This window comes from Nicotiana tabacum, chromosome 2 (genome assembly GCF_000715075.1).
Source record: "Nicotiana tabacum cultivar K326 chromosome 2, ASM71507v2, whole genome shotgun sequence".
In the NCBI taxonomy this organism is placed as follows: Eukaryota; Viridiplantae; Streptophyta; class Magnoliopsida; order Solanales; family Solanaceae; genus Nicotiana; species Nicotiana tabacum.
This window is the reverse complement of record NC_134081.1, coordinates 125,246,023-125,306,970: the sequence shown is the minus strand read 5'-3', so window position 1 is coordinate 125,306,970 and position 60,948 is coordinate 125,246,023. Positions and strand designations below refer to the sequence as shown.

Below are 60,948 nucleotides of genomic sequence, written 5' to 3'. Positions count from 1 at the left end.
CCGAGCGAGGATTGTGGTAGAAATCTCGACATGTATCAAGTCAAGATCGGTTGATTAGCCAATCAGGAGATTTCCTTATGTATTTAGAATTGTACCATATGTAGAACTCCTTTACTATATAAAGGGGGTTCCAATCATTTTGTAAGGAGGAGATTCATGCATAACAAAGCAATATATTACGTTTTCTCTTTTAAGCTCTCTTATTCAGTAGTTCAGTTCTTACTCTTCAATAATACACTTAGTTGGTGCGAGGGCAACCTAGTTCAAGGGCCAAAGCTGTGTGATATATCGATTTGCTTTATTTTACAGTTAATTTCTAACTTCAATTTTTGTATTTCTCAATTTGTGCCAAGTGAAATCACATATCCTTAAAACCACTTACAAATTTAATTGTTATCCGATTTTAAGGGTAAACAAATATGTTCGTCAAACTTCAAATAAGTATTACACCATATCCTATAGTTTAGTTCCAGAATATTTTACTGCGAACTACTTTGGCTGAAAAAATCTTGAGAAATATACGTGGCTGAGCACTTTTTAAATAATATTTAAGAAAATATTAGTACTGTTTACTTATTACATAAATGGAAGATTTTTTTACACTAATAGCATTTAACCGCAGGTTTTAAAAATAAATGAAGACCCACTAAACGAGGGATCTATTTTGATCCTTATTAACGTATACTTTGTTGCCCTCCTCCCCCCCCCCAAACCCACACACACACCCCACATCTGTTCTTCCTCATTATTTTTTTGGCTAATTGAGCATCCATCTTCTTTCTCTTACTACTTTATTTCTTGTTTCTCCCGCCCCTCGATTGTTTCCCTTTGTGCTTGAAAAAAGGAAGAAAATAAATTAAGTATACTTTGTGAGCTACAGTCAGTTTTGTTAGTTAAGAAGACGAGTTAGTTAGTCGGTTATAGTTGTGGGACCCAGTAGTTAAGTAATTAGAGTTATGTTAGTACAGAGTTGAGTTAGTGTGTAATTGTATATAAAGTTGTACTCCTCTATTACATAAATAAAATTCATTTACTGCAATTCCTATCTTCTCTCTTAAGCTCAATCTCTCTACTCTCAAACCTAATTCCAAATTGCTTGGATGATTCTGGAAATTGAGCTCAGATTCATCAAGCTCACATGGTATCAGAGCAGTGAAGAGCTGTAATTCCCCAAATTTAGTTCTATTTGGCTGAAATTTCATCGTCGTCTTTCTCGCGAAGCTGTGACAAACGATCGTCAATGGAGGCCGAAAAATCGATCACACGCATCCTTTATTCATTCATCCCTTAGATACTCCTAGTTCGATTTTGATTCATGTAAAGCTCACAGGATCAGAAAATTACGGACTGTGGCATCGTTCAATGCGAATTGCTTTGCAAGATAAGAGGAAGCTAGGGTTTGTGCTTGGGACATGCAAAAAGGGTTCGTTCAGATATGAATTGCATGAGGACTGGGAAACATGTCATGCAATCGTGCTTTCCTTGATCATGAGCACTGCGTCTTCGGATTTACTTAGCGGCATTTTCTATGCATCTAATGCACATTTTGTATGGGGGGATTTGAGAGAAAGGTTCGACAACGTGAATTGTGTGAGAATATTTCAGTTGCATAGGGAAATTGCTACTATTTCGCAGCGAATAAATTTAGTTTTTGCATATTTCACTAGATTAAAGGAATTGTGGGCTGAGTATGATGCAATGGTGCCTATTCCTAATTCGAAGGAGTATGTTGAACACCTGCAGCAACAAAGGCTAATGCAATTTTTAAGTGGTCTCAATGAGACATATGATCAAGCAAGACGTCAGATCCTAATGAAGACTGTGGAGCCAACATTGAACCAAGAGCATTGTACTAGGTAATTTGTAACTCTCCGGTAGTCATTGTGACTTTGTGTATTGTAGGCGGATTAGAGTTGATGAAGTTGAGGGGGCTATGGTAAGATGATCAGGGGTAAAGTGACCGGGCAAGATGAAATTCTTGTGGAGTTTTGGAAGAGTGCGGGCAAGGCAGGCTTGGAGTGTCTCACTAGGTTATTTAATGTCATTTTTAGAATAAAGAAGATGCCCGAAGAATGGAGGTGAAGCATGATGATTCCTGTATACAAAAACAAGGGTGATATCAAAAATTGCAATAACTATCGGGGTATCAATTTGCTTAGCCATACTATGAAAGTATGGGAGAGAGTGGTAGAGCTAAGGGTGAAGAGGAGTGTATTTATTTTCAAAAACCAGTTTGGGTTTATGTCAGGGTGTTCGACTACAGAAGCCATTCACCTTGTTAGGAGATTGATGGAGCAATGTAGGGAGAGAAAGAAGGACTTGCATAAGGTATTCATTGACTTAAAAAAAGGCGTATGATAAAGTTCCGAGGGAGGTTTTGTGGAGATGTTTGGAGGCTAGAGGTGTACATGTTGCCTACGTTATGTTGATTAAGGATATGTATATATGATGGAGCAAAGACCCAAGTGAGGACAGTGGGTGGGGACTCGGACCATTTTCTGATTAAGGTGGGGTTGCATCAGGGGTCGACACTCAGCCCTTTTTTGTTTGCTCTGGCGATGGACGTAATGACGCGCCACATCCAAGGGGAGGTGCCGTGATGCATGCTATTTGCAGATGATATTGTATTGATTTACGAGATGCGAGACACTTTGAACCCCCAATTAGAGGTATGGAGGTAGACCCTGAAATCTAAAGGTTTCAAGTTGAGCAGGAGCAAGACAGAATACTTGGAGTGTAAATTCAGTGGCGAGGGAGGGATGAAATGGAGACTCGCTTCCGGTATTTTATGTGACAAGAAAGTGCCACCGAAACTTAAGTGTAAGTTCTACAGAGTGGTGGTCAGATCAATGATGTTTTATGGGGATGAGTGTTGGCCAGTCAAGATCGCTCATGTCCAGCAGATGAAGGTAGAAGAGACGAGGATGTTGAGATGGATGTGCGGGCACACCAGGTTAGAGAGGATCAGAAATGAGGTTATTCGCAACAAGGTGGGTGTGGCCATATTGAGGACAAGATGCGGGAAGCGCGACTTAGGTGGTTTGGTCATGTGAGGAGGAGGAGCACAAACGCGGCTTAGGTGGTTTGGTCATCCTCACGGCGCTGCCGCCATGGCTCCGCCAACGACCACCATCGGACCACTTCCTTTCCGCCCCAAATTTTCCCCATCTTCTCCTCTCTTCCTCCTCTTTTCATATCTCCAACTCAAATCCTTCAAAACCTTCCCTATCTCCACGAATCTAGCGAAAATCCGAAACCCTAGTCCACTTCCTCCCTAAATTCATGAACTTTTGGAACTCCTTTTCACATAAAACTTGCATATACGTGTAGGACTCGCTTGGTTCTATCTTTTGGTGTTAGTTTCAAGCCGAAACTCCGAGACCGAATTTCGGCCAGTCACCGGCCATGCGCCGTCTAAGCTATTAGGCTTGATGCTTGGCAGAAACCTCTCAGCGATTAGCTCGTTGATATGTGTCCGAGAGGTCTTTATTGAGCTTCAAAGCCTAGTGGCTGATTTCACCACCCGCGGCAACATATTCGCTGTCGTGAACTGAGGTCGAGCCCGATCTTATGGTATAACTTCCTTTCCCTATTTCCTAGTGATCAATTTTAGTATTTATTTTTTATTTCTCATTTTTTGTGACTGTCCTTTCTTGTTGTTAAGGTTCATGTTAGTGTAGATAACTTTTAAGAGTTGAAGTTTTATTATACATGGAACTCTTGCAACATAAGGGTTCCTTTCTCCACTTGACTATGTGTAAACTTTTTAGCACGATGTTGTTTTCTTTCTGATTGAACGTTAAATTGATATATTAGTGTGTTATTTTGTCAAGTTCACTGTCATGATATTGACTGGCTACAAATTTTAATAGAATAAATGTCAAACCAATTCAAGTGATAGGTCAAATAATGCCTTAATAAATAAGTTTGCCTATGTTTTCATTACTAATAATAAATAAATAGTTAAATATTTCTCCAAAAAGCGGTAGGCAAATTTTAGACACGAACATAAATATATTCTTAAAATGCTTCACTTATATTAACTGTGTCCTTTAATTTAATGACAATAATAAGAAGAATAAGGTTATAAGTAGGCTTAATATTAACTTACTGTCTATATGTGGTCTCGCTAGCATCAAGTTACAAAGAGGCCTGCTTTCCATAATCTAATCCCGCAATAATAGATTTAACAAAGATAGATAATTGCTCTAACCGATGTCGGGAAGACTCGCTACACAATAAAGACATAAATAAAATGGCAAGGTCATGAAGAGACGTCTTATTCTAATTATCTCAAATAAATAATGCCTTTATTTAAATTTATTAAACTAGTCTCAAGGTACGCACTTTACGTGTGACCCCATATCAATGTAGTTAATACTTAAAAATTACTCCCTCGTCTCATATTAACAGTCATGGTTGCTAAAAATAGTTGTCTCAAATTATTGGTATTTTAGAAGTTCAAGACAATTTTTTTTTTCGTTTTTACCCTTAGTAATAATTATCCTTGAAGACTATAAACACCTTAATTATAGATAATTTTAATCAAAAATCAAGAAGTCAACCTTGTTATCTTAAACACTTTAATCATGTCTACACTAATGCAATCAATACTTTAAATGCCAAATATTTTTTATAAAGTCTATTCAAACCAAAATTATGCTAGAGTACATGATAATGAAAGAATATATAAAGACAATGGAGAAGTAAAGCATTCTTTTTTATAGGAAAGTTTAGGGGGGATGTTAAATTTTCAAATGGGACTAAAATAACTTTCAAGTTGAATTTTTTTGCTCCAGAATAATTTTTGTTGGAGAATTTTCAAATCACTCGTTTGAAATTATTTTGAAGGAAAGATGAATTTCATTTCATGCAATATCTGTTGGAAGAGTTAATTTTACTGACTTGTTAATTTTATCCTAGGTGTCTCTTTATATATTCTAAAAAGCAAATCAATTGCATTCGCATTTAGTAAAAAATATAGATAATGTCATTGACGGAGATGACACATAAATTGAGAAAATATTCAATGAAAAAAGATTAAATATTAAGAGATGAATGCACTGATTATAGAGGATGAGAGTCAAAATTCTAGTTCATATCCAGTCTTTCCAAATAGAGGAGATCATGTTGCTATGAAAACAGGTAGAGGGCAAATGACTGTGCAAAATAATAGAGGATATTACAAAAGAAAGAAGCCGTTTGTGAAATGTGATTATTGCTACAAACCTGGGCACTCTAAGGAAAATTGCTACAAGCTAGTTGGCTATCCAACTGATTTTAAAAATAAGAAACCATATGCAGCTAACATGACAACTGGTGGCTTAGAGAATGACAAATCAACACATCAGGATGAGGGAAGAAGTAGCTGTGATGGATTAAAGGAAGGACCATACTTCACTGAGGATCAATATAGACAGATTTTGAGCATGCTGAACAAGGAGACTCCAGAACATCAGGTTAACATGGCAGGTATTGCAACCTCCTTAATGGCAAGTTTTACTTGTAAAGAATGGATAATTGATTCTGAGCTACAATGGCAAGATGAGGGGGATTGATAGAGAAAGAGGTGGTTCGTACATATTGAAGAAGAACTTCAAAGGATATTTGGAAAAGTTCATCAAAGGGATAAGGAAGTTTGCATCAACTACAACTACACATAGTAATAAAGAAGATGGAGCCTTGTGGCACAAAAGGCTAGGCCATGCTTCAATTAGTACTATGAAGAACATGAATCTGTTTCATAACAAATCTGTAGATGTAACAGTGAATAATGATTGCCTTGTATGCCCACTAGCTAAGCAAAGTAGGCTAGTATTTCCTACAAGTATAAGTAGAAGTGAAAATCCTTTATCTCCTTTATATATGGATGTTTGTGGACCATATAGGTTTTCCACTTATGATAGAAAACATTTCTTCCTAACTGTTGTGGATGATAATACAAGGTACACTTGGGTGCATTTGCTTCAATTGAAAAGTGATGTTGTTGTAGTGTTGAGGAAATTTCTTTCCATGTTGCACACCCAATTTCAGTCCAAAGTTAAAGTAGTTAGAACAGATGATGGCACAGAGTTCTTTAACAAACACATGAATGATTTGTTTGATGCTTATGGGATAGTTCACCAAAGCAGTTGTGTATATACTCTACAACAGAATGGAGTAGTGGAGAGAAAACATAGACACATTCTGGATACAGATAGGGCATTGAAGTTTCAAGCAAGTGTTCCTACAAAGTTCTAGGGTGAATGCATCACAACAGTTGTACATGTGATAAACAGACTGCCTACTGAGTTGTTGAATGGGAAAAATCCATATGAGCTCCTTCATAACAAGCCACCTTCATTGTTTCACCTTAGGGTGTTTGGGTGTCTTTGTTATGCCACTAATTTAGTTAAGGAAGACAAATTTTCACCAAGAGCAAAAGCAGTTAAATTCCCTGTCTATGCAGAAACATAAAAAGGCTACATGCTAATGGACTTGGCCACTAACTGTTTCTTTGTTTGCAGAGATGTTATCTTTAAGGAGCATATCTTTCCATCTGCCAAACATTGTTCCACATCTCATAATAGAGAAGGACATGCATCATCTGTACATCCCATCTCAGGCCTGGAATAATTTGAACCTCTACAGAACTCCCATGGCAACATGCATCCGCAGTCAGAAGGAATTGCAAGCAGTAATTTAGAGGAGTCTGTTGAGGGGAGTGGCCTTGACAACAGTGCATGGACTAACATTAGAGAACATGAAGTAACTGGAGAAGCAAATGCTCATGATATGCATGACTCACCAGCATCAAATACAGATGATGATGCAAATGCAGATTACAACAATGCAGTAATAGAAAATGATAATGCTGATGCACCAACAAGTAGCAATGCAATTCCAAACCAACACTTAATGCAGGAAAGTGGAGTGATTCTCCAGCAGCTCTTGAACCAGAGTTAACTGAGGTCAGAAAATCAAAAAGAACTGCAAAGGAACCTTTGTGGTTGCAGGACTATGTGACCACTACAAAAAAGAGTTCTTCCTATCCCCTATCCAACTATCTATCCTATAGCAGGTTGATTAGTAAATGTAGAAGTTTCTTGGATGGAATCTTAGCACTAACAGAACCAAAAACCTTCAATGAAGCATCTAAGGACAAAAGGTGGATTGAAGCCATGGAAACTGAGATCAAGGCTTTAGAGGACTACAAAACTTAGGATGTTGTTGACCTTCCAAAAGGCATGAAGTCTATTGGTTCAAAATAGGTGTACAAGATAAAACACAAAGCAAGTGGTGAGGTAGAAAGGTTCAAGGCCAGGTTGGTAGAAAAGGGCTATAGCCAAAGAGAAGGCCTAGACTATAATGAAACCTTTTCACCAGTTGACAAGATGGTAACTGTGAGATCTGTGATTGCTCTTGCTGCTTCTAAAGGCTGGAACATATCACAAATAGACGTGTACAATGCATTCTTGCAAGGGGATTTGTATGAGGAAGTGTATATGGAACTTCCTCAAGGTTTTAGGAGACAGGGGGAGACATAGGTCTGTAGACTATTGAAATCATTATATGGGTTGAAACAAGCCTCACGATAGTGGAACATTAAGCTTAGTGAGGCCTTAACAGCTGCAGGATATGTTCAGAGTCTATATGACTATTCATTGTTCACTAAAAGGAAAGGAGATGACTTTTTAGCAGTGTTGATATATGTGGATGATTTACTAATCACTGGAAATAGTGACGAGTTTATCAATGGGACCAAAGCTGTCATTTATCAGAAGTTCAAGGTGAAGGATCTTGGTGATCTCAAATACTTTTTGGGAATTGAAGTTAAGAGATCCATGAAGGGATTCTATTGAATCATAGAAAATATTGTCTTCAACTCATCTCTGATTTGGGATTGACTGGAGTTAAGCCAGTCTCAACTCCCATAGATCTCAATCAGAAGTTCACCTCTGCCTAGTTTGACAGACACACTGGGACTACAGGTGATGAAATCCTGACAGATGTGAGTGAATACCAAAGGTTGATTGGTAGGTTGATCTATTTGACTATCACACAATCAGACATTATGTTTGCAGTCCAAACTCTCAGTCTGTTCATGCAAGAGCCCAAAAACTCTCATTGGGATGCAGCTATGAGAGTAGTCAAATACCTAAAACATGAACCATGCATGTGGATATTTCTAAGCAGTGCAGGTGCAGATAGTTTGACATATTTTTGTGATGCAGATTGGGCAAGTTGTCCAAACACACGAAGGTCAGTGACCAGGTACTTAGTTAAGTTTGGCAACTCACTCATCTCTTGGAAGTCCAAGAAGCAGCATACAGTGTCAAAAAGCTCTGTAGAAGCAGAGTATAGAAGCCTAGCAACTATGATAGCAGAAGTAGTCTGATTATTAGGATTGTTTGCTGAACTTGGAGTGCCCATCAAGCGACCTGTGGAAGTTTATTGTGATAGCAAGGCTGCTCTACAGATTGCGACCAATCCTATCTTCCACGAGCGTACTAAACATATTGAGATCGATTGTCATTTTGTGCACGACAAAATCAAACAAGGTGTACTCAGCATACAATTTGTGGGAACTAAAGATCAGCTAGCTGATCTTCTCACTAAAGGTATTGGACAGTCTTAGCATGCATTTTTACTAGGCAAGCTTGGAGTGCTCAACATCTTGCACCCGCCAGCTTGAGGGGAAGTGTGAGCTATAGTCAGTTTTGTTAGTTGAGAAGACGAGTTAGTTAGTCGGTTATAGTTGTGGGACCCAGTAGTTAAGTAATTAGAGTTAAATTAGTACGGAGTTGAGTTAGTGTGTAATTGTATATAAAGTTGTACTCATCTATTACAGAAATAGAATTCATTTACTGCAACTCCTCTCTTCTCTCTTAAGCTCAATCTCTCTACTCTCAAACCTAATTCCAAATTGCTTGGATGATTTTGAAAATTGAGCTCAGATTCATCAAGCTCACATATTCGCGCCATTTATATAATTAAATAGAGCTAATGCGTAAATACCAGAATTATTATATAAATATACTAGAATTATTATCTAAATATACCAGAATTATTTTATAAATAAATTCATAAACATGGACGCAATATACATGATACAATTATTACTTGTATAATTAAAATGCTAGAATTATCCCATAAATATTTAATAAAATTATCAATTATTAGTATATCTTTTATATAATTAAATATTAATTATATATGCAATATACTAAGAATCAATTCTGGTGGAAGTCATATTCTTGCGATAAATTCAGAATAATTGAAATATAAATGCATTGAAGAACAATTCCACATTTTATAATAATACCATTATTATACCAATTATATAATTAAATAGTGATAAGTAAATATGTAATATAACATAATTATTCCATAAATATATGTATATTGTATATTCGAATTAATACATTATATCATTGTTATTATACCTGCTAAATTTCAAATTCATTGGAGTTATATTGATCTTATTTCCAACGGATTGGATACACTTCAAATATAAATGAATATTTTAAAGTATTTTCTCGTAATATTTTTGATCTTATTGTTCGTACTTTTCAATTCTTAGTGGTAGTATATATCAATATACCTATTATATTCAATATATATTATTTTAATATTTAATTATTTTCTCAAATGTTGATTGCTTTATACATGTTTTATCCCAAGTTTATTTATAAATAACTTTTATGAATGAAAAGGAATCATTGAGATCCTAGTTTGTTCTCAAGCGTGATATATGGGACGTAGTTAATTAGAAATTGAACCGTTTACGATAATTTATTAACTGAAAACGTGATTCTTGGTTCAATATTATAGGTTTCTACTAGGAATGTAGTTAATTAGTTGTCATATTTGTTAATTACTTATTGATGCTGGAAGTCCATAAAATTTTCTTAAATATTGACTAATTATTTTTTTTCCCCAAAAATATTCGCTAAGAAGTAGTCAAACATCCATTAAAAGGTAATTTTATGTGGGTCACCTTGAGCCCATCCGTGTGATAATTAATAAGATGATTTCACACTTGAAGAAGAGACTTCAACCAACAAAGACCTAACTTCCACTAAAAATTTTGAAACAAAGAAAATCGACTTTTTATCCATTTGGTTTCATTCATACAATTAGCAAAACATACATCGTGATTTTTAAAGAAAATCAATCCAAATCGAATCATGTACTCTCTTAGTATCAAGATGGAGTCGATAGCCAATTTCGGAGAACAGAATAAAAAATTTGAACTAGAACCCCCACACTATTAACAACTATTTGATCATTTTTTCTTCTAAGAAAATCCGACATGTTAGAAAACTTCTACTGTTAGTTATTAAGAAAAAATTTATTCCATTTATGTAATGGTAATGATAGATTTAACTCCAACTATCAACAGATGACAAATTTAAACTATTATGCAAAGTTTAAACACGAATTTAGCCGTTGCCCAAAAATAAATAGAACTATAAGCATAGCTCTAAGAATTAGAAAACTATAAAATGAAATGAAAAAGAAAGAAGAAAAAGAGAAGAGTTTATCTTCTTTTTTTGGGTTTTGGGGGGGGGGGGGGGTGTGAGAAGTCAAAAGTCAATAAAAATTGGAGTTGGGGACTTTTGGGTGAGTAAACTATGTCAACATTGTAATGACATCGTTGGAACAAATTTTTGGGCGCACGGCCCACTATATACGGGCTTAAGTTAGCCCAATAGGTTCTATTTATACCCGACTTCACATTTTTTTTCAATTTCTTCACTGTTAGACGGAAAAATTCCCCGTTTCTGTAAACTCGAATTCAATTTCTCGTACTGTATATTGAATTCCAAACGTGTGTTATAGCTTCCGTTCAATGGCATCTGTTGACACCGACGTGACTATGGTTCCGGCCGGCGAGGGTTCCGCCGGTGCCGGAGCTTCATCATCATCTTCCACTAAGAAGGCCAAGCGTTTTGAGATCAAAAAGTGGAACGCCGTCTCTCTATGGGCTTGGGGTAATTTTCTAACCCTAACTTACTCGTAGGCTTACGTTTCTTCATATTTTTAACGATTTGGTGATATCTTATGTTCTATGTACATGCAAATGTCTAAATATATATAATTATACACATATATAATGAAGTTCCTATTTAAATTTAACGAGTTGATGATATTATGTGTGTGTGTGTATATTTGTGATGTGTAAATATATCTGATTATACACACACATACACAGACACAGACACAGACACAGACATTAAAGTTCCTGTAAATATTTAATTATACACACATGCACATACATTAAAGTTCCTATACACATACATTAGTTTACATTAGTTTAAGTTCCTGTAATAGCCATGGTAATTTAATGTAAGTAGTTGGTCCTCTTTATGTGTGTGTTTATGTATATATATGTATATGTGTGGAAGCAGACACTAAACATCATCTAATAGCCACCAGAAGTTAATGGAAGTAGATTGGCCCTTCAATCCTCGAGTACACTGTGGACTTCGCACTTTAACATGATGAACATCGTATATACACACACACACCCTGGCACTTATGCAACTGTTCGTTCGTCACTTTGATACTAAAACACGAACTGCATATTAGGGGTTTATCTATGCACAAACTCAGGCCTAGAGTTTCAGTAGGAGAATGCATTGTCTAGAAAGCAATGCTAAGTATTGAAAGTTTTTATACTAGTAGGAAGTAGCTAATACACTTTGCTATTTTCTTCAATGGTTCTGTCCTGTAATTTGTAGTGCTGACTTTGATGGAGCTCCCTTTTGTTGATGCAATGTTAATTGAATATTACCTAGTGGAGAGCAGGGGGAAAGGAAGAATTAACACATATTTATGCATATTACCTGGAGTTTTAGTGTAATCATATCTACTTACAGTTCAGTATTGTGCTACAATTTTGTGTGCATATTCATAAATTCAGTGATGTAGACACTAGTTCCATGTATATGAGACATATGCTTTAATGATTTTAATTGAGCTTTTCGATGTTTTAATGTAGTCTCTTTACTTGCTGGTTGCAGATATTGTGGTAGATAACTGTGCTATCTGTAGGAACCACATCATGGATCTCTGTGAGTCTTGGTTTTCTTTTTTACAGCTTCTGAAGTGCAGTTCTGTCTGCTTATATGATCATCATTTCATTGCTAAAGCTTGTTCCTCTTAGTATTTGCTTTATCATGTGGTAAATTTATTAGGTATTGAATGTCAAGCTAATCAAGCTAGTGCAACAAGTGAGGAATGCACAGTGGCTTGGGGTATGTTGCTTCTCTTTTATGGAAGTAAAATTGTTCCCAATTTTTATTTCAATCTAGTTTGTCGACCTGCCATGCTTTCCTATGCCTTTCTCTAAGTGATCTGCCATCCTTGTGTATTACCATTTGTTATTTTTGCTATCTCTGAATATATATTATCGTTTTGGGATAGTCAAACGATTCATTTGTTGTGGTGATTTAACTTCTGCCAAATGGTTGATTTGGTGATAAGGCGGGATTAATTTGGTTCCAACACTTTAGGTATATTTTACTTATAGTATTCCCAAGATTTTAGAGCATCCTGTAGATGTGATTTTCAGTCTTTTTGTATGCTGGAATTTGTGCCAAATGAAGGATGCTGTTTTTCTCTTGTTTTCTAAAGCGCTGGCCATAGAAATTTGGGCGTTGTCCATAACTGAAGATGTCTATCTTTTAACCTAAACAAGATAGGGCCATGTTCTTTATTTTCTGTCAGAGAAAACCAAGGGAAAGAGGAAGCAGAACATTTTCTATACAAGATCCTGCGAAAAGTTTCCCTATGGGATTACACTAAAGTTTAGGTTGAATTGGATCATGCGAGCATACATAAATCATAAGATCTTATTTTAGTAACAGGACATGAAGTAGAATTGTCAACAACTGAAGCTAAATACTACTCCAACAGTTCTGTTACTTATAACTAAGATATCAGGATTTTGATTATCTTGTTTAAGTCCTTGGTGTGTACATTTTACTAGGCACAAATATTTTGGTAATAATTGAATTTTTTAATTTTGTTTAAAATTAATTTTTTGCATAGAAGATGGTCTATTTTCGTTTCATTATTTGGAAGTTCCTCCCCAATCCGGTCTTTTTATTTCAAACTAATGGTTGTCGTTCACTTTCCCCCCTCTCTCTCTCTCTCTCTTTCCTCCTTTTCTTTTTGTCTTCCATTATTTGTCTTCCCTCCTGAAAAGCGCTTATTCTCCCTCCAGAACAAAGCTCAGAAGTGGTACCATCTAGTAGGTGAATTTTACTTTCATATTAAGCTTTGCCTGTACATGCCTTAACAAACCAACACTAAGGCCAGTTTATCCCCTTGTTAACCCCTCATTCTGCTACAAGCTGGGAGAAAGAGATAATTGTGAATGAGGATGTACAACAACAACAACAACCCAGTATAATCCCACTAGTGGGGTCTGGGGAGGGTAGTGTGTACGCAGACCTTACCCGTACCCTGGGATAGAGAGGCTGTTTCCAATAGACCCTCGGCATCCTTCCCTCCAAGAACTCCCCACTTTACTCTTGGGGTGACTCGAACTCACAACCTCTTGGTTGGAAGTGGAGGGTGCTTACCATCAGAGCAACCCACCTTGGTTGAATGAGGATGTAGAAGAAAGCAATTTAATTTCAGGGGGAGGGGGAGAAGAACAGAACTTCTTTGTTTTCATCAATTCTTTTTACCTAGTGTGTCTTTGCTTCTAGTTTTAGTGGAAAATCAAAAGGTTTTTTCCCATTCCTAGTTTTCATTTTTGAATGGAAGGGAGAACCTATTTCTCACCAGACTACATAGATTTATGAGAGTACTACTCCCTCAGAATACTCTCTTTTGGTTGGGGGAAGGAATGGCACTGGACTTGGTTGAAGAAATTAGATATTTTGTGCTTCTCTTGTGGCCTTTCCATTGTGTAAGCCTGGATGTAATGAGGATGTGATCATGACAGATTATCTTATGCTGAGGTCATCAGCTTATCTGACTCAAAGGAACAATGATAAGTGACAATCTTGGCAATTATTATTAATTTATCTTTGAATTTTAACTTCTTGAAATTAGAGATGCTGCCAAGAATATTTCACTTTACCTTTATTATTTTGAGGTAACTCTGCTCTTCCTAATGTATTTTACTTGTAATGATATTGCAGTTGGACTAAATTAATTTGCTGGCGGATATGCTAGGAATGTGTTAGTGGGACCTAAACTTAGTCATGTTTCTTCTTCCTCACTTTAGCCACTCTTTAAATTTTTTTTCCTTCTACACGATATGGCATTTATCTGATATTATGCTACTACCCTGACCATAAATATATCTTGCATTTACATTGTTGCTGCCTAAGAATTGAGCTTTGAGAAGGATATTAGATTGAGTGCTCCAGCTCTATGCTCTTCATGTTTCTATCTATTGGAGGAACTTACTTTTTCAGATGCCTTTGCTTTCTTTGACTATATGTGTTACCCCGGCATATACCTGATATCTAGCTGATTTTATCCTGTATAAGTGTTAGGACTGCGTTCCTTGAGTCAGCTTGACATGGATCAGAGGGCTTCAATAATTGCTACATCGACCTTCTTTTGTTTTTGTTTTTTTAATTTTTTCTTGTTTCCAGTGCCATGGACTGCATTTTCTGTGAATTTTGGAATTTTAAGGGGTACAAATTTATACTCATCATCGCTTTATGTAATTTTTAATATGGGATATCCTTCTATACTTGGAAATTCTCAGTTTGGCCATTTGCTCCTTATTGCAGGAGTTTGCAACCATGCGTTCCACTTCCACTGCATTAGTAGGTGGCTCAAGACACGTCAAGTCTGTCCTCTTGGTAAGTTGTATGCTAATGCTGCGTTGTTAGGCATACAGTTGTAGCATTATGCCATATCTCCTAACAGTTGTGTGCTTGTTTTATCCTTCAGACAACAGTGAGTGGGAGTTTCAGAAATATGGTCACTAGAATTTGCTGCTCCTATACAGGAAGTGGGATTTTCAGAAATATGGTCACTAGAAATTGCTGCTCCTGTACAAGAAGTGGGATTTTCAAAAATATGGTTATTTTGATCAGAGTATACTGATTGAATTACCCGCCTAGGTACATTCCTTGATTGGAAACTCTAACAAAGCTTTTGTGCTTTTAGTTCATAGACGTGACTGTGGATACGACTTCACTTTTTGTTGGCACTTCGTAATTTTGAGATGTGATATTACCATGTGAACTTTTGCTATTTTGGATGTGCCGTTGATTCTTTCATCAAGTAATTCGGTCATCTTTTTGGTTAACTGGCAGTTTATTTGTTCCGCCGCCATTATCAGTTTATCACTACCTGTGACTTATGGCTAAACATAAATTCCTATGCTGTCTTCTGGAGCAGAGACTAATAATGTTGGGGATAAGGTGCTATTTTGACTGCCCTCTGCTACACTTTGTTAAATGGCATTTATGCCCCTCTGTTATGCTATGTGTGACCCTAGATGAACCAAATACAGAGGCCAAACTAGAGGAGGATTCTAAGAGACAAAGGTCAAGTATAAAGACATTAAATATATAGTAGCATCGCAAACGTTTAAAATAGTAGATAAAATGTGAAAGAGTAGACGTGAATGTCAAATAAATGCAAATAACTAGATGTAAAACATGAAGGTAATTTGCTACGATAGGTTCAGGTACACTAGATGTGTAAAGTTATCTTACGCTATTAGTTATATCAAAGTTCTATAATTTTAGTCTCTCAATTCATTTCATGAAAGAATTGGGTAAGCAAACCAGCTCATAAAGAAGGGATTATCATTGGGCTTTATTTACTTTAACACAAAAAGCGTGAGACGTGATGATTATTAGATTGTAAAGCGTTGATGGGAGGAATACACTATCTGAAACATTATCCCATTTGACTAATGATTATTAGAGGGAATAACCTAATATAGTAATTGGAAAAGGAGAAAGGGTATATTCCTGAGTGCTTCATAGCTGTAAATTCTCTCCCTTTTTTTTAAACAAAACAATAATGGTTGTCGCAAACAGAAATACTATTATATATGGTGATATAGGTAAAGCTGTTAATATTATAAGCTTTTATTGGACCCAATTTGGATCAAATGGATGATAAATCATGGATCAAAGCACGCAGTGGAATGATTCAATGAGCAAGGCCCATGCAGAAAAGGTATTCACCATCACAATATCCCTTAAGTTTAGGTGTTTTAACTTCATTTATGAGAGACGCTAGTTAAAAATTTACAACAATCACAGCAGCATACCTAGTACGGTCTCACAGGTAGAGTATGAGAAGGGTAATGTGTACGAAAATCTTACCCCTACCTCGTAAAGGTAGACATATTATTTCGATTAGATCCTCGACTCAAGAACATTAGTTAAAACTTTTAAGAATAAAATAATTACCTATTTTCTATTCTAAAATAAACTAAAATATTATTTAATAAAATAGGGTTGTAGGTATTTTCTGACCTAAAGTAAAAATACTATATAATATTCACGTTTCAGTTGTATGCTTGATTTGAGTCGAGAATCTATTGAAAATAACTTCTACCGATATAAGGTAAAAATAAAATCTACGTGCACGTTTAACATGACCCTTGTTATAAAATTTTAATGGATTTGTCATTATTGTTGTAGTCACGTTTCACTATTATAAGATTAAGTATGGTCCATTTTAATTTTTATTGGAATAAACATAGAGTTCAAATAAATATTCTACCGTGTTAAAATGCTGCGAAATTGTTGAAAGCAAGAGGGAAACGGTCATGAAGCAGTAAAGGGAAACAACAACATTGGACCACTTGCCCTCGAGCACATAAAATTAATAGGTCTCTCTTGTCTTTCTCATCATGTTTGAGGAACAAACAGAGTTGGGAAATGGGCCTTTATTCCCAAATCCCACTTCAAAACGAAAAAACAGCGCATGCCTAATATTATTCAGTAAGTGTTAATTATCTGAAAATCAGAACTCAAAGTTAAAAAGACAAAAAGAGAAAAAGCCAAAGGAAAGGAAAGGAAAGAGTAAAAAGATCAACGTCGCCTGAGAGATTCGAACTCTCGCGGGGAAACCCCATGTACTTAGCAGGCACACGCCTTAACCACTCGGCCAAAGCGACATCTGTTACTCATCGACAATACGAAATATAAAAAATGGGTTTATGACTTTATGTGACATATGTTGGTGAAAAAAATATTTTTTTCTTTTAATTTGGAGACAATTTAATTTAAACTTCTCATTTGTCTTTACCAATAACCATTTATGCCGAAAAAAATATTATAACATATTTAAGACAATAAACCGATAGTTCGGAGAAGGGCCGCACCCTAAGAAGATGTAATGTACATTGTTTCCCCTAATACAAATATCATTGGTTGATTCCACGACTCAAACTCGTGATATATATTTAAGACACGTAATTTCAAAATTCTATATTTATTTCTTATGTTTCATGTCTATTCAAATATGGACACTTAAAATAAGACGGGGAGCAGAGGCGGATCTAGTACTTTTATAATATGGGTGAACCACAAAAAAATGAGAAAAAAGGAAAGAGAGGAAAAAAAGCATCTTTCCCATGCAATTTGTTGCTCTTCTCTGTTTACTATTAAAATTCATAAGCATAAATCAGCTAAGATCGCAGTTTACATCTGCAGACTTAAAAATCGCATTACGTCTCAGATTGCGCCTTATAAATCTAAAATGCAAATTGTTGCTGTTCTCTGCCTACTCTCCATTACACTTTCTCCATTACTGTTTAACCTTAAGTTGCATAATTCGTTATGGCGTTATGCGGACGCACTCTTTCCCAAGCGGTGTCACGTGACATCGCTTGATCCAAAATTTTATTAAATATACATATAGAAAAATAAAGTTATTGGGTATAAATATAGAAAATGACACCGCTTATCATTATAGTGATTTATTCTTTTATTCATTTCTTCAAACATTGACATTCACATGTAAAAAATTCTGCCTACGTCAATTCTTTCTGTTTTTGTCTTTCTTTTTTCTACATGAGTTTTCCACTTAAAATTTTATAGCAATGCTTACTTTGGTTAAAACTCTTCACTGTCTACGTCAATTAGTGCAGTGAAGAGTTTTAACCAAAGTAAGCATTGCTATAAAATTTTAAGTGGAAAACTCATGTAGATAAAAGAAAGACAAAAACAGAAAGAAGGATTACACGCGAATTTAATGTTTGTCAATATTGGGTGAAAATTACTTACACCCCCAAATTATAAATATTTCCATCCTCCTATTTCAATTGAAAATTTGAAAGCTTATTTTACTCTGTAAAGTATCAATGTCATCTTTCCCATGTGAATGTTACACTATCTAACAAAAGTAAAGTAGGAATTGGAAAGAGATGGAAAAAAGAAGAAATCGGAAAGAGAGGAGCTTTATTTGATTTATCAGTCATGCATTTGCAGGCAACTAGGGGAAAAGCTCTCCTCGAACTTCTAAAAGTTTTCCACTCCAATTGCCAATGCATTTATAGGTTACATCGATATGCATAGCAGGAACTAAAGTCGTCTGTCACAAAATTTGAAGTCTCATTTTAGGGTAAAAGTCTGCCCTTATAATATTTGAAGTAAGATAATACTAAAAAGTAATTCTCGAGTCGTCTTGGTTGAAATGGGCCAAAAAAATAACAAAGTCCTTGGCTGAAGTGGTGACATCAGCCTTGGTCGAGATGTTGACTAGAGCCGTAGTGGAGATGATAACAAGGGTCAAGATCAAGGTTGAATATTGTTGATGAGCGTTGTAACGACTAGTTTGTTAGGATAGGATATTAAAAGAGAATATTTTAATGAATATTCTCTAAACTTATACTATTAGGATTTTTTAGGAACATGTCTCATCCATATAGAAAAAAGAGATAACGAGAGAGGCATGTGATATTCATTTGTAAGAACACACTTTGACAAAAAGATTTTCTATCTCTTACTAAGATACAAACATCACCTTTCCACTAAGATTCTTGTCTATATTATTCTATACTTTTCCATCAGATCCGAGAATAACTCTAACATTCAAAGATTTATCTATCACTCATCATTGTTAAGAGACCAACCATTTAGTTCATCCTTTATTTGGAGAATAATTCCTCATATCTACTTAAATGTCATTTATTATTATTCAATGTCATTAAATGCTACATTCTTGTTCATATTTTTTGGAATAGTTATTGCATACTGTTGTCAATATTCGACCAAATCTATCTGACGTTTATTGCACCCTTGGAAGCTACATCTAGAAAATATTATTGTAAAATAAGTTTAACCCATAATCACATAAAATTAATTATTTGAACCAAGAGTCATATTTTTGGCCAAACAATTTGGCGCTGTCTGTGGGAATTTCTTAGTTAAAACTTTTAGTTTCTTCTGGATCTACAACTAGCACGGGTCACTAACGTAAAAAAAAAAAAGAAGGCAAAAATAAGATCTCCTTTCTTTGTGTGCACAAATCCCAACATGGCAGGTAACCGAGAAGTAAGGTCGAGAATAATAAGTAACCTCCCAACCAACCTCATGAACGTCATCAACGAAAGTTGTGAAACGGCAGACGATAGCGCGACGGCCCGTGCCTTCCCTAGGCGAGATGGGTCACTGCCCCCTCACAAAATCTCGTGGTAAGGAAGCCTCCACGTCTGTGTGGGAAGAGACGCCCCCTGCTGTAAAAAAGCTCCTCGAAGCATGGCTAACTGACACGCTAACCATCGTCCTCAACAAGCCCACTCGAGACACGACTGCAGAAAACGCAAGGACTTGCAAAATACAACGAACGGACGAGGAGTGCAACCAGCCTTCTCCTCCAACGACAGGTATTACTCACAATGTCATAGATATTGCAGATGGAAACGCCCTTGCACCCTTTCTGAAAAGATGGAAGAAATGGAGAATGAAAACAAGGCGTCCGAGATCAAATGAAAGACCACCAAGAAAGGGTCGACAAGATACCGGGCGCTCCTAAGCTGTTGTCAAAGAGGGACGCCGATTGGTTCGTCGAGCAACCTTATAGTGATGATGCAGCACCATATGCCATACCAAAAACCTTTAAAATGCCCGCCCTACCTCAGGATATATGACGACACAACCGACCCTGAAGATCATGTGACTCATTACGTCACCGCCGTAAAAGGCGACGACCTCGACAAAGAATAGGTGTCTTCCATCTTGCTGAAGAAGTTTGGTGAAACCCTCACAGGAGCGGCATTAACTGGTATTTGTAGCTACCAGCATGCTCCATAGAAACTTTTGAATAAATGACTTACAAGTTCGTAACGGCCCACGCTGGAGCCAAGAAGTCTAAGGCGAGAGTAAACGACATATTTGATATTAAATAATCTCTGGGAGAGGGGCTGAGGGACTTCATCGCTCGGTTCAACCGAGTAAGGATGAATTTGCCAAATGTGTCCGAAGGGATGACAGTCACAACTTTTCAGAATTGGCCGAGTAGGGATGGTTCAAGAGCAACAAGGAAATTGTTGAGTCGGTTGATGAAGTACCCCCAACCACTTGGGACGAAATCCATAATGCTTATTGCGCCGAGGTTCATGCAGATGAGGACAACCTTAACGGGCCAACCTACCGACTAACCTCGGCACAAGCAGAATCAAGAAAGGATTGAAGAGAAAATACCAGAAGAGATCATCCGAATTCTGCGTTCCAACAGGGAATGAAGCCCCTCCCCCCCCCCCCTCCCCCTTCCCCGCTACGAAGAAGGTCCATCCAGACCAAGAACGGGAATCTATCGGAACAACAGAGGTATGCCTCCCTATTATCTGCTCATAATTTTTGTGTGTCACCTACAGAGATAGTATACGCCCCGGAGAAGCTCAGGCCAAAAGTGAAGTGGTCGCCGAAGATGAGATCGGACCCTAACACCAGAAAATCTAACGCCCTCTGTGAGTTTCACCAAGAACGAGGGCATAAGACGGAAGACTGCATCGCCCTAAGGCAGGAAGTCGTGAATATGCTACGGCAAGGACACCTTAAAGAGCTGCTAAGCAATAAGGGAAGAACCAATTTTGCTAAAGGACGCGAAATCAAGGGCCGCCCAAACCACCCTCACCGGCACTTACCAACAACATGATCATCGGCGACGACGCCTATATCAACAACGTGAAGTTAATCACTAACCACAAACTCAAGCGATCTATCACCCGCGAATGGTATTACGAACGCGAAGAAAGTATCATCTTCGACAAGTCGGACGCCGACAATTTGACTTTTCCTCATAATGACGCCCTCGTTATTACTCTGTGAGTTTTAGATACTAATGTTAAACGCATTATGATAGATTACGGGAGCGGCACATGCATTATCTATCCCCGAGTACTTACCCAAATGAAACTCGAGGATAAGAGAGTACCGCGATGCATCATGCTAATTGTTTTTAACAATGCAGTTGAACGGACGTCCAGGGAAATTACACTCCCCTTTTGGCCGGCGGCGTGACTCTGGAAACAATATTCTACATCATTGACCAATACACCGCGTACAACACCATAGTAGGACGACCATGGATACACCACATGAAGGTTGTCCTCTCTAGCTTATACCAAGTCGTCAAATTCCCAACTCCATGGGGAATATTCAGCATACGAGGAGAGTAGCATACGTTCCTGGAATGCTACCACATTGCTTTAGACAGCACGACCACCCAACAAAGGGAGGACAAAGAGAAAAGGCATAGAAATAAGCAAGGCCGAGGTCAGGGCATGACGAGATTATGGAAGGCACCAAAGATCCCGACATAGTCGAAGCCGTAGGATCGACCATAAAAGACCTCGACCCCGTTCAATTAGATCCCAACGACCATAACAAAAAGGCATATATAGGTTGCAAACTTCAAGAACCATGTAAATTCAGTCAATTCTTAAAAGCTAACTCGGGTTTCTTTGCTTTCACCCATACAGATATACCGGGAATCCCAAAGGAAATCGCCACGCAAAAATTAAACGTCAACCCCTTCCTCCCCCGGTGAGACAGGTCAGGCAAAACTTCAACTCTACGATCAATGACGCGGTGCATGAGGAGTTGGAAAAACTATTAGAAAATGGCTCTATCAGGAAGCGAAGTACCCAAGTGGGTCGCCAACGTAGTAATGGTTAAAAAGAAGAATGGGAAATGGTGGATGTGTGTGGACTTCACATACTTGAACAAAGCATGCCCAAAGGACTCGTTCCCGCTGCCTCACATCGACCAACTCATTGACGCAACGACCAGACATAAGCTGTTAAGCTTCTTGGACGCTTACTCAGGCTATAATCAGATCCACATGGAAAAGGAAGACCAGGAAAAAACTACGTTCATCACCCACCAAGGAACGTACTGCTACATGGTCATGCCCTTCAGACTAAAGAATGCGGGGACGACTTATCAAAGATTAGTGACAAAGATGTTCAAGGATCAGTTCGGTAGAATAATTGAAGTATATATAGATGACATGCTGGTAAAGTCCAAAAGGGGAGAAGATCACATTGACCATCTGAAAGAAACTTTCGACATACTCAGACGATATAGAATGAAACTGAACCCGGAGAAGTGTGCCTTCGGCATAGCCTCGGGAAAGTTTCTAGGTTTCCTGGTATCACATCGAGGGATCGAGGTCAACCCTGACCAAATGAAAGACATCGAGGGGATACCTGAACCCTGTCCATATCGCCGCCCTATCAAGTTTCATCTCGCGGTCGTCGGATAGGTGCCATAAATTCTTTGGCGTACTTAAGAAGGATAACGGCCTCCAATGGACTTGAGAGTGCGTCCAGACTCAGAGGGAATTAAAGGCCTACCTTTTGTCAGTGCCCTTGCTTTCAAAAATAGAGTCGGGGGAGCGCTTCCTTAGTTGAGACAAGATACCCATACCACGCGAAACCATAGCCAGAGCCGAGACGAGGTACCCGCACCTCGAGAAACTAGCTTTGGCCTTAGTCGTAGCTTCACGGAAGCTTAGACCGTATTCCCATCTCGGTCGTCACAACTTTCCCCATAAGAAGCATTTTACATAAACCCGAGCTATCGGGAAGGCTGGCCAAATAGGCCATCGAACTAAGCGATCATGATATCACGTACCAGCCACGAACGGGGATAAATTCACAAGTGCTGGATGACTTCGTCGCCAACTTCAGCACAAAAATAATGCCTGAAGTCGAAAGGGAAGTCGTCCAAACTTCCCCCCAAACACAAAACCTCTGGGTCCTATACACCGACGACGCATCCAATGCGTCGGGGTCCGGACTGGGACTCGTACTCGAAGTCCCAACAAGCGAAGTAACTCGCAAGTCCATAAGGTGCCTGAACATGACTAACAACAAGGCCGAGTATGAGGCCGTCATTGCAGGTTTGAGACTAGCGCTCAAGTATGGGGCAAAACGGTTAAAACTAAGATATGATTCCCAGCTCGTATCAACCAGTCACAAGGAATTTCCAAATCAAGAAATAAAAATTGCAAAAATACTAGATCAAAATCTACAAGTTGCTTCCCGAGTTCGACGAATGTTAGCTTGACCAAATTCCACGAGCATAGAGAGGTAGATGGCCTCGCTAAACTAGTCGCAGCCACCAAAAGCATTACAACATGAGACAAAAAGGTTTTCCATCTCCTCAACCCATTGCTAAACCAAGTCAAAGTAAGAACCATTAACTTAATTTGGTACTGGCGCAACCGTATTATCGCATACTTGCACGACGGCACACTCCCAAGATATAAAAAAGAGGCCAGGAAACAGAGAATGCAAGCAGCCAGATACAGTACCCTCTACAACGCCCTGTACAAGAGAATCTACAATGGCCTTTTAGCGAAGTGCCTCGGCCCAAACCAGACTCGACGTTTTCTTGAAGAAATCCATGAAGGCCATTGCGGGGCTCATTTCGGCAATCGAGCACTAGTCAGATGCCTCATACGGGCGGGATATTATTGGCCCACCATGAAACAGAAGGCCGCGGACCTCGTAAAAAGATGCGAGCAATGCCAAAAGTACACCTAGTGATTCACCAAGAGGGTGAACACCTCCACTCGGTTAAATCACCTTGGTCGTTCATCAAATGGGCAATGGACATCGTGGGCCCCCTCCCGGCAGGATGAGGTAACGTACGATTCCTTTTGGTTTTAAGTGACTATTTCTCTATGTGGGTGGAAGCAGGAGCATTCGACCAAATATGGGAACAAGAAGTAATCACCTTTATATGGAGAAATATCATATGCCGGTTCGGCCTTCCCAAAGAAATCAATTGCGACAATAGACCTCAATTTACGGGAAAGAAAATCATCGAATTTTTCGAGAAATGGCGTATCAAAAGAATATTCTCAACCCCGTACCACCTCACGGGCAACGTGCAAGCAGAGTCCTCCAACAAATTGATACTAAACATCATGAAGAATAAGCTTGAGGACGCCAATGAACTATGACCGGAAGTACTACCAGAAGTATTGTAGGCCTACCGAACAACTCTGAAAACGAGCACAAGAGAGACGCCCTACTCTTTGGTCTATGGGACAGAGGCGGTAATACCAGTCGAGGTCGGAGAGCCTAGTATAAGGTACTCCCATGAGAGCGGCAAAAGTAATGATGAGGGTAGAAGGCAGGAACTCGACGAAGTCAACGAACAAAGAGATATGGACTATATAAGAATGATTGCCCAAAAACAGCAAGCAGAACACTATTATAACAAGAAAGAAAAGGTGAGGCCGCTCAAAGTCGGGGACTACGTACTGAAACTAAAACCCAAGCGAGCAAAGATCCCAGGGAAGGAAAGCTGGGAATAAATTGGGACGGTCCATACAAAATCACATGAAAAGCAAATAAAGGATCATTTCAACTAGAAACAATGGAAGGGAAGCTACTACCAAACAACTGGAATATCGGCCACCTCAAATACTTCAACTTCTAACAGAAAAAGTGTCCCCCAAGTCCTAGTTGGGTTTTCCCAAGGAGGTTTTTAACGAGGCGACAAAGGGAACACTCAAAGTCGAAGTACGCGAAGGAGAGGCCTGGTTACTATTTCATTGCTCGACCTCTCACTATTTTCTAGATCGACCAATGAAAGGACTAGATAGACCAGAACTCGGACTGGAACGCCAACCAACACCCAAAAATATATAAATTTCTCTAAGTATGTAACAAATGCAACAATGTCAAGGAAATAAACTTTACACTGAGTGGCACATTTCTCTCAAATTGAGTTTATGTTCGACCCTCGGCCATGATTAAACACGGGTTATAATCGACCTTGTTCGAACTAACACCTATTGGCCCTCGGCCATGATTAAACACAGGTTATATTCGACCTTGTTCGAACTAATACCTATCGGCCCTCGGCCATAAACTAAAATCAGTCGCGTTCGACCTCGCTCGAACTAACAACCGGCCCTCGGCCGCAACTTAAAGGAAAATTTATGATCGACCTCATCCGAGTAAACACTTATCGGCACTCGACCGCAATCTAACAAAAGGTCATAACCAAACAAGTCGACGACCTCGGTCATGTTCTAGTGCACAAAAAATAGAAGAACAAATGTACAAATACAGAAAACAAACCACGGGAAAAGAATTTACACAAAGGCTAATGAAAACGCCGACAAAAATACACAAAACATTTACAAAAAAAGAGAAGAAGAAAAAACTACTGGTCACCACTATTGTGATCTTCTACTCCTTCACCGCCTTGGCCACCGGTGCCCTCGCCATCTTGGTCCCCTACGCCACCTTCGCCTTCGCCCTACGGGTATACGATATTGTACCGGGCAGCCTCCTCAAGTCGATCCACACCTTCATCATAACCTTCGCCGGTCTCAGGCGTAGCGGGATCATACCCACAAACAAGTCGGGTTTCGCGAGCCTTCACACAAACACCTTCAAGGGCTTTATCAGAAACGGACCCCGCCACAAGCAAATATCAAAAGATATCTAACTAGGTTTCAGCATGAATCTACTCCTCGCATAAATCCCGAGGAATGTTGGGAAAGTCCGAAATATGGGAAGAGGACGGTTGTGCCTGTAATTGAGTCTTCTCGGCCTCCAAGGCAACCACTCGATCATGGAGAACGGAGGCCTCCATTACCAACTCCCCGGTTCTTTCATCAAGGCGTTCTTCCTTGAGCCTGGTCGTCGCTAAATCACTCTCCTGTTCAGAACGGAGGGTTCAAATCACCACCTCAAGGGACTCCGCCTTATTTAGAGACTTTGACTGCGTCGCCTCCGCCTTCTCTAACTCTTCCGCTTTCTCGGTGACTTTTCCATTAAGGACCTCTATCTGGAACTGGCATTCCTCCAACTGCTGTGCAGCTCGGCCACTTATGCTTCAAGGTCGCCGCACTGAGCCTTTACGGCTTTGCTGACCTCAAGCTCCTCTTCCCTACTCCTCAACGTCCCCTCAAGGACGCTCACCAGCTTGTCATCCTTCTCTTTCAATTCATCACGAAGGGCTTGAAAATTGCCGCCCTCACCAAACCGCTAGCGAAACTCCCTGTACTTGCCGCGGTACTCGAAATATTTATTTTTCAACATCTCAATATTTCCCTATGCTTCTCCTCCCTTCAGAAACTTTCAATCTCCAAAATAATAGTCTGCAATCACAAAAAGAAAAAGAAGGAAGGCAAAATTGAAAATGCCCCTGCTAACAAAGGCACAACACTAAACAAAAAAATTGAAGGACAAAAGCACTAAATACTCATCCCGAGATCAAGACCGGCTATGCTCCTCGACAAGGTGACATCGTCCAGTTCTTTGAGGGTCTCACCCTCTATTTCGGAGTAAAGAGGGCCGAGGGAGGGAACTATGTTCTCCGTATTCTACAGCAGATCACGATCCATAGGGATCACAATGGTCCTCGTAAACCCCTCCAGCCTTACCTCGAGCTGGGTAAACCCTCCCTCCATCATCTTCAGATCGCCAGCATCAATCTCTGAACCCATCTTAGAGCCTTCTTCGGCAATGCCTTTGCCTCTCCCATCGGCCGGCAAAGAATTATCATTAGCTAGCCACGAAGTCGACATCTTCTCTAGCCGCGAAGTGTCAAAAGTTCTAGTGGCCGGCCCTTCAGCCTCCGTCATCACAGAAGGGAGAGACATACCCACGTCGACCTTCACCGACATCTGAATCTCATACACCGGCCCGACATCGACTTCAATGACAATGGTCGCCATCTCGTGCAGCGTAAAATCACCTACCACTGAGTCAACGGCCCAGGCGACCCCACACCGAAATCCATATATCTCCTCTTACGAGGCATCAAGTCCCCATCACCTGGCAACGACTCCTCTTCTTCATTTATTAGACGGTACAAAGGAGAAGCTGAAGGCTCTGCGGCCGAAGTCTCCGCAGCTAGAGGAGGAACATATATTGGAGCAGTAACGGGAGGAACCGAGGAGTGAGCAGAATCAGTCATAGTCATAGAAGAGATGGGAGCCGAAGATGCAACGGCTTTTCTCTTACGAAACGTGAGTGCGGGAGTTTTATACCTCCTTGAAGATCCCCTGGTCGAAGCAGAGAAGAATACAAGGAGAGAGGAAAGTTAGCAAAAATGAACAAAAGAAAAAGAAACCCAAGATTCCAATAGTAAGAGTAGCTTACCAGCCGAGAGAGGAGCATGTCCAAACCTGTTCAAAAAGCCCAACCACTCACGAATCCTTGCAATATGAGGGAGAAGTCAACCAACCCAATCGGGAATGTCGGTGACCGGAGGAGGAGGTGTCGTCTTGGCTGTACAAGTAAGGAACGTAAAGTCAAAACTATCGATCGGGCATAAAAAAAAATCAATTATCTACAGGGAGATTGAATACTTATGAGTATAGTTCCAAGTCTCGGGGAAACCGTCGACATTGGCCAACACATCTTCGGTCTTGGCGAAGAAGAAGTTGAACTAGAATTGACGGTTGGCCTTGTCGTCCATCTTTACCACCAAACATTTACCCCTTCGATGGTGAAGATTTATCATCGTCCCCCTTATAAAAACTAGGGGCGAAGAGACATATCAAATGTCGAAGCGTCAGTTCGACCCCGTCCAGCTCGACAAATTTGGTAAGCATCCGGATAAGTTTGTAAACATACGGCGCGAGCTGAACTGGGCAAATGTCGTAATAACGGCAGAACTCCTCCGCCAACGAAAAAAGAGGAAGAGTGTAGCCAACTTATAACGGGTAGGCATAGAAGGCGCAGTACCCAGTATGGTGAGACGTCACAACATCCCACCCCGCCGGAATCAACTCGACATGACTAGGAATATTGAATTTAGCCCTGAGCTCTTCCAATTATTTCACCATCATCACCGACCGAAAATCCACAGGATCGGCATCAGGGGACTTGGTGAAATCAGACCAGGAATGGGGGTTGCGTGGAATTATCTCTTCCACCAATAGGAAGGCTCTGTCGTTAGCGGTGGCAGGAACACTCTCCTCATGAGGAGGATACGCCACTGTCAGGGGGGATATAACTCGCCTCACTGGACTCAGAAGATATGTTAGACATCGTTTTTGATAAGAGAATGGGGTTTTGAAAGAAGAAGAAGAACGAAGGGCAAGATAAGCCTCAGAAATAGAAGAAAATGAGTGATCTTCAAAGTGAATCAAGCAAACTGGTGATAGCGGAGAAGAAGGAATTTGAAAAGTTCCAAAAATCGGAAAAGCTTTCCCTATTTATTAGTTTGGAAGGAACACGAATCGAAATTGTATGAAACATAATTAGCACGAAACTCGAGCCGACAGAGCCAATCAAGAGCTCCACCTGAATCGATGCAATGCATCGGGAAATGGTATCATTATGACGCACGGGGCCATGACGTCATTTCTATTTGTGGCCCAGATAACTCCAAATAATTCCTGGGAAATTTGATAAATTCAAAATATGCATACCACAAAAAACCACATAGTCCCATCTCCACAACCAGGACCCCCGCCAAATATGCATAACATTGTTCGCTCATCGACCTCGTACGGGGACACAACCTCAATAAGCGGAGGGACTAAATATATGGGTTAAAATTCGCCCTTATAATATTTGAGGCGGGATAATACCAAAGAGTCGTCGTTAGTCGAGATGGACCAAGAAGCAATAAAGTCCTAGGCTAAAGTGGCGACATTAGCCGTGGTCGAGATGTTGACGAGAGCCGTAGTTGAGATGATAACAAGGGTCAAGGTCGAGGTTGAATATCGTTGATGAGAGCTGTAACAGCTAGTTTGTCAGGGTAGGGTATTAAAAGAGAATATTCTAGTGGATATTCTCTACACTTGTACTATTAGAATTTTTTAGGAACATGTTCCATATATATATAAAAATGAGATAATGGGAGGGGCATGTGATATTCATTTGTAAGAACACACATTGACAAAAAAATTCTCTCTCTCTCTCTCTCTCTTACTAAGATACAAACACTAGCTTTTCACTAAGATTCTTCTCTATATTATTTCATACTTTTTATCAGATCCGAGAATAACTCGACCATTCAAGGATTTGTCTGTCATTCATCATTGTTAGGAGGAACAACCATCTAGTTCATCCTTTATTGGGTGAATAATTCCTCCTATTTACTTAAATGTTATTTATTGTTATTCATTGCCATTAAATGCTACATTATTGTTCATGTTTTTTGGAATAGTTATTGCATACTGTTATCACTATTCGACCAAATCTATCTGACGTTTATCGCACCCTTGGAAGCTACATCTAGAAATATTATTGTTAACTAAGTTTAACCCATAATCGCATAAATTTAATTATTTGAATCAAGAGTCATATTTTTGGTCAAACAATCTTCATATGTCCCTTCTATTTTTTTGTTTCCAATTTGTTTATAACTTCATTATTAAGAGATATTATAATATATAACAACAATAATATGTCCAGTATAATCTTACAAGTGAGGTGTGAGAAGGGTAGTCTGTACACAGACCTTACCCCTATTTTGCATGAGCGGAGCCGCCTTAGGCGAAGGGTGATCCGGTGCACACCCTTCACCAGAATATTATGTAGTGTAAAGAGGTTAAATGTTAGCTATTATGAATGCATATTTAATTTTGCATACCTTTAACACAATTGAGAAGAAAATTCGCACGCCTTTTGTCAAATTTTTGTGTAGGTAGAAGGGCTATTTTCGGTAGACCCCGACTCAATGAAAAGTAGAGATATCATACTATGAGTTTATTAGTATATGTTAAGAACATATGTAATTTTTGAACGTCAAAAGTCGAACACATCAGAAATTGTATTAAGAAGATTAAATGTGGAATTCTTGAAATATTGTGTTATATCCATAGTAAAAACATTAAAGCTCTCTTTAGAAAAGTTAATAGGAGTTTTATTCTAGATTATGGATGTACATGGGTCGGGTTGGTTCGGATTTTCTAATTACCAAACCAAACCAATTGTAAGAGGTTATTAAATCTAAATACCAAACCAAACCAATAAAAGTCGATTTTTTTAATCTCGATTTTTTCTCGGGGTTTTTGAATTTTTTTCCATAAAGTCTTCATAGCACAAAACGTAAAATTTGTGCTGCAAATATTTATTTAATCCTAGTAAGACAGAACTATATAAGGTGTTTTTCAATAAAATTACATAAATATGAGATGAGTCATGTCATTATACTAAAATATTCAACAATAAAGATAATAAAATCGCATAAAATAAATATTATTAATAAGTCATAATGAAAACAAACATAATTTAAAATTATGACTAATAAGTACTATTATTTACATGACTAACCACTAAAAAAAAATAAGTTAATTATTTATATTTTGATACCCGTTGATGAAAATTTTGGATCCGCCACTGTTCATAGTACAATTGAATTGAATGTCTTTTATTAGCATTAGTGTTGATTTGATTTTGGTTTAGGATTTATTTGAGTTACTAACATTTATGAACTATAAAATTTATTGGAGCATCCAAAAATTATAAGCCAAAGCTTGAAAGGATACGTTAAAAGATATAACTATGAAAAAACTTAAGAAATATTTATAAACTACAACACTATAAATATTTTTACGTATTAAATATATTTAAAATTTTTATACATATAATGTCGGGTTGGTATGGTTTCGGTTTGATTTTTTTAGTTAAACCAAACCAAACCAAATATGGTCGAATTTTTTCCAACACCAAACCAAACCATAGTCGGGTTGTTTTCTTGGTTTGACTCGAATTATCAGGTTGATCCGATTTGTCGGTTTAATTTGTACACCACTATTATATATCCCTGGCCTTGATCGCCCCCCAACAAGAAATAAAAAGAAAAAGAAGTCAATCATTTTAGGACATTATGAATAGAGCTTTTGAGTCTGTAGCATTTCTTATATCAACCAAAATTAACATGGAGTTTCTGATGGTTTAAAATTGCATTTGGAGTGGTCACATACTCATGAAAGATGGCAATTGCCGATTGGGTCAAAGTTTGAGCCAGAATTTAAGTTTTATACTTAAATAAGATAGCGACATCAATAATTAATAATTAGATGCTGAATTTAATACAAATACATAATTAAAACTAAAGTTATGAAGTTCGACACAACTGATACTTAATCTTCTAGCTACACCCTGAATGGGGTCTTTCTTCCCTCCTCACTCTTTAATTTGCAGTATTAGTCCCTTTTATACTTGAGCTTTTATAATTAAACTATATCTCCCATATTTCTTTGTCTCCCATATATAACTAAGGCTTGGGAATCGCAGAGATTCTGACCAACTACCCCAAGTGTAACAACTCACTAATAACGAAACCATTTTTGTGTTTTAGACATTCGAACTACTAGCTCGATTAATTAAAATTTATAAGTGTATACGGTCAAAATAGATTTCGGCCTTAGCATGTACGATTGAGTTCGAACGATGATGATCTATCGAAGTAAGATCTCGAAGATGGAACAAACTAACCTCGAACCCGGGGAGGCCGATCGTGTCGAGTTCGATATCATTATCAAGCTCGAATCGAAATCGAACCATGATGCATAGTAGATCTATCATGCTGATAATCCAGAGACCAACTAACATTGACCTCGAATCAATTCGAGGGCTCGAGCCAGGATCGGGCTCAAACCAAGATCAAGAGCTCGAGTCGAAATCAAGCTCAAACCAAAATCGAGGGTTCTAAGCAAGATCGAGCTCGCAGACAAAAGCCGTTGCAATCCCACTAGAGAGAATCTTGGTAGAAACTATGAAAAAGTTGACTTATTATGGGTCTCCCACTGAATGTTTATTTTATTATGCTTAGAGCCAAATCCCTCCACTATAAAAGGGCTTGGTTACCATTTCTGTAAAACGGTTTTCTGAGGCTTACATTGTAATAAAAGCGCTATATTCTTCTACAGTAAAGAATCGTTCTTTCAGATTTCTTAGATTGATTCTATTTGTTGAATCCTAAGATTCATTGTTCCTGACAACCTTATCTATTTCACATTCTCTGCAATCTATATTTACATTTCTATTTATCCTTATATTTTGTATTAAGTTACGCCACATATCCTCGGAACTGCGTATAAATTCAACTATATCCATTTTTCGGGTAAACAGTTTGGCGCCCACCCTGGGGCCGAGGATAACAGTGGTTATTTGATACAAATCTGGAAAAAAAACACGCCATTGTGCTTTGCGCTTATTTCTGAAAACATCTTAAATTTCGGATCAGCTACGAATAACCACCAATCAAATGGCTTCACCGATCGATAACGAAGCCGGCCTTCAAGATGAAACCAACAACTTGGCACCCGGGGGCCGGAAGGCCAATTAACAATGGCATCGAGGCTCGAATCGAAGTACCCGAAATTCGAGCCGAATTACCATTGGAATAGCTTTGGAGGCGAATCAGCATTCCGAACCGGAAAGAAGCATTTAGGGCGGTACTCGATCCGTCGCCCGAGACACCCAAAACGCGGGGGAAATCGGGGCCAGCTTACGTATGATCTTCGAGATGCTACAAGCCCAACAAGTAGCGATAGCTCAGCTACAGAGCCAAACTCGCGCATAAAGCAGGCCAGATTCCAATCCACTTCGAGAAGTCACCCCCAGAACAGAGCCCGCCATAGTGAAATCTAATGAGCAAGAATCGGGGACTACTCCCGGAATTACTAAATTGCTCGAGAAACTCACAAAACGAGTCGAAGCCAAAGACAAGAGGGTGGAAACGTACAATGTCAGGGTCGATCAAATCCTGGGGGCTCCACCAATGATAAATGGGGCTTGATTCGAAAAAATTCATACAAAAGCCTTTTTCGTCGAGTACGGCGCCGAAGCCAATCCCTAAAAAATTCCGTATGCCCGAAATTCCCAAATATAATGGTACGACCGATCCTAACGAACATGCCACCTCTTACACATGTGCCATAAAAGGCAACGATTTGGAGGACGATGAGATCGAATCCGTGTTGTTGAAAAAGTTCGGGGAGACCCTCTCGAAGGGAGCGATGATCCGGTACCACAATTTACCGCCGAATTCCATCGATTCTTTTGCCATGTTAGCAGATTCGTTCGTAAAGGCACATGCTGGTGCCATAAAGGTTGCAACAAGGAAATCAGACCTCTTCAAAGTAAAGCAAAGGGAGAATGAAATGCTGAGGGAATTCGTATCTCGATTTCAAATGGAACGCATGGAATTACCCCCGGTCACAGACAATTGGGCCGTACAAGCTTTCACCCAAGGGTTGAACGAGCTAAGTTCGACAGCATCACATCGGCTGAAACAAAATTTGATCGAGTATCCAGCGATAACTTAGGCTGATGTACACAACCAATACCAATCGAAAATTAGGGTCGAGGATGATCAGTTAGGGGCTCCGTACGGACCCGTTTATCACAACAAGATAGTTACAAAAAACCAAAAGGAGATCGACAAAGAACAAAGGTCGAACAGAGACCGATATCGACCATACGTCGCAGATCGGGTGAACAATAGTTCAACACGCAATGCAGTTCGGAACAATCGAAGGATTGATCGAGGACAAAATTCTCGGGGGCTTATGAGTAAGAGCGGCTTCGATAAACATGTTGATCCTATAGAAGCACCTCGATTATCAGAATATAACTTCAGCGTTGGTGCATCTGCTATCGTGTCGGCCATCAGACGCATCAAAGACACTAAATGGCCTCGACCCATGCAGACCAATCCTGCCCGAAGAAATCCCAATCGAACGTGTGAATATCATGGTACCCATGGCCACAGAACGGAAGATTGCAAGCAACTAAGAGAGGAAATAGCTCGCTTATTTAACAAAGGGCGCCTTCGGGAATTTCTGAGTGATAGGGCGAAGAACCATTTTAAAAACAGGGATTTCAGCAAGCAAAACGAGCAAGAAGAATCACAGCACGTTATCCACATGATCATTGGCGGCATCGATACCCCTCAGGGACCAGTGCTTAAACACACTAAAACATCGATGGTGAGGGAAAAGCGATCTCAGACTCACGATTACGCACCCATGGGGACTTTGTCCTTTGATGATGAAGATGCAGAAGGGGTCATCCAACCTCACAACGACGCACTGATAATATCCGTACTCATGAATAAAACTAAAATTAAGCATGTGTTAATCGATCCAGGTAGCTCGGCCAACATCATCCGATTGAAGGTAGTAGAGCAGCTCGGCCTATAGGATCAGATTGTACCCGCAACTATGGTTCTAAACGGGTTCAATATGGCATGTGAAACCACCAAAGGTGAGATAATCCTACCAATAAACATGGCTGGAACCATCCAGGAAACAAAGTTTCACGTGATCGAAGGCGATATGAGATACAACGCCCTTTTCGGAAGGCTATGGATCCATAACATGAGAGTTGTACCTTCGAGCCTACACTAGGCCCTCAAATTCCCGACATCGAGAGGCGTCAAAACGGTGTACGGAGAACAACCAGCCGCAAAAGAAATGTTCGGCGTCGACGAAACTAAACCAATATCCTTACTTTCGCCTATAAAAGGATCGGGCCCGGAAGGAGAACGGGACACCAAATAGCAATCACACACATCGACTTCAACCCAGCAAGACAACCAGAAAATCGAAGAGGATGATGATCAAAGGGCCCCTCGATCTTTCGTGATTCCCGATGACTCCGACGCCACCAAATAAACAATCGAAGAGCTATAGCAAGTCACATTAATCGAGCACTGGCCCGAGCGAAAGGTATACTTGGGAACGGGTTTGAGCCCCGAACTCAGGAAGAAACTCGTTCAATTTCTTATCGATAACATTGATTGTTTTTCCTGGTCCCATTTAGATATAACAGGTATCTCGCCGGATATATCGACGCATCGGCTAAGTTTGGACCCCAGGTTCAGACCGGTGAAGCAAAAGAGAAGACCCCAGTCCGAGAGAAAGCACGCATTCATAAAGGACGAGGTAACCAAGCTTCTCAAAGTAGGGTCCATTCGGGAGGTGAAATATCCCGAATGGCTAGCCAGCGTAGTTGTAGTCCCTAAAAAAGAGAACAAACTTAGAATGTGTGTGGACTATAAGGATTTGAACAAAGCATGCCCCAAAGATTCCTTTTCGCTACCCAACATCGATCGCATGATCGATGCCATGGCCGGCCACGAGATTCTCACTTTTCTCGATGCCTATTCCGGGTATAATCAAATCCGGATGAACCTGGAGGACCAGGAAAAGACTTCATTTGTCACCAAATATGGAACGTATTGTTATAATATGATGTCCTTCGGGCTAAAAAGTGCAGGGGCTACTTACCAACGCCTAGTAAATAAAATATTCGAAGAACAAATGAGAAAATCAATGGAAGTTTATATTGATGACATCCTAGTTAAATCCCTGCGCGTAGAGGACCATTTGACCCATTTGCAAGAAAAGTTTGAAATTTTGAGGAAATACAACATGAAGCTCAATCCCAAAAATGTGCTTTCGGGGTCGGTTCGGGCAAGTTCCTCGGCTTCATGGTGTCACATCGGGGAATAAAGATTAACCTCGGCTGTCGTGGACAGCGTGAAGGCCGTACAAAGGCTAACGGGTCGGATTGCAACCTTAGGCCGGTTCATTTCAAGATCATCTGACCGAAGTCACAATTTTTTCTCTCTACTAAAAAAGGAGAACGATTTTGCTTGGACCCCGGAGTGCCAACAAGCATTAGAGGAACTAATGCGATATCTATCAAGCCCACCACTACTTCACACTCCAAAAACAGACGAAAAACTTTGTTTGTACTTGGCAGTATCAGAAGTCGCCATAAGCGGTGTCCTAGTTCGAGAAGAGCAAGGTACGCAATTCTCCATTTATTATACGAGTCGAACCTTAGGAGAAGCGAAAACTAGATATCCGCTCCTAGAAAAATTGGCACTTGCACTAATAAGCGCCTCAAGAAAGTTAAGGTCGTACTTTCAATGTCATCCCATATATGTGTTAACCACTTACCCGCTTCGTAATATTTTGCACAAACCCGAGTTATTAGGCCGACTGGCCAAATGGGTCGTCGAACTCAGTGGGTACGATATCGAATATCAACCCCATACGGCCATCAAGTCTCAAATTTTAGCTGACTTCGTGACCGATTTCACTCCAACCCTTGTACCCGAAGTCGAAAAAGAACTCTTGTTAAAATCAGGTACGTCATCGGGGGTATGGAACCTTTTTACGGACGGGGCTTCGAACGTGAAAGGGTCCGGGCTGGGCATAGTTTTGAAACCAACCCACGGGTAACACTATTAGGCAATCTATTAAAACTACCAGGTTGACTAACAACGAGGCCGAGTATGAAGTCATGATTGCAGGTCTCGAGCTAGCTAGAAACTTGGGAGCAGAAGTCATTGAAACCAATTGCGACTCCTTGCTGGTGGTGAGTCAAGTAAACAAAACCTTCGAAGTTCGAGAAGCTAGAATGCAAAGGTATTTAGATAAACTGCTTGTCACTTTGCACCATCTCAAATAATGGACTTTACGGCATGTACCACGGGAACAGAATAATGAGGCCGATGCGCTTGCGAATTTGGGGTCGTCGGTTGAGGTAAATGACTCGGGCTTGGGGAATGTTGTTCAACTTTCGAGATCGGTAATCGAAGAAGGTCACGCCGAAATAAATTCTACAAGCTTAACCTGGGATTGGAGAAACAAGTATATTGAATACTTGAAGAGCGGAAAACTCCCATCGGACCCTAAATATTCCAGAACCCTACGGACTAAAGCTACTCGATTCATGCTGGCTTCGGACGGAACGTTGTACCGAAGAACATTCGATGGACCGTCCTACGGGAAGTGCACGAGGGTACTTGCGGGAATCACTCTAGAGCCGATATATTAGTTCGAAAAATAATCAGAGTAGGGTATTATTGGATCGATATGGGCAAAGATGAGAAGGAATTTGTTAGTAAATATGACAAATGTCAAAGGTTTGCACCGATGATCCACCAACCCGGAGAGCAACTCCACTCAGTCATATCCTCATGGCCATTCATAAAGTGGGGAATGGATATTGTCGGCCCACTGCCATCGACCCCAGGTAAAGCCAAATTCATTTTATTTATGACTGACTATTTTTCTAAATGGGTTGAAGCGCAGGCGTTCGAGAAAATAAGAGATAAAGGAGTTATAGACTTTATTTGGGATCATATCATATGCCGATTCGGGATACCCGCCGAAATAGTGTATGACAATGGAAAATAATTCGTTGGCAGCAAAGTAACAAGATTCCTCGAAGACCACAAGATAAGACGGATACTATCGACGCCATACCACCCCAGTAGGAATGGACATGCCCAATCAACGAAAAAAACTGTCATTCAAAACTTAAAGAAGTGGTTGAACGACGCTAAAGGGAAATTGAGAGAAATCCTGCCCGAAGTCCTTTGGGCATATCGGACGATGTCAAAATCCAGTATGGGGGCGACCCCATTCTCCTTAGTATATGGGTCCGAAGCATTGATACCAGTCGAAGTTGGTGAACCCAGTGCCAGATTTTGATTTGGGATGGAAGAATCAAATAACGAGGCTATGAATACCAGCCTCGAACTATCGGATGAAAGACGAGAAGCTGCTCTCGTCCAATTGGCTGCCCAAAAGTAGCAAATCGAAAGATATATCGAAGAACCAAGCTCTGCTATTTCAAGCCTGGGGACTTAGTGTTAAGAAAAATCACCATCAATACCCGAAATTCGAACGAAGGAAAACTAGGACCGAATTGAGAAGGACCATATCAGGTGCTCGAGAACATCAAAAAGGGATCGTACACGCTCGGCATTATAAACGGCAAACACCTATCAAGCAGCTGGAATGTATCACATATAAAACGGTACTACTGCTAAGGTACGACCTTTCCATATTCGTTTATATTTCAAAACTGACCCCTGCAGAAGTCCGAACAAGGGCTAAGATGGATCTCTCCCTTGAAAGCACGCATTGCACTCTTTTTTCCTTTGACCGGTTTTATCCCAAATGGATTTTTCGGCAAGGTTTTTTAATGAGGCAACCATTGATCGTGTAGCATTTACAACAATATACGAGGCCTCGCAAGAGAGTTATTTCACAACAACAAGGTTCCAATAGGAAAAATTGTAAGAGCCAAATAGTCAAAGCGAACCATGCTCATATAGATTGGCTCGAACCCAGGCGTGTAATAACGTGCGAAGAAAGTTCTCTTCTTTATCGGCATCTTATATCCAAGGAAAATTCCTCTATTTTGAGATTTATTATGCAATCAGAAGTAAGATAAACTCGACCACTAAGCCTACATGCTACTTTTATTTCGAGTTCGAGCAAACACTCACTCGACCATTACGCCTACGTGCTACATTACTTCGAGTTCGAATCATTCACTCGACTAAGCCTACGGGCTACTTTTATTTCGAGTTTGAGAAAACACTCACTCGACCATTATGCCTACGGTCTATTACTTCGAGTTCGAATCATTCACTCGACTACTAAGCCTACGGGATACTTTTATTTCGAGTTCGAGCAAACACTCACTCGACCATTACACCTACGGTCTACATTACTTCGAGTTCAAATCATTCACTCGACTAAGCCTACAGGCTACTTTTATTTTGAGTTCGAGCAAACACTCATTCGACCATTACGCCTACGAGCTACATTACTTCAAGTTCTAATCATTCACTCGACTAAGCCTACAGGCTACTTTTATTTCAAGTTCGAGAAAATACTCACTCAACCATTATGCCTACGGGCTACATTACTTCGAGTTCGAATCATTCACTCGACTACTAAGCCTACGGGCAACTTTTATTTTGAGTTCGAGCAAGCACTCACTCGACCGTTATACCTACGGGCTATATTTCTTCAAGCTTGAATCATTGACTCAACTAATAAGCCTAAGGGCTACATTGCTCCAAGTTTGAGTAAGCGCTCGCTCGGTTACAGAGGCTACGAAGTCCAAATTTAATTAAGTTGTTTAAACCATTGTGAAAACATTCATAAGGCGTGAATAAAGTCCACATAAGACAGGAAACAAAAACAGAAGCAAGTCGGCAAAAAAGGGGATATATCTATATACAAATTTATCTGCATGGGTGATTACAACGTAAAAACTAAGAACTAAACTTCTCGGTCAGGAGCGGTCTCTTCTTTATCAGGCTCCCCCCCATTCTCGGATCCACTCTTACTCCCATCATCATCATCACCGTCATCATCATCGCCATCAGAAACCAGAGCTTCAACATCGGCTTCGAGTTCTTTGGCCCTTTTTATCTCTTCAACGAGATTGAAACCACGAGCATGGATCTCCTCGAGAGTTTCCCTTCGGGATCGGCACTTAGCAAGTTCGGCGACCCAATGTGCTCGAGTATCGGCGGACTCGGCTTCCTCTCTTGCCTGGACTTGGGCAGCTTCAGCATCGGCCCGATAGACGGCCACGAGCGCATCCGCATCGGCCTTTGACTTTTCGGCCTTAGATTCGGCCTTGGTAAGTACAGAGGCCAACCGAGCCTCGAGCTCTTCAATTCTTCTTGCTTGAACCAGGCCTTTTTCCTTCATTTTCTGAAGTTGGGTTTCAGACGATAATAACTGGGCTCGAGCAGTCTCTTTTTCTATAGCAAAGTGGTCCATACCTTCTTTCCACCGCAAAGACTACGTTCTTATCACATCGACCTCCTCACGAAGCTTCCCGATCATCTCGATTTTTTACTGCAGTTGTGAGACCGAAATGTTAGCTATCGTTCTGGTATGAAGCCCATATGCTTTCAAAAGCATCATTACCTGCTCAGACAAACTAGTCTGATCTTGATAAGCCTTGGTCAGCTCAGCTCGGAGGTCTTTTATTTCCTCTTCTCTGTACCCTAAGGAAAGTCTAAGGGAGTTCCTCTCGTCAGTAGCCCATTGTAGGTCAGCCTCATATCGATGCAGCTCATTTTGGGATTGAGAGCATTGTTCTCAATGAACTGTTGCTGCCTACAAAGAAACAAGAAGCGAAGTTAACGAAAAATAAACATAAAGATAGTGCCGACAAAATAATTTTAGAAGCTCACCTGATTCAAAGCCTGCCGCAATCCGTGAAAAAGATCTGATTCATCACCAGCACCGGCAACGTCCTCAATACCGGTAAACAGTTAACAAAAGGGATCTTCTTCATCGTGAGGCCTGTCTAGATCGAGGGCTCCTAGAGCTTGAGCTTCCCGAATCACCCCTGCGGAAAAAGCGAGAAAGGTAGGTGAATCCTCGATTGCTGCTTCCCCAAATGAATCGCCTGGAGCATTCTCCTCGGTTCGAAGGGGTTCGAGGGCCCCTTCGGTCATATCCCCTACCCGTTGACTCCGATGAGATGCATCTTCAATACCCGATAGTTCGGGGACTTTACCCAAATCTTTCTCCGGTATATCCTCAGTTCGAGGCGGAGCCTCATGGAGCATCATCGATCCAGTCGTCGATGAGGCATCGATGGTTCTCTTCATTCGGACCGCCAATGCGGACTTATTGTTTTCTTCTTCTTCTTCTTCTTCATCCCTTAGACGTAGAACTGATTCCACGGTCAAAGGAATGACATTCTTGTTCGGCTTACGAGCCATCCTCTTCTTCGGTTTTGGATCTTCGGGAACAAAGTAGAAGTAACAGCAAGATCACACTTATGTTTCATATTCCACTCCTCGGGAAAGGGCATCTTTTCAGTCGGAATCAGGTCCGAAGTCCTTACTCGAACGAACCTGCCCATCCAACCCCAGTCCCTGTCCTCGTCAATACTCGAGAACAGAGCCTTGGTAGACCGACACTGAAGTTTTATTAACCCTCTTTGAAAAAGTCGAGGATGGTATAATCGGATAAGATGGTCGAGGGTGAACGACATCCCCTCGATTTTGCTTACGAAATATCGGATCAGTATAACGATCTGCGAAAAAGAAGGGTGGACCTGGCCTAGGGTTATTTGATATTGACGATAGAAATCAATGATAACGGAATCGAGGGGACCTAACGTGAAAGGATAAGAATACACATTCAAAACCCCTCTCACGTGCGAAGTGATATCTTCGTCAGAAGAAGGAATCATTATTTCTTTTTTATCCCAATTGCAATCTTTCTTTAGCTGTTAGAGGTGCTTCTCAGTTATCGAACATATATACCTCGATACCGGTTCACATCGACCAGGCACCGATGATCCTTTATCGACCTTGAAATCAGAAGTAAGGGCGCACGCCCCAGGAACGCACTCCTCAGGTCGTGGTTCTGCCGGCGTATCATCGGCGGCACACTCTGAAGATGAAGTTTTCTCTTTCTGAGGGATGGTTTGTGAGGTTTTCGCCATTTTCGAGTTCAAAAGCAAGGAATAGAGAAAAATGACAAAAGATTTGGTAAAATTTAGGAGGGGCTTTTGGAGAAAGAAATCACAGATTTACTAGTAAATTGGAGAGTACGAAGAAGAACTTGGGAAATTTGGAAGATAGAAGATGTAAAAGTGGTAAAAGATAAAAGAAAGGGTTATTTATAGGTTCAAGCGATGGCGGTTCAGTATTAGCGGTGGCCGACCACCGCCTGACATGCATTAAATGCCTTGAAAGACTAAACCGACGGGATATCTACCAGATGCGTCATGGTCGAACCCGATGGAAACGTCAGGTTATAATCCGATCGAGCCATTAAAAAATCATATCATTTCTCGCCACATTCTTTATGAGAAACGAGGGGACTATCTGTATACGGTCGAAATAGATTTCGGCCTTAGCACGTCCGATTGAGTTCGAACGATGATCTATCGAAGTAAGATCCCGAAGGTGGAACAAACTAATCTCGAACCCGGGGAGGCCGATCCGTGTCGAGTTCGATATCATTATCAAGCTTGAATCGAAATCGAACCATGATGCAGAGTAGATCTATTATGCTGATAATCCAGAGACCAACCAACATTGACCTCGAATCAATTCGAGGGCTCGAGCCAGGATCGGGCTCGAACCAAGATCAAGAGCTCGAGTCGAAATCAAGCTCAAACCAAAATCGAGGGTTCTAAGCAAGATCGAGCTCGCAGACAAAAGTCGTTGCAATCCCACTAGAGAGAATCTTGGCAAAAACTGTGAAAAAGTTGACTTATCATGGGTCTCCCACTGAATGTTTATTTTATTATGCTTAGAGCCAAATTCTTCCACTATAAAAGGGCTTGGTTACCATTTCTGTAAAAATAAGTTTTTCTCATGCTTATATTGTAATAAAAGCGCTATATTGTTCAACAGTAAAGAATCATTCTTTCAGATTTCTTAGATTGATTCTATTTGTTGAATCCTAAGATTCATTGTTCTTGACAACCTTATCTATTTCGCATTCACTGTAATCTATATTTACATTTCTATTTATCCTTACATTTTATGTTAAGTTATGCCACATATTTTCGGAACTGCGTATAAATTCAACTCTATCCATTTTTCGGGAAAACAATAAGATAGGTATACTGAATAAATAATATGTTTTTTCCCCAAATTTACTTCATTCTTTAGGTTTGAGTTCTCGAAACTTTTGATCAAAGAGTTCTCAAATCTTAATTATCTCATCAAACCTTTCAGAAACTTTTTTTCCTTTTGCTTTAGAAATTTGATGTCCGAAATTTACTCATCCCACTAATGATATAACCATTCAACTACTACTATATACCATGAATTTTAACCAAAACTTTCACTAGGGTATGTGTGTGTGGGGGGGGGGGAGGAAGAAGAGATATGTTGTTGGATAATGGAAGTGAAACACAGCTTGATATTCCACTAGGGTATGACGACAAAACTTTCAGGGTGATGTAATTTGAAGGAAGTTAGTTGCTGAACTTTTGGTAAGGATGGGCTCATTGGCCATGGCCTCACTAAAGAGAGATACGCGATCCTAAGTCACTAATAAAAGATAGGAGTACAGATTTTTGTTTTCACCCGACATCCGGTATTTATATTGGAATTTTAACTAATTCAGATTTGAGCTTCGTAAAATCTATTCAAGAAATAACTGCTCCTTCAAAATAATTCCAAACTCAAGGCGCGATTCTAATACCCCTACTTAAAGTTGAAGAGATTTATCACAAGCTTTGATAGAGTGGATAACTTAAGATTGCCTAATAGTTTACATAAAGTGGTTGTACCCTTATCCCACTAGAGCAGACACGAACTATTACATATTATAGTATATTGTTACTACCAAAATCATGTGTGTAATCTACTTCAATAGTTTTCAAGTTTAGTTTAGCATTTTAAAACAAGATAATGCGCACAATCGAATATATATTGTTTACCCTTAAAACAGATAACAATTAATTTTGTACGCGATTATGTGGATTGATTCAATACAAATAATCAAAAATGTTAGATAAACGAATTAAAGATGAAATAAATAACCAAACCAGTTATGACGTTGAGTCCGGGCTCGAATTTAAGCTTAACAGTAGTTTTACTCTCGACCGGACCCTCGATTCGAATCCAAATATGTATGGAGAACTATAATTAAAATAAGAACATTTCAATATCTATAAAGTAGAGAAATAAGTTTGTATTGCCTTGATATGCGTGTTACAATGTGTCTATTGAATAAGAAACTTCCCATTTATATAGTAGGGAGTTGTACCCCTATTATAATTCTAAAAAAGGTAAAAATCCTTCTTGTACATCAATCACTGATACACTACCGACATCGGGCGAGATCCGCGCCGTGATATTCAGTTGGGTGCGGATATTACGGTCCTCTGTTAGTCGTGTGCAACCGTTTGTAGTGCTTTCCGAGATCTTGGAGCTCGTTCCGGGTTCGAGGGGCGCCGTCTTGTCAGGCCCGGTGGCGAGCACCCCGTTCTAACCTTCATTCCAAATGTTCTTAGATTCGGTATCTATCTCATACATTCATACTTCTTACTTCGTTTGACTCACCGAGAACTCGGGGTATGTGCTGACCCTGAATTCACCCGTATACAGATAGTTTCCTCGTTTCTCAGAGAGTAGGTTCGCCGAAATGATGGGAAACGATATATGAGCCTCGATTCCTTCTTCGCACGTTACAATCGAAACGACGAATAAGTTGAAACGTCCTATCAGTCGCGTCGTTCTGACTTCGGACATGTGTCAATCATCGGCTAGTCGCCTCTGAACGTGAAACGTCGCGTATTGATTATATGTTTCCTCTGATAAACGCTTCGACCTTTTATACTACTTCCACTTACCGATCCTAATTGTTATCTTCGAACTCTCTAGCGACTATCAACTCTTTCATATCTTCATCCCTTTATCTTTGATCTTCAAATCTTCTTAATTGTTTTTAGGTTTCTACCGAGATCTTCATTTTATCTTCAAACCTTCATACCTTTTCCTTCAAACCTTCATGCCTTTCCTTCAGACGTTATATCTCCCCTTTAAACCTTCATATTTTTCCTTCAAATGTTCATATATTCCCTTCAAATCTTCTTATTTTCCAGATCACGATGGCTAAGACTTCCAAATTAGTTCTTCAACAAGTTGCCTCATCATCTTCCCACCCGGTCACAGGTACCGAGGCAGCCATTCCCGAGGTGGTTGCTCTCGAGACAGCTGCTCCCGAAGCGGCCCTAGAGACTCCCATGAAAATCTTTATTCCCGGGGGATGTATAATCATAGACGACTTTAAAGTCGAGAAGGCCTCATCCAAACAAGACCGAGGTGAAGGGGCATCGAGATATATATGCTCCATTACCGAAGATATCCTTCCCATAGTCCGAGAGGACTATAAATGAGGAGGTACGGGCGTGGTAGTCCCCGGGATTGAGGATGATATTACTACTCATGTGGAGGGGTATTTAAGTGTTTACACTTACCCCTTCACGCTGGGCCTGGTAGACCCAGTAGTTTTGGACTTTTGCAAGAGATACAAGGTGTGCCTTGGGCAAATCCACCCGTCTCTTTGGAAGATTGTGATCCTCCTACGTTATTTTGTGAACAACACTGAATATTCTCAGTTCACCCTCGACCACCTACTCCGTCTGTACAGTCCCCGAAATGTTTGAGGGGGCCTAATCAAGCTCACTCCCTGTGATCTCCATTGTTGTTGATTTTGAACATTGCTCCGTTGACCTTGGTAATTGTTCACATATTGAACCTCTTCACTTTGATCATCATAAGAGTCATCTTGATTGTACCCACTACCACTTTGCTCAAATTGATCCTAATTGTGTTGAACTTGTTGACCTCTTTGTCTCCTCTTGTTAACCATTACATTCACTCCTTCCATGGCATTTATTTGCTTTGGCCCCTGAACCTGTTGAAGCTGTGCCTTGGCTAACTGATTCATGGTAGTTGTCAACTCTGCTATGGCTTGTCCGTGATTGTGGAGTTCCTTGTGAAGGTGGATAACATTAGGGTCACCCTGAGGAACGTTGGCCCGACTTTGCCAAGTTAAAGAGGTGTCCGCCATCTCATCTAATATTTCATATGCTTCTCAATATGGCGTGTTCATGAAGTTACCCCCTGCGAGCTGATTCACCACACACTGGTTAGTTGTATTGATACCCCTATAAAAGGTTTGTAGGATCATTGCTTCAGTCATATCATTGTTGAGGCATTCTTTGACCATTGTCTGGTACCGTTCCCAAATCTCATGTAACGGTTCATTTGGCTCTTGTTTAAAAGCAAGGATTTCATCTCTCAATGCTGCCATATGTACCAGAGAAAAGAACTTTGCTATGAACTTCTCGGCCAACTCATCCCAAGTGGAGATGGAATGGTTGGGTATCCTCTCAAGCCAATCTAAAGCCTTCCCTCTAAGTGATAAAGGGAAAAGCCTTAACCTCAAAGCGTCCTCAGATGCATTCGTCTGCTTGCTCCCCCAGCACGTGTCTAGAAAACCTTTGACATGCTTATATGCCTTCTGATGTGGAGCTCCGGTGACGAAACCCCTTGGTTCAAATAGAGTAAGCATGAGATTGGTTATTTGAAAATTGCCCACCCGAATCCGGGGCGGGACAATTGCACTTGCGTAGCCTTCATTGGGCAACACTCGGTGTGCTACCCTTGGAAGAGGTGGGGATGGTTTTGGAACGTTATCATGAGGCGGGCGGCCTCTTCTTTGTACTTGAAGTTCAAGATGAACCTCATCCATTTCATTTTCATCTACCTCCTCCCCCTGAGGAATATGTCTGAGGACCTCGTTAAGAGCCATTTGGTACCTAAAAGCAATTGATACACAAAAATTAGAAAAACGGAAGGAAAGAAGGACAAAACACACAAATAGTTAGATATATAACTAAGACCGTCTAGCTCCCCGGCAATGGCGCCAAAATTTTATCAAGTCCAAGCCTGCACTACTATTGAGTAGCGAGGATGGTCGATGCAGTTTTACCCAACAAGGCCGGGATCGAATCCACAGGGAGTTAACTAATTTGGAATTAGGTTTTTATCTAAGTCTAGATGCGTGTTTTGTTCCTAATTTTACTTCCACACATTTTGGTTTTGATTCTACTTCTAACTCTACTAATGTAGGCAATGATTAAAGCTAAGTACAATATTTTTTATGTTAGTTTTCAAGTGTTTAAAAGGACTAGGGTAGTGACTTTCGCCTAGGTGGACATCTAACGGGTAGTAAGAATTTAGGGCAAGCTTGATTAATTTGGGGTCGTAATATAGCTATCACACCCAAGTACTCACTCTATATCTCTCGATAGTTTGAGTGATTTTGCCCAATTTGACTTTCTCAAGTCCAAATGGGTATTCATGCAAGTCATGTGATATTAGCTCAAGTCGGGTATTATTATCTCTAGGTTTAACCCTTTAATTGGGGCTATCAATTTTTTGAGATCACCCCAATTTCTTATTAGCCTAGTTTCCCTAGACTTAATCCTCTTTTTCAAGAAGAGACCAAGTCATAAAGGCATGAATCAATATTTGCAACCACTAATTCTATAATTCTAGCAAGAACTAGGCTAAATATCACTAACCCGTAAACATTCAAGCTTTAAAATTCAGTACCCATTAAATACCCACATTAGGGTTGGGTTACAACCCTAGCTATGGATCTAGCTACTCATAGCAATAGCAGAAATCAAAGATGAAAAGAAGATAAAATTCATAATACTAGATTAAAAGATGAAAATCTAATGTTATAAGGTGAATCTAATACAAAATTGCCCAAAAGGAAAATTTCAGCCATCTCACTTGCTCAGCAAATACACAACATAACCTAAAAATGATAAAAAGTTTTATTTATACTAAGATAAAATTTTCGGACAAAAATACCCCAGCGGAGGTTACGCGGTTGCATAATTCTGACCACGGCCGCACTCCTGCTTTAGCGGCCGCGTAATTCTGATCGCGGTCCGCGTTCTTCACTTCTGGATCTGGGTTTCGCGGACTGCATAATTTCCATCACGATCGCATAGGAGACTTCCGCAGCCGCATAATCTTGACGTGGACCACACTTCTTGTTTTTGCTTAAAATGTAAGCTCTCTGAATTTCAGCAACCGCGGTCCGCATAATTACAATCGCGGTCGTGCAGGGACTTTCGCGGCAGCACCTTTTTGACACGGTCCGCGTTCATGTTTTAGCCCAAAATTCCATCTCTCTGAATCTTTCTTTCGCGGACCTCAAAATAGTGCTCACGACCGCGTTGTAGCTTTCGCGGCCGTATAATTTTTGTGCGGTCCGCGTTTTTCATCTTTTGGCCCAGTCTTAGTTTTTGTTCAAGTTTTGACTCCTTTATGAGTTGATTATGACTCCTTTGGCTCATTTCGAACAATACCTGCAACAAGCATATTACATTAGTTTCCGGGAATATCTTCACGTATTTTTGGCCCTAAACAGAAGTAAAAGAGAGCAAATAACAGGTTAAAATCCCTACTTATCAACTGGCAAGAGCGCTTTGTTCGAATAAAAACCGAAGATTTAATCATTCCCAAGTTCCTACCATTTCCAGAGAAGTGGAATGCATCTCATAAGTGTAGCCTTTCATTGAGTGTCAAGTCTTCTTTGTTTCATTTCTCGCCATCAGTATTTGTGACCGTGAAACTGTTGCTCGGGTTCCCAATGCGGTCCCTTGGCTCAAGGAGTGGGTCGAAGGCATCTACAAGCAGATGTCATACTTCGAGCGCTCTTGGCATAAGCTTTCAAAGGGTTGATAAGAGGCTCGTTCTCATGGTAAGGATCTTCTTAGAATAGTTACTATTATGCCCCAAACTTATGTAACACTAACCTTTTCTTTTTTCTTTGCACGTTTGCCTAAGACCACCGAGCTTATGCCGCTAGAAGAGGAAGAGGGTGCGCCCTTACCCGTTGATCCCTTCGTTATGAGAGAGCCCGGAGCTGGCGCGGGGGAGAATAAAAAGAGGAAAAGAAAGTCTTCGGGTCCCGAGGTGATGCCAAAAAAGAGGGCGGCATCCCGGGCTCGTAAGCCCAAGAAGAACACCAACTCTCGGGTGTCGGATTCTGACTCGCTTCGCTGGCTCAGGGATGAGTCCGAAGAAGATGACATCTTTGTCGCTCAATGATCGACCCCCGCCGGAAAGCAGGCGACCATCGAGGAAAATAGCCATGAGGCCAATCTTATTCCGACTCGAGATGCCGAGATGGAGACGGGGGCTGAGACCTCTCGAGAAGCCGCTTCTATTCCGAAGGAGGCGACCGATGTGATAGACATCATAGAGATGCCTTCCTACACCGAGTTCACGCTTGAAGAGGCCCAAGCGGGAAAGGAAAAGTAAACTGAAGGAGTTCACAGCGCGGATGATCCTCTCCACTCCTTCTTTAATGGAGTGGACATGTCCACTTTGGAAGATTTTTCCTGGCTGGGCAACCTAGAGATCCTGAAGAAGGACGCGCCTTCGGAGGCTGGCGGGCCGAGTTCGAGCCCAAAACTAGTGAAGTAGTTTCCTGTTCCGATTATGGACCCCGGCCGCAAGAGAATAGTTATTATTACGGCCCCCGAGGGATGCTCGACTTCTATCTGCTCCAGTAGGCATAGCCAGCTACCTCCGATGCCTGGTGACGAGAAAGACTAGGCAAAGACGAACGAGGTAGGCACATCGAGTCTATTCAACGAGGCACAGCAGGTGCTGAACCAGGTAAGGCATTAGTACTCCCTCGTGAATTCCACTTAGGTTTAAATATATCTTACTATTTTGGTTGATTTGCAGGCCTTGGTGTTTCACCACGAGAGCATTCTCCGATACCGCTTCGAAATCAACCGGCTCGATTTCAAGCTCAAGGAGCAGGTTTGGAAGAAGGACATGTACAGGCTTCTCAGTAAGAAACGGGACGGGGCCGTCAAGGATCTTCATGCCAAGTTGGATAGGGCTCAGAAGGAAGCTTCGACCCTGAAGCGGGAATATGCCAATCTGGTCGAAAAGGTAAAGGTCTTTGAACTTAAAAACGAGGAGCTAGTCATGGTGGAAAACAACTCTTAGTTGAGATGAATGAGGTCTAAGCCATGGCTTACGGGTGGAAAAGCAAAATGGACCTGCTGGTTTCGGAGAAGGAAACCGCTAAGGCAAAGTTGGCCTCGGTTGAGCACCAACTCCGAATGGCGAAGGACAAAGCTGGGAAGTGGTCTCAGCTGGATGACAATCTCCAAGCACATCTGAGCTCGACTGTCATAGAGTGGAACGCCCTCGGTAGAGAATACGAGGTAGTGAAGTCCAAGTTGGATACAACCTCCGCCGATGTTGAAGAAATGGTGGACCAATACAAGTCCGATGTGGAGGCAGCCGAGGTCCGCTTGAAGGCAAAGGCCGAATACATGAAGCGGCTATCTCAAAGGGAGACCCTCGAAGAGATCCACACCCAAGGTTTTGACCTGTCGGCTGAGATCGAGGAGGCAAAAAAGTCAGAGGCCAAGGCAAAGAAGCTTTACGAGCCTGAAGGTACCGAAGGCTTTGAGGGTTCCGAGGGCTCGGAGGGATCCGAAGGCTCCAACGGCTCTGGTGACGAGTCGAGCCCCGGTGAAGACTAGGCGTAGATATATTTTTGTCTCATGTAAAGATATAGTATTTTTATTTATTTTGAGGCCATTTTTATTGGGTCTTTGTAAATATACTCCATAATATAAATATGCATATATATATATATATATATATATATATATATATATATATATATATATAAATTTCCCTTTCTAGCAATATCGTATCTTCGTTTTTCCATCATCTTGTCATAACTTATATTCATATAATGTTTCTAATGCCTTAGCATAGAATCGAATGTAGTTATAGGGTTTTAATTTTTCAGAGGTCTGAACAGGGCCTGACCTCGATACAACTTTGTTTGCTCGAGGCTTTGAAAACTCGGTGTGACCGGAGGTTTTTTCAAGATGCTTAAGGGATTTTTTAGATGATATTTTTGTCGAGGGTAACCTCGTAGTACGTTTCGAGTTCTTATAAAGGCCTTACTTTCTGATTACGAGCTTCGGATGTCTACAGGCCATTTTTAGGGTGGTCGTTGCCTTTCGTATTAAGGCACCGTCTCATAGGTTTGGTGCCTCCGTGATTTGGTAGCACGGGTTGTCCGAACTTTCTTTGAACGACAGTCCCCGAACAAGGGTAGCCCTTGGGGTTGATAGTCCCCGAGTAGGGGTAGCCCGTGGGCTGTTATGATCCTGAATTTAAGAGGCAAGAAAATGTTTAAATAGCAAGGCGAAACTTTTTTTCATTTTTCAGTATGTGGAGTACATGATCGAAAGCGCATAAAAAAACTTGTATCATGGCTTGAATGGACTATGCGAGCACGGTACATATGACTGTTTGCCCCCTATTGTGAATCTTAACCACCAAGCCTTAGCTTATAGTATATAAAGTTTTTCTTCTTTCATAGTATAACCACATGAAGTGAATGATCATTGACTCTGGTCTGAGACCGTCCTTCGAATCTAAGTTAGCACGATTTACTATTACCTCGTTAAAAACGTTACCGAAAAACCTATTTTTGGGACAAAATCGGTTCAAGGGGATAAAAAGTGCAATGCGTGCTTTCAGACCTAATAGCCACATCCATCCTTGATTGTTGCCTGCAAGTGTTAGTCCGATTCATAACATGATTAAAGAGTAGTTGAGATCATACCTTAGCAGTATTATTGCTTTAAGTGTGTCACGTTCCAGTTATTCGGTAGTTGCACATCGTTTTCCGTTTCGAGTTTGTATGAGCCTTTGCCGGTTATTCCGATGACTCGATACGGTCCTTCCCAATTTGGTCCCAGCTCACCCTCGTTAGAGTTCCGGGTGTGTAATATTTCTTTTCTCAACACCAAGTCCCCGATCTTGAAATGTCATAGGTTGGCTCTTCGATTTTAGTATCTTTCTATCCATTATTTCTTGGCGGCCAACCGAACTAAAGCTGCCTCATGCCTTTCATCCAATTGTTCTAGGCTCGTGATCATGGCCTTGCCATTTGACTCTTCGGTCGCATATTGGAATCTGAGGCTCGGCTTTCCCACTTCGACTGATATCAAGGCTTCAGCCCCGTAGACCAACAAAAATAGAGTGGCCCCGGTATTAGACTTCGAGGTTGTACGATATGCCTATAGGACTTCGGGCTAGATTTCCTTCCATTTACATTTGGCATTGGTCAACCTCTTTTTTTATGTTTTAAAGTATGGTCTTGTTTGTTGATTCCACATGTCCGTTCCCACTAGGGTGGTAAGGTGTTGATAGTATCTTCTTAATCTTGTGTTTTTCGAAAAATTTATTTACCTTGTTGCCGATGAATTGCTTTCCATTATCGCACAGGACTTCAGTCAGTATCCCAAATCGACATATTATGTGGTCCCAGACGCAGTCAATGACTTCTTTCTCCCGAACATTTTCGAATACATGAGCCTCGACCCATTTGGAAAAATAATCAGTCATGAATAGTATGAATTCCTCATTTCATAAACGGCCACGGGGACATGACCGAGTGGAGTAGCTCTTCCGGTTGATGGATCATCGGTGCGTGTCTCTCGCAGTCATTGCATTTTCATACAAAGTCTTTCGCATCCTTCTCCATTTCGCTCCAATAATAGTCGGCCCTGATTAATTTTCGAACCAAGGATTCTACCCCCGAATGGTTTCTGCAAGTGCATTCGTGAACTTCTCTCAAGGCATACTCGGTATCTCCCGACCCCAAGCATCTGGATAACGGGTCGTCGAACTTTCTCCTGAACAATGTTCCTTCGACCAAGATAAATCTAGCAGCCTTTGAACGAAGGGCTCTCGATTCTTTAGGATCTGAGGGCATTTCCCAGTTTTCAAGTAGTCTATGTACTTGTTCCTACAATCCTAGGTTAAACTCGTTAAGTTTACTTCGGAGTGGCCTTCTTCTGTCACCGACTTCATGAGCTGTACGACTGTTTCCGAACTGAATTCATCGTCATCAACCGATGACCCCAAGTTAGCCAGAGCATCAGCCTCGCTGTTTTGATCTCGGGGCACGTGATGTAGGGTCCATTCCTTGAATTGATGCAGCGTTAATTGTAACTTGTCTAAATACCTTCGCATTCGTTCCTCTTTCACTTCGAACATCCTATTGACTTGATTTCCATAAGAAGGGAATCACACTTAGCTTCGACCACCTCGACCCCAAGGCTTTTAGCCAATTCGGGACCTGCAATCATGTCCTCAAACTTGGCCTCAGTGTTACTCAATTTCACAATTCTAATATACTGCCTAATTACATTCCCCATAGGAGGTTTCATCACGATGCAGAGCCCAGGCCTCTTTGTGTTTGAGGCACCGTCCGTAAAAAGGGTCGTAATTCCCGAGGTAGTCCCCGAGGCTAACAATAATTCTCTTTTGACTTCGGGCACTAAGGCCGGCATAAAGTCGGCCACGAAGTCGGCCAAAATATGGGATTTTATGGCAGTTCGGGGCTGATACTCGATATCTTACCCGCTGATTTTGACGGCCCATTTGGCCAATCGTCCCGAGAGTTCGGGCTTGTGCATAATGTTCCTCAGTGGGTAAGAGGTTATGACACATATGGGGTGACATTGAAAGTATGGTTTTAACTTTTTGGAGGCGCTTAGCAAAGCGAACGCCAATTTTTTCAGGTGAGGATACCTTGTTTTGGCCTCGCCTAGAGTTCTACTGACATAGTGATTAGGGAATTACGTACCTTCCTCTTCCCAGACTATGACTCCACTTACCGGCACCTCGGAAAACACCAAGTAAAGGAACAACTGTTCATCCGCCTTCAGAGTGTGGAGCAGGGGGGACTCAAGAGGTACCGTTTGAGTTCTTCCAATGTCTGTTGGCATTCCAGGGTCCAAGAAAAGTTATTATTCTTCTTCAACAGTGAGAAGAACTAATGGATTTTGTTTGAGGACCTCGATATAAACCGGCCCAGGGCGGCACTCGGTCAGCCTTTGAACGGCCTTGACGTTGTCCACCACGATGATGTCTTCTATGTCTTTGATTTTGTCAGGATTGATCTTGATTCCCCGATTAGATACCATGAACCCGAGGAATTTTTTGGATCCAACTCCGAACGCATAATTTTTCGGGTTCAGCTTCATATTGTATTTCTTCAATATGCTGAAGGTTTCCTGCAAATATTTTAAATGGTCCTCTACTCGCAGGGACTTGACTAACATGTCATCAATATAAATTTCCATTGATTTTCCTATTTGTTCTTCGAACATCTGGTTTACTAGGCATTGATAGGTGGCACTAACGTTCTTTAATCCGAATGGCATTACGTTATAACAATAGGTGCCAAATTTAGAGATAAAGGAAGTTTTGTCTTTTGTCGCTCAGGTCCATCTGGATTTGGTTGTACCCAGAATAGGCATCAAGAAAACTGAGTATCTAGTGCCCAGCCATTACGTCGATCATCCGATCGATGTTAGGCAAAGGAAAAGAATCCTTAAGGTATTCCTTGTTCAGATCTATATAATCCACGCACATTCTTAGCTTATTTGCTTTCTTAGGTACTACCACTATGTTGGCTAACCAGTTCGGGTACTTAACTTCCCGAATGGATCCTATTTTAAGGAGTTTAATACCCGTCATTAATGAATGTGTGCTTGACCTCGGGCTACGGTCTCCTTTTTTGCTTAACCGGATAGAACTTCGGGTCCAAACTCAGCTTACGAGTGGTAACCTCCGGCGGAATCCCTGTCATGTCAAGATGGGACTAAGCGAAACAATCAATGTTAGCTATAAGAAATTTAATGAATGTTTTTCTAAGCTTGGGAGTTAACCTCGTGCCCAGGTATACCTTTTGATCGGGTAAGTGTTCGATCAATATGACTTGCTCCAGCTCCTCGACCGTCGATTTGGTGGTATCAGAATCATCGGGAGCGATGAACGACCTAGGAACTCCGTAATCATTCCTCTCGCCTACTCCTCGCTCTTCTGGTTCAGTTGGGGTTAGTATCGGTGATTGCTATTCAATTTTTTCCTTCCTTATCGGCTCCATTTTCTTTGTTGTCGAAACCACGGGCACCAAGATCACCTCGTCAATTGCAAACATTTCTTTTGCGACCGAATGCTCTTCGTAGACCGTTTTGATTCCTCCCGATGTAGGGAACTTTAGTGCCTGGTGTAATGTGGAGGGTACTGCACTCATGTTGTGAATCCATGGTCTTCCGAATAAGGTGTTATATCATATGTCCCCTTGAATCAAGTAGAATTTTGTATCTTGAATTGTCCCAGAGGTATTCACCGGCAAGTTTATTTCTCCTTTAGTAGTTTCGCATGCCATGTTAAATCCGTTCAACACCCGGACTGCCGGCACTATTTGACCTTGTAACCCCAACTGCTCTACGACCCTCGATCTGATGACGTTGTCGAGCTGCCTGGATCAATCAACATACGTTTAACTCGACATTTGTTGATAAGTACGGATATCACCATAGCATCATTATGAGGTTGTACGATGCCCTCGACATCTTTGTCGCTGAACAAAATGGTTCCCTCCGGGATGTAATCTCGGGTGCGTTTTTCCCTCGTGATGGATACTTTAGTGCACTTTATCATCGGTCCCTGGGGGACATCGACCCCTCCAATAATCATGTCGATGATGTGCTGAGGTTCTTCTTGTTCAATCTGTTTGTTGGAGTCCCTGTTCCTGAAGTAGTTTTTGGCTCGATCACTCAGAAACTCCCGAAGGTGCCCGTTATTAAACATTCGAGTAACTTCTCCTCTCAATTGTCGGCAGTCCTCGGTCCTATGGCCATGAGTGCCATGATACTTACACATCAGATTAGGGTTTCTCTAGGTAGGATCAGACTGTAATGGTCGAGGCCACTTGGTTTTCTTGATGCGCCCAATGGCCGATACGATACTAGCAGCATCAACGTTGAAGTTATACTCTGATAATTTTGGTGCTTCCTTTCCCCCGAGCGTCATGTCAAAACCATTCTTGCTCATCAGACCTCGGTTATTGGTCCCACGGTCGCTTCTTTTCTTGTTCCTCATGGGGTTATGCCCGTGCTCGTTTCCCCTCCGAGTTGTACCGTATGGTTGATCCCAATCTCGGACCGACCTTGATTCAAGATCGATGACTCTCTTAGGCATGTCGTCGGTTATGATGGGATAAACGGACCCAGAAAGGGCTCCGAGTTGGTCGTACTCGACTCTAATTTTGACTGGTACCTGTTGTGGATGTCGGCCCAAGTTACCACCGGGTACTCTACCAAATTTTGTTTTAGCTGCTGCTAAGCCAAGGAGCTTCGGTGGTTACGTCCTTGAGTGAATGCCTGAACGGACCTATCATCCACAACCGGCGGCAAGTCCATCCGTTCCATTTGAAACCCCGACACAAACTCCCCAGGCATCTCGTTGTCCCTCTCTTTAACCTTAAAAAAGATCCAATTTTCTGGTCTCGACCTTGATGGCCCTGACATGAGCCTTCACAAAAGCATCTGCGAGCATAGCGAACGAATCAATGGAATTTGGAAGCAAGTTATAGTACCATATCATTGCTCCTTTTGATAGAGTTTCCCCAAACTTCTTTAATAACACCGACTCGATTTTGTCATCTTCCAAGTCATTACCTTTGATGGCGCATGTGTAGGAGGTCATATGCTCATTCGGATCCGTGATTCCGTTATATTTTGGAATATCGGGCATACGAAACCTCTTCGGAATTAGTTTTGGTGTCGCGCTCGGAGGAAGAGGCTTTTGGGCAAATATCTTGGAGTCGAGGCCTTTCAATATCGGGGGCGCTCCTTGGATTTGATCGACCCGGGAATTATATGTCTCCACCTTCTTGTCCTTTGCCTCAATTTTCTTTTCACTTGATTCCACCCATTTCGTTAATACTTCAAGTAATTTTATTACTTCGAGACTGATATCAGGCTCAGTTTCACCCGGCCTTTTGTTGATCTGCTCATTTCTTCGGGTGTTTTCCCGGGATGGTTCGGGCTCAACTCTGTTGGGGGCGCGGCTTTGATTTTGTAGCTGCACTATCGCCGCCTGTTGAGCCTGCAATATTTTGAAGATCAATCGTAGACTGACCCCGTCGCCTTCGCCTTCGCTTTCGGGCGCTTCTCGAGCTGTTGGTTGGGCTCGAATGCTGTTTTCAGGGTCAGTAGGCAGGTTGGTGTCGATGTCCACCTTCGAGCTAGCATCAACTGGGTATGCTACTGGGGCTCCGTTAGGATCAGCAGGGGCACCTCATTGCTAGGCACCAGATTATTGTTTTCGCCATGATGGCCAGACTCAGCTTCAACGTTCAAGTGAGCAGACTTAGAATTTGACATTTTTAAAGTGACCTGAAATCGAGACCTTAAAGAACAAGTGTCAAATAGAGTGTGTTATGGAGATTTGTATCAAACTACCACTATTATTCTTAGCCCCACGGTGGGCGCCAAACTATTTACCCTTAAAATATATAACAACTAAATTTGTACGCGATTTTAAGGATATGTAGATTGATTCAACACAAGTAATTGAAAATGTTAGATAAACGAATTAAAGATGAAATAAATAACCAAACCAGTTGTGACGTTGATTCCGGGCTCGGATTTAAGCTTAATAGTAGTTTTACCCTCGACCGAACCCTCAATTCGAAGCCAAATATGTATGGAGAACTACGATTAAAATAAGAACCTTTCAATAGTTAGAAAGTAGAGAAATAAGTTTATATTACCTTGATATACATGTTACAATGTGTCTATTGAATAAGAAACTTCCCCTTTATATAGTAGGGGAAATTTACCCCTAGTACAATTCTAAAAAAGGTAAAAATCTTTCTAGTACATCAATCACTCATATGCTACCGACATCGGGCGAGATCCGGGTCGTGATATCCGATTGGGCGTGAATATTACGGCCTTCCGTTAGTTATGTATAATCATTTGTAGTGCTTTCCGAGGTCTTGGAGCTCGTTCCAGGTTCGGAGAGTGTTGTCTTGTCAGGCCCGGTGACGAGCACCCCGTTCTAGCCTCGATTCAAAGAGTTCTCAGATTTCGGTCTCTATCTCATACATTCATACTTCTTACTTCGTTTGACTCACCGAGAACTCGGGGTGTATGCTGACCCCGAGTTTACCGTGTATATATATATATATATATATATATATATATATATATATATATATATATATATATATATATATATATATATATATAGAGAGAGAGAGAGAGAGAGAGAGAGAGAGAGAGAGAGAGAGAGAGAGAGAGAGAGAGAGAGAGGTGATATCCGGTTGGGCGTGGATAGTACGGCCTTCCGTTAGTCGTGTACAACCGTTTGTAGTGCTTTCCGAGGTCATGGAGCTCGTTCCAGGCTCGGAGGGTGTCTTCTTGTCAGCCCGCGGGTGGCGAACACCCCGTTCTAGCCTCAATTCAAAGAGTTCTCAGGTTTGGTCTCTATCTCATACATTCATATTTTTTACTTCGTTTGACTCACCGAGAACTCGGAGTGTGTGCTGACCCCGAGTTCACCCGTGTATATATATATATATATATATATATATATATATATATATATATATATAGGTGATAAGAGAATAAGACTCGCACTTAACTGTTAATTGATAGGGAAAATTTCGCATAGAATAATAGTGTAATTTGCTCTACCAAACTAATGCATGATTGTGTACTACCATTGTGTACAAAAATTGCCTTGAAGTACATAATATTTCTTGTATCAATATTCACCAGCAATATTTCGCAAATTATTACTCACTCTATAATAATTTTAATATTATTATCACTGCATAACAATTTCTTTTTAATTGTTATTGTATAAACAATTCTTGTATTATCATTCTAGCTGCATAATTACTTTATATATGAATCAAACGACTCTTGATCATATGGGATTGAAGAAGAGATCGATAGCAAATAAATAAATAAATAAAGCATCAAAAAAATCTTTTTTCGATTGCAATAAAATGTTAGCTCAGTACACGAAGCATCTCGTGTTAACTATGATCCGGAGAAAGGCCACACTCTAAGAATATAATGTAGACAGTCTATTTTGATACAAGTATTAATAGTTGATTATATGGCTCGAACTTATGACCTATACGGTGAGAACTTCTGACTACTATGTGTGCCAAATATTTGTGAGTGCTCCACTATTTTAAATTGACCGTCTTAATTCTTAACTTTATTTTGGTACAGTTGCGTGATTGTATCATTTTCTATCTTTTAAAAAAAAAAAAAGAATTTCGCAAAAATAATTTTGAGCACATGAATATGAATTAAGAACTCGTATCTTAAGCGTAAAAGTGTGAAAATCATTAAAATGCATATGCATTTACTCTGCATACCACAAGAAAAGCAAACGAAAAATATCTGTCATTTTCATGCAAGTCATTACACTTGGCATAAGTAGCTAGCAATGTGGCCATTTTTTAGAAAGACAACCAAGTTTTAAGTTTTCTTAAGAAGGAAGAATTACCATATTTAGAATATTTTAAGAGGGAAAATCAAATTAATAAAAGTCGGTGCACATGAATATCAACCTTGAGATACGTTATTGTCCCTTTCGAGACTACGATGAAAAAAAAGAAAGAAAGAAAAGATACGTTATGAATAGTTTATTTTATAAAATATTAATATCGTAAAAGAATTTTATATTATTCAATTACTTAAAAAATAATTATAAATAATTGCGTTTAAAAAATAAAACTTATAAAAATTACGATGGAGTGATAAATATTCTATCCTTAATTAAATGTTAAGTCATCTTTGATTTTTTTTAAAAGAAAAAAACTCTTTTACTTTCAAAGTAAAACTTTCCTACATGAATCCAAAGTAATCGAATCCCAAATCATATGGAATGTTGGTGAGATTAGCTTAAACCGGACGAATGTAACCTTTGAGTTACGGGTTCAATTGAACTCATAACTTTCGATACATAATATAAATTTATATATAAAATTTACTAATCTCAATATATTAAATCTAAACCTATAATTTATTAGCATATTAATTCAATTCTAAAAATCTTAATAATTGAAGCATTAAATTTAAATTTCGTATCCGTCTCTATTGTATTAGTGTTGAAAGTTGGACTACTTACAGTTAGTACAACTACAATAATGGGGTGCAAATTGACATAAAGAAAAGATGGAAGGGTGTATGCGGTATTTGTGGAACATTAAATAATATAACATGGGTTCCATATGGTTGGAGTTTACGCCATTGCGGCCTCCCATGGCGCCTCTATATTCGGTTACTCCTCCTGGGCCCTACCTTACATTATATTTCGTCCTTCGCAAAATATATACTCACTACTACGCGTATATTATTTGCACTTATTAAGGGTACTATCGGTCAATCAAAAATATAATTTTAAGTCTTTCAAAATAATTATTACCTCCTCCGATCATTTTTATTATCTACTATTTGTACACCTTTAAAAAATAATAAATAAATTATATAATTTGACATAATACTCATATTAATTGATATATATTTTTAATGAATTTGAGAAAAGAATTTGAAATGAGTAATTAATATTGTGGGTATAACATGAAAAAAAAAATTATTTTCTCTTGATATACTAAAGGTGACGAGTAAAAGTAAAAAACTATTTTTAGATTACTAGACAAGCAAAAGTGATCAGAGGAAGTATAACTTATTTATGACTAATTAATTTGTATTATTACTATAATAATATTTTTATATTGACATTTTTTATTTAGTTTGAACAATATGTACCTTTGGTTATTGAAATTAGAAGAATAATCCCAATATAACATTAGGATTTATTTTAATCTAGATTTTTGTATTTGGTAAATCAGGATTATTTTTCTACCATAATGCTCTTTTTGGTTCGTTTTAGTTGTTCTATTTTTCTTTTTACACGTCCCTTAAAAAATTATTATTAAGGGGACTTTTTTATTACTATACCCTTATTAATAATCTTCACTTTTAGGTTTTCTATGCAATATAGTCAATGTTTTTACTTTTAAGAACATTTAATACTAAGGGCAAAAAGGAAAAGAAGTAATTAATTATACCTTGAATTTTTAAAACGACAATTATTTTGGACGAGATATATTTAGTAACCACAATAACTAATATGGATTGGAGGAGAGTAATATATTACGATATGCCAAATTTCAACATGGGATCCAATATCGAGATTAGCAATCCTTAGATAAGCGGTACAATTATTTCGGTGTGACCTATAAATTACGGGTTTGAGTAGTAAAATGAGCCACTAATATTTGTATTAGAGTAAA

The 60,948-nt window shown here is 40.2% G+C and overlaps 2 protein-coding genes and 1 non-coding gene across 4 annotated transcripts; 2 read left to right on the top strand and 1 right to left on the bottom strand.

Moving 5' to 3' along the window:
* Positions 1–1,362: 1,362 nt before the first annotated feature.
* On the top strand, positions 1,363–1,860 carry LOC142167946 (uncharacterized). The gene has a single exon (XM_075228550.1). The coding sequence runs from the start codon at positions 1,363–1,365 to the stop codon at positions 1,858–1,860; it is 498 nt and encodes a 165-aa protein (XP_075084651.1).
* An 8,859-nt stretch (positions 1,861–10,719) lies between these two features.
* LOC107759896 (RING-box protein 1a) lies at positions 10,720–15,268 on the top strand. Of its 2 annotated transcripts, XM_016577901.2 has the most exons (6): positions 10,720–10,976; positions 12,009–12,059; positions 12,183–12,242; positions 14,604–14,645; positions 14,745–14,816; positions 14,908–15,268. In XM_016577901.2, exons 1-6 carry the CDS (start codon positions 10,835–10,837, stop codon positions 14,943–14,945), a joined length of 405 nt encoding a protein of 134 aa, XP_016433387.1. In that variant the 5' UTR covers positions 10,720–10,834; the 3' UTR covers positions 14,946–15,268. The 2 variants fall into 2 exon arrangements, with proteins under 2 accessions (XP_016433387.1, XP_016433388.1); XM_016577902.2 differs by lacking the exon at positions 14,604–14,645 and having other exon boundaries at positions 10,721–10,976.
* Positions 15,269–17,019: 1,751 nt separating this feature from the next.
* Positions 17,020–17,101, bottom strand: TRNAS-GCU (transfer RNA serine (anticodon GCU)). The gene has a single exon. It is a non-coding gene; the product is annotated as a tRNA-Ser (tRNA).
* Positions 17,102–60,948: the final 43,847 nt, after the last annotated feature.

Bases quoted from the DNA above. Each gene is read 5' to 3' on its own strand.
- LOC142167946 (XM_075228550.1), top strand. From the start codon at position 1,363: ATGCGAATTGCTTTGCAAGATAAGAGGAAGCTAGGGTTTGTGCTTGGG.
- LOC107759896 (XM_016577901.2), top strand. From the start codon at position 10,835: ATGGCATCTGTTGACACCGACGTGACTATGGTTCCGGCCGGCGAGGGT. The intron at 10,977-12,008 runs GTAATTTTCTAA...TGCTGGTTGCAG, and splicing joins CGTCTCTCTATGGGCTTGGG to ATATTGTGGTAGATAACTGT. The intron at 12,060-12,182 runs GTGAGTCTTGGT...TAAATTTATTAG, and splicing joins GAACCACATCATGGATCTCT to GTATTGAATGTCAAGCTAAT.